The sequence below is a fragment of the Stenella coeruleoalba genome (assembly GCF_951394435.1).
Source record: "Stenella coeruleoalba genome assembly, chromosome: 13".
NCBI classification, from domain to species: Eukaryota; Metazoa; Chordata; class Mammalia; order Artiodactyla; family Delphinidae; genus Stenella; species Stenella coeruleoalba.
The window spans coordinates 15,781,465-15,853,553 of record NC_137159.1 but is presented as its reverse complement, the minus strand read 5'-3'; the positions used below and the strand labels follow the sequence as shown (position 1 = coordinate 15,853,553).

The window sequence follows — 72,089 nt, the reverse complement described above, 5'->3', positions numbered from 1 at the left end:
TTAGCAAAATGAATCCAAATATATTAATAATTATGATAAATATAACTGAACTAAATTCTGAAGTTGAAAGACAAATATTTTCAGGTTGGATTTTAAAAATCCACCTAAATGTCATTCACAGAGAAATGCCTAAAAGCATCAGTAGTCAGAAAATTTGAAAGTACAGAAATAGAAAAATTATAGTAAGGAAATCAAAACCAAAGAAGGTAAACATAGCAATATTAATATCAGACAAAACAAACACTAAGGCAAATAGCATTTGAGAGAAATGAGAGATGAAAAAGTTCACTAAGGATTTAAATGACCAGAAAGATATAACAATTCTAAATTCATATGTTTCTGATAACAGCCTCAAAATTTATAAAGCAATATTTAAAAACAAAGAAAATCTAGCAAATCACTATTGAACTATGGAATCTTAACATACCTCTCTCAGTAACTAAAAAATAAAGCAAATGAAAAATCAGTGAGAACATAAAAAATTTTGAGGCACAAAATTAATAAAGTAAATTAATGATATTAACAAAACACTGCATTTAACAGTTGTTGGAAAAGTCAATCCAACATAAAAATGGGCAAGACATATGTATAGGGCATTTATAGAAAAATAGAAAGCATAAATGACTAATAAACATAAGAAGAGATGTTCAACCTCATTAAAAATCAAGTGCAAATTAAAATCATAATGAGATACCATGTCAGCACTACTTTGACATTGGTGAGGATGTGACACCAGAAGAGGCCCAGTGGTGGGAGCTTAATTTGTTTCCACCATTCTGGAGGGTGGTGTGGCATTATTGCCTGAAGTTGACCCTGCATACATCCCTCCATCAGCAGCTTCACTCCTAAGGGAGTGTGTTAGTCTGCTCAGGCTGCCATAATAAAACACAGACTGGGTGGCTTAAAGAACAGAAATTTATATTCTCCCAGTTCTGGAAGCTGGAAGTCCAAGGTCAAGATCAAAGTTGCATAGAAAGTCCATGGTCAGTGTTCCAAGACTTCTCCTCTTGGCTTCAGATGGTCATCCTCTTGTTGCTTCTTCACATGGTTGTCCCTCAGGGCACACCTTGTGTCTCTCTGTGTGACCTAATCTCCTCTTCTTTAAGGAAACCAATCAGATTCGATTATTTCCCACCCTAACAGCCTCACTTTTAACTTAATTACTTCCTTCAAGGCCCTGTCTCCAAAAATAGTCACATTCTGAAGTACTGGGGGTTAAGACTTCAATTTATGAACTTTGGACAGGCACAACTCAGTTCAAACAAAGAGCTTCCTTGGAGAAACTCTCTCTTGTGGCACAAAGAAACATGTGTAAGCAACTTTTACTGTACCTGCTATAATAACATATAAAAAGACAAAAAAAATGGGAAATATTGTAATATAAATGTTCATCATCAGGAGAGTGATAATAAATTGAGATATTTTGGAATAACATACTACTGTTAAAATGAAGTGTAGTTATATATGCTGACATGGGTAAAAATCATAAATATGTATTTTTGAGTGGAAAAAGCAAATTGCAAAAATTCATGCAGAATGACACAATTTATATAAAATTGTAAAATATGCAGAACAGTAGATATTATTCAAGGCATCGTAAATATGTAAATTAAATCAAAAAGACATGCATGGGAATAATAAACAACAAATTCAGGGTGATGCTTACGTGGGATGGGAGGATGGGAATTGCATTTGAGGAAGCATACACAGGGCTTCAATAGTGTTGATTATGTTTTACTTTTTAAGGTGGGAATCAGGTATCCCAGTATTCATTATATTACTATGTACATCTTTTGAATATCTGAAATACTTATCATAAATTAAAGCTAAAATTAAAATATAAGAATTTTGGTTTTCCGTGTTTTCATTTTCTTATGCAAAGTTATTGATGCTTTTTGAGATTTCTTTTACTTAATAAAGAGTATAAATTTTTAAGACATTTTTAAAGGGGGCTCAACTGTATATAAGAATTCTAAGAACAAAAAGAAGAAATAATAACATAACAATGCTGAAAACATAAAATAGACTATTTCCCCAAAATGAAATGCTACATTACCAAGACAGAGAATGATGAAGGAAGAGTAGAAAAATTGGAAATAAGAAGAGTAAAATGTTTTAAGATGAATAAAGTTGTGGAATGCCAATAATCAATAAATATAAATCAACCTGAAGCACATAACTTAGAAATATATTACAACAGTAAGCACTGCAATCAACTTGGATATCATTCTCATCCTATTCATATCTCTAACTTCCTCATGAGAAAAAGCAAATGTGCCTTTTAGAGTCAAAAGAAAACAATTTTCTTTTCATTTAGCTTTTTCCATGACCGTTAACAAGTCATTGGCACAGGTTTTTGAAAGTCTAGTTATACTTTGCTAAAATGGAAATTAGATATAGACAGCTACTAACAGCTCTCTTAAGAGTTTGAATATTAGACTCATTAATTACATCAGAGAAGAGTGAGATTATGTACAATCAAATATGAATAAATAAAATACAATAGTACTTTATTAATATGTTATTAAAGTTTTAGTAAAATGTTAATACTTTATTAATGACAATTAAGATCCACTAGAATGGTGTAGGTTATAATGAGCACAGCTGATAAAAATATAATCCTTTTTCTCAACAGATTTCTTTGCTGGTGGTGAAAGCCCGGTTTCTTATCACTGACTAATAATGTGCAAAAGGTCCTTCAATTTTCTATGGTGGAAATCTCAAGGTCCTGGTCTACTGCAAACATCCCCAACTACTTCAGAGAGGCTATTAAGGTGTCTCCCCTGATGTGATTAATACAGGCCCTTCTGATACCATGTGGTGTCATTTTCACCTCCTCTGCTCTCACTGTCAATCTGGTTCTTTAAGGTCTCAGGCAAAACAATGTGTCATGGTGCATCTTCATCTCCAGCTGACACCCCCCAATGCTGTGCCCAGTGGCACCCAAACCACGCCCTGTGTGACAGTTACACAAGAGGGAAAGACCAGTGACCTGTCTGTGCTACATCATAGCATCCCTGGAGGTGGTAGACTGGACCACATGCAGGTACCTGAGCCAAACACATCCAATCAGAGTTCTTCTCCTGTATTTTCCAGACTAGAGTTGGAAGGACTGGAAACTGGGAACTGTGTCTGTCATTGATTGAGACTTTGGCACATGGTAGGTATTCTCACTGAATGAAGGAAGGAAGGAATGAACCAAGGCACTGTCATTGGCACACCGTGTCAGCCTCAGTCCCTCTTCCCTCGGGATGAGTTTTCTCTACAGGAGCCTCATTTTCTCTTTCACAGGTGACGCCCACCCTACTAACCATCCAGACTTTCTAACACATGGTCGAATTTGGGTAACCATGGTTAGCTTTAAATTGGGACCCCTTTACCTGATCAATTACACCAAAAATGCAACAAGATACTATGTGAAGTAGTGAATTACTCAGTACTCAAAACATATGGGCAGAGAGTGGAAAACCATCTGTTAGAAGTCGGGGGACAGCTTTTCCTTCCATTGGGGGGAGGCTGGGTTACATGACACCTAAGGACATTTCCAATTCTAATGTTTTATTTTCCTAGTAACAGCAGAGTAGTCAGCATCATATTCCCAGGTCTTGAAGACCCCAGCTTTGCTGAGAATCAGGGATTCCTGTAGGTAATGCTGATTTCAGGTATGTCTGCTCTTGGGAAACCAACTGTATTCATCAATCTTAAGACACATTTTTTTGCACATACTAATATCTCTGAAAGAGTTATGAGTCTTTCAATCAATAGCTTGTCATTGTTTAATTGCCAGTGCTTTGCTTTTTCTTCCTTAGTGGCCCATAAAATAATGGTGTGCCTTACGATTGATGACATCTTTGATTCAATTAAATATGTTAGGCCTTTTTCAGGCTCCTCTGATGTATTCAAAGTCAATGTGTTCTTTTGTTTTTCTTGTGATTTCCAAATATATATAATCAACACTCTTAAATATATACCCACAGGCTTTGCAGGCAAGCCCCTCTCCCATTTGATAGGGCAAGGACTAATGTTTTGATTACTCAACTACATGGAAGCAAAACAAGTAATGAAAAGATATTTCACAGCATTTAGAGATGTCTTTTTGCAGAGCTGCATTAAGTAACTTGTCTGTCCAGTCCAGACTCATTGGTTACTAAATGAAGCCACTCAGAGGGAAAAGTTCAGTCCCACAACCATAATACACCTCCTATTAAATCACTGGTAGATATTTGTACATGCTGGGTACTCCCAAATTCTCAGTTTGGAATTTTAGCCATCTTTTTAACAAAGACACTTCTACTTCTTAAGTACTGTAGCCATAGACCCAGGTCCAATCTAAATTTCCTCTTCACCAGAGAGAAATTAAAATCCAGGGAAGAACTCGAAACAGTGTGAATCGTTAACCAAGCCCAAAATTCCAGACTCTGAAAGTTTCTAAAATGTATAAAACTGAGATCAACTGAAGCTGAATCTTTGAGCTGCATGATATTCTGATTGTGAGATGGAGCGTGAATTTCACAAGAAGAAAAAATGTTTGAAAAACAAAAGCCAACCTTCTCTGTCCTTGACCATTTCTGGGCTCCTGGTTTCCTGTGATGGACATACCCTAAGGTGATCCCCAATGAGCCACATCCTTGTATAATCCGCTCCCCTTGAGTGTGGGCAGAGCCTGTGATTTGCTTCTAACCAATAGAATATGACAGAGGTGATGTCATTCCCATGATGGTATTACATTTTATAAGACCCTGTCTCAGCAGACTGGAAAGTGACGTTCTCTGCTGGCCTTGAAGAAGCAAACAGCCATGTTCTAAATTGCCTATGGGAGAACCACGTTGCAGGGGACCACAGGGCAGCCTCTAAAACCTGAGAGCAGCCTCCAGCCTCCAACCTGTAAGACCCTGGGCTCCTCAGTTATACTGTAAGGAAATAAATTCTGCCAACAACCTGAAGCTCAAAAGTGGATATTTTCCCAGATGAGCCTCCAGATGAGAATGCAGCCCAATTAACATCTTAACTGCAGTCTGGTGACACCCTAAGCAAAGGACCCAGTCATGCATTGACCCCCCCCAGATTCCTGACTCTTGGACACTGCGAGATAATAAATGTGCATTGTTTTAAGTGGCTATATTTGTGATAATTTGTTATGCAGTGATAGGAATCTAACAGTCTCTCTCTTGCTCCTCCACCTCCCTCTTTTCTTTCTATCATCATTGTGTCTGCAAACATTTATTTATTCATTAAGTTAATATATATATTTTTTGAGAATCTACTCTGTTTAATGACCTGGACCAGACTCCCAAGATACAGCAAGGATCAATCAGACTTTGCTCTCCTGGAGTGTACATTCTGGTGAAGGAAGACAGACAATAAGCATAAAAACAACTATTTTTTGAAAAGTGGTTTGAGAAATAAAAATAACCAGGGACATGTTATTTAATTCTCTCTAATTTTATATTTGTTTTTAATTTCTATTCCCCTTTCTTATTTCTTTTTCAATATGGGTAACTACACTTTGGGTAAAATAATAAAATTCATTCTATCAAGTGGATGACCCAAGGATTACTAATTTATCAAAGGAAAGATGGACTAATAGATGAAAGATAAATTACTGCAAAAATAAAATATTCCAGTGAGGCTAACAAAATAAACATGAGCTGGCACTAAGACTCATTAAATAAGAAGGTTTTTAATCACATACACTTCATCCAACTCTGTAGGGCGCGGTCAGCTAACTGCTACGCGGCAGGAAGCTGAAATAAGCTGAGTCATCCTTCCTGTGGCCACTGCGCTTGCGCTAAGTATACTAACGAGGTTTTAAAGTAGCGACCTATCCGATGCTGGCTCACAAATCGCACCATCGGCGAAAGCCAATCACAGAGCGACACATGTTCTTAATCCCTATATAAGCAGACTGCTATAGGATTGCGGGGTCTTCCTTCCATCTTTCTTCAACCAAGCTGTGCTCCAATAAAGTGTGATACGAGAAGAATCTTGCGTGTGGCGGCTCGTTATTCTGCTGGTCGGAAACGGCCCGCCGCATTTGGTGCCGAAACCCGGGAACTTCGCGCCCTGCATGGAGGACCGATTCAGAACTCGACACACGGAGTGAACCGTCGGTGAGTAGTCCAGTCAGGTATGTTTTCAAGATAGCGCATCAGAGAATGAACAAACAGGGACTACGGTAGATAGGCCTGAAATTATGAAAAGAGAAAAAAGAAAACAAAAGGAAAAGCAAGAAACGGTGCCAGGATTATATCCAATCCTAGATGAGTTTAAGGAATTATATTTGTTTCAACCTGATATCTAATAGAGGAATAAGACGTAAGTTATAAGGCATGACCGCCCCTATAGAAGCCCGCGGAAATTTAAACCGCCGAGGCTTGGGTTTTTCTCAAGGGTCACTGAGTTTATGATTACATGGAGGACCACAACACCTGTGTGGGTACCTCAGTGGCCTTTGTCAAAGGAAAAGCTGGAGGCGGCATCCAAACTAGTGGATGAGCAGTTACAATTAGGGCATTTAGAACCCTCCCAGTGAAAAAATTAGGGAAATGGCGTAAAGATTGTTTCTTTTCTATTCCTTTGAATAGTCGAGATAAAGCCCCTTGTATGGAGTTGCTTGAACAGGCCTTAGGCGTTTTGATTAAATATTTAGGGAATGGGGGATTGTTTCTTGCTCCCGAGGGAATACAGAAGGGAGATGTTGTGTACATGGGAATAAGATAGTACCTCAAGAAATTGAGATTGGGACTAATTGCTTAGAAGCATTGAATGATTTTTGGAGGTTGCTTGGAGATGTGAATTGGATTCGGCCATATTTAAGTTTAACCCGCTTTTGCACAGAGAGGCCTTGTTGCCATTGCACCTCTATAGGGAGTCATTCATTGTCCTGATTGCCCTTGCACAGAGAGGCCTTGTTGCCATTGCACCTCTATAGGGAGTCATTCATTGTCCTGATTGCCCTTGCACAGAGAGGCCTTGTCGCCATCGCACCTCTATAGGGAATCAGCCATTATTCTGAGGCAGCCCTTGCACCCTGCGGCCCTTGTTGGCATTGCACGCAGGAGGGTGCCTCAGACATGCCAACAGAAAACTGCCCTCGTACGGGCTATGTTCTGCTTGGTGTTCTAATAAATAAAAAAGGGGGAGATGTAGGGCGCGGTCAGCTAACTGCTACGCGGCAGGAAGCTGAAATAAGCTGAGTCATCCTTCCTGTGGCCACTGCGCTTGCGCTAAGTATACTAATGAGGTTTTAAAGTAGCGACCTATCCGATGCTGGCTCACAAATCGCACCATCGGCGAAAGCCAATCACAGAGCGACACATGTTCTTAATCCCTATATAAGCAGACTGCTATAGGATTGCGGGGTCTTCCTTCCATCTTTCTTCAACCAAGCTGTGCTCCAATAAAGTGTGATACGAGAAGAATCTTGCGTGTGGCGGCTCGTTATTCTGCTGGTCGGAAACGGCCCGCCGCACAACTCCCTTTTTGCCTTTCTTTTCCACATAAAGATTTATACCAGCACATTCTGCCACATTCAGATATTTCAACAGTCCCCTCCAAGACTAACTAACCTTCCTCCTCTCCTCTCCTCTCTTCTCTCTCTCTTTCTCAACTAGTTGTTGACAGTGGTAAGGAATCTAGGAACCATGTTACAGAGGGAACATGTAGAGGAATTTGAGTTTCTAGCTTGGATTTTCTTGTCCAAGTAACTAATAGGAAATCCAACCAACGTGCTAACAGGAAACTAGATCAATGAGCTCAGGTTACAAATAGATAGATTGCAGACAACTATAAAAATTTTTTTTGATAATTGGAATTTGTTCAAAACATACCAATATGCCTAAGAAACTTGTCCCTGGAGGAATTCAAGCAGAGCCTATATGCCTTCCTTTTACAGTTGTTATGGGTGATGCATTTATTACCCCTCTGTATCTAGGTTCGGTTGCAGAAGACAGAATTCACTCTGGCTACTTTAAGCAGAAAAGAATTTACTATGTGTTGTTAGGTGGCTGGCAGAAATACCTGGAGGGCAGGCTCAAGGCTGAGATTTTAGGAGCAACTCGCAGAACAACACAGCAGAACTCACCCTCTGAGGGAGCCTCTGCCGTGCCAGAAAGAAAGCTGAGGAAACAGGAAGCTGCCATCACGTCTCCTGGCTCCAGGACCACACTGCCTCTAACCTGATAAGCACGTCCAGAATGGAAGCATCTGCCTCTCTATGTCCACTCTGTCTTCCAAGTCTCATGAGGGTGTGTGCTGCTTGGTGGAAGATAGGACATTTGCAGAGCCCAAGATAAAGGAAGGCTGGGAAATGTAGGCTCTGGGTGCAAGAGAAGCTCTGTAGTATTTGGAAGTTCTCTCTTGGTTCTCTGAATCGTCAAAATCCCCCCAAATGTGGTCATTCCCAATTTTAAGTTCCTACTTCTTCCCACAAATGCTCCAACTTTTGCATGTGATCTAGTGAGGCTATGAGCTCAACCTGTGTTGTAAGCCCACATCAGAATCTGGAGCTGACTTTGATTATACCAACTCTTGGCAACAAGAGATAAGAGATTCTCTCAGGGCAGAAGAAACTCACTAGTTCTCTGACTGAGGCTGGAAATGAAATATTAGAAGTTCAAGGTGTTATTTTTGTTTGTTTTTAAATACTATTGGAAGAAGAAAGCCCATCCCCATAGTCCTTCTATTGCTATCCCAGTAGCCACGGTTCTAGTAGGCACTTTCTTCCCGATGAGCCTGGAATTTACGTAACTTAAGTAACTTTTGTCTCTCCCTGCCATGTCTGGTTTCAGTGCCCATGTTTCCAAACTATACATCCTTTAAAATTACAAATCAAGAGAAGATTGCCTTCCTAACTTTTAATAACTTTCCATAATACTTAACTAAAGTTAAGGAGTTTCTGTTCCTTGCAACCACCGATCTCTGATTAGAGATCATAATATAGCAAATAGCCATTGAATATAAGAAGGATAGCGGTTGAGTGAAGGGTAAAGTTAGAAAAGAGTGTTTTCATGGAATCAGGAAACATGAGTTCTAATCCTAGCTCTGACTCTATCTCCTTGTGTAATTAAACAACTCACTTTACCTCTTGGTGACGACACTTTCTTATCTTTAGAATGAGAATAATATCATCTGTCCCACCTGATTTCCTAAAGAGTTATATGAGATATTGGATGGGAAAAGATTTTTTAAATCTACTGAAATAAAATTACAGGCCAAAGCACACATCAAGAGCCCTAGTTGGTCCTGTACTTGAATTTAATAACCAGGGAAGGCTGGTCCAAGAAAGCAACTTTTGAGTTGGTAGATGCAACTGGTGGAGAGGATAAAGCAAAGCAGAGAGAGCAGGATTCATCCTGCTCATCCTGTTCACCTGCCCTATCCTCTGAGAAATACATTCAAATGATGCTTCAGTTACCCTGAAATGATCAGTCATTGGGAAGCCAAAGACAGAATGATCCTAGGATAATAAGTGGTTTCCAGATGTGAATACCAGATCAGTGGCATCAACGTCATCTAAGAACTTGTTAAAAATGCAATTCTTGGGCTTCACTCTAGATCTACTATATAAGTTACCTATTGCTTTGTACAAATTACCCCAAATTTTGGTGGCTTAAAACAGCAAATATCTATTATCTCACGGTTTCTATGGGTCAGGAATCTGGGCGTGGCTTAGCCAGGTGCCTCTGCCTCAGGGTCTCTCACAGGCAGTCAAAATGCTGACCAGGCCTGCAGTCATCCCACAGCTCGACATAGGGAGGATGTGTTTCCAAGTTCACTCACATGGCTAGTGGCTGGCCTCTTGTCCTCATTGGTTATTAGAGATGTCAGTTTCTTGCCACCTGAGTCCTCTCCACTGGGCAGTTCACAACAGGTAGAGCATCATGGAAACCACAGTCTCCTAATCACAGAAGTGATATTAGACCACTTTTGCTGTATTCTGTTCATTAGAAGTGAGTCCTAAGCCCAGTCCACACTCAAGGGGAAGGGATCGCACAAAGGTATGAACACCAGGAGGGGGAATCTTTAGGCAGGTATCTCAGAGGTTACCCACCAGACCCACTGAATCAGCAAGTCTGAGGTGGGGTCCAGACATCTGTTATAACAGCTCTGCTGGTGATTCAGACACACACTGAAGTTGAAGATCACTGGTCTAGGCTAGAAACAGGTCTCTGCTCAGCGGGATCTTCCTAAAGAGTCTCACTTCTCACTTCCTCCCCAGCCTCACCCCAAGCAGAACTGCAATCCACTCCTTTCAGTTCCACACGCATGATTAGGACTCACAATCGGAGCTGGAGAGAGAAACACCAATGAAATAATTCCTACTGTCAAGGACCTTACTAAGCCTGGCCACATAGAGTTCAGAGAGCTTGCATTTGCTTTTACATTTACCAACAGGTACCATTTGCTGGGTATATTCCAGGCATCTGCTGCTATGCTAAGTATTTTACAAATAGTATCTGTTTAATCCTCACAAGAACCCAGTGAGATAGGTATCATTATCCCCATTTAGTAAAGGAGGATTTTGAGGCTCAGGCCATGGAGTGACTTGCCCAGAATCACACACAGTAAGTAGCCAAGTTGAGAAGCAAACCTAGGCCTCCTGACTGCAAATTGAATGAGCACCTAAAATCCTAACATCTCTGTCTGTTTCTCCCAGTGACATGTCTCTCTTGAATATCCTGACACCCCACATAATCAAGTCTCAAAGCACCATGGCTCTGCTGCCTACAGACCTCATAAATCCTGCTTGCCCCACCAAGAGGAGGAGTTGAGGGAATCAAATGAGAAACTCCAGCTCCCAAAGCCCTATTTCTCTTCCGAAGCTTTCCAGGTCACAAGGGTTCTTTAGGGTCATTCCTTCCATACTTGTGTGAAGAAAGAAATGGATCATAGCCTGGGAGCAAAGCTTCTCTCCTTGTTTGTCAGAAAACTTAAAGTGGTCATCGCTATAGTTGACTGTGTATATTTAAAATGTACGATGTGATGACTTGATACACATATACATTGTAAAATATTTCCCACAGTCAGGTTAATTCACACATCCATCACCTTGCATAATTTACCTTTGGATATGTGTGTGTATGGGTGTGTGTTGTGAGAACACTTAAGATCTACTCTCTTCATAAATTTCAAGTATACGATACAGTACATTAACTACAGTCACCATGTTGTATGTTAGAGCCTCAGAAATTACTCATCTTCTAACTGGAAGTTTATACCCCTTGACCACCATCTCCCCTTCCTCACCCCTAGCCCCTGGCAACCACCATGCTCCTCTCTGTTTCTGAGTTCGACTTTGTTTTTAGATTCCACGTGTTAGTGATATTGTGCAGTATTTGTCTTTCTCTCTCACCTGGGAGTTTTTGAAACATCTCAGTGGTGGGCCCCACCTCAGAGTTTCTGCTGTAATTGATCTGGTGCGAGATGCAAGCAGCAGTGCTATTTCAAAGCTTCCCCAGAAATCCTCCTGTGCCCAATTTGAGCATCGCTGCTCCAGTATTTCAGACGCTCTTTAGAGCTGCCAACAAAGGGAACAGGATTTCTTGCCTCCTACTTCTAAAGCCCATCACCCATAAGGACAGGAGCAGAAAGCAGGAGAGCACGGGCTCCGAGTCTCTCCCCTGCTCGCTGTTTCTTCTCCAGCAGAAATCAAACCAAGCACACTGTGGAGGCTCCAGATAGCTCAGAACAAACAGTCACTACATACGGACTGCGTGGCCTGCACTAGTTTTTAAAATTGTTACGTTTTTAAGCACTTATCTATGCGCCTGAGACAAATGATAAAAATACGTGGTCTCTGTTCTCTAAGAGCAGGAATGTGCAGTGAAATCATAATGTAACAAACAAAATAAACAAATAAAAATTAAGCCAGACACATGAAAAGATGCTCAACATCGCTAAATTATTAGAGAAACGCAAATCAAAACTACAACAAGGTATCACCTCACACTAGTCAGAAGGGCCATCATTAAAAAATCTACAAATAACAAATGCTAGAGAGGGTGTGGGAATGTAAATAGGTGCAGCCACTATGGAAAACAGTATTAGAGGTTCCTCAGAAAACTAAAAATAGAGTTGCCATGTGATCCAGCAATCCCACTCCTGGGCATATATTCGGACAAAACTATAATACAAAAAGACACATGCACCCCTATGTTCACAGCAGCACTATTCACAATAGCTCAGACATGGAAACAACCTAAATGTCCATCAACAGAAGAATGGATAAAGGATATGTGGTATATATATACAATGGAATGCTACTCAGCCATAAAAAAGAATGAAATAGTGCCATTTGCAGCAACATGGATGGACATAGAGACTATCATACTAAGGGAAGTAAGTCAAAGGAGAAAGACAAATACCATATGATATCACTTATATGTGGAATCTAAAATATGACACAAATGAACTTATCTCGGAAACAGAAACAGACTCACAGACATAGAGAACAGACTTGTGGTTGCCAAGGGGGAGGAGGTAGGGGAGGGGTGGATTGGGAGTTTGGGATTAGCAGATGAAAAGTATTATATAGAGGATGGATAAACAACCAGGTCTTATTGTATAGCACAAAACACTAGAATCAATATCCTGTGGTAAATCATAATGGAAAAGAATACGGAAAAGAATGTATATATATGTATAACTGAATCACTTTGCTGTACAGCAAAAATTAACACAACATTGCAAATCAACTATATGTCAATAAAATAAATATTTTTAAAAATTAATCCATAACATAGTGTGATTTTTACTCACAGATGGGAGCACCTGTTCATTTATTCATCAAATATTCAATGTGGGCACCTTGTGTGCCAGACACCAGGTCTAAAATGGCAAATGTGGGTGAACAAAGAAAGTTATCTCTACTTTCATCAACCTTGCCGTCTATAGGGAAGATGGACATTAACAGAGCAGCATGCAAATAACTCTAAGTCGAATGTGTGTGCTCATTTCAAGGGTGGAAACAAGCAGACCGCTTCTCTGAAAGAATTAACAAGGGCAAGGAGGGGTTGAAACCTACCTTAAGAGATCCGAGAAGATAGACCTAAAGAATAGCCAGGAAAGACCACGTCAGGCTACGAATGTGCCTGTGGGCCAGAGGTGCAGAGAGAATAAGATGGGGGTGTCCCAGAGCTGGGAAAGAGGTTGGCGTGTTACAAAACACAGAGGAAGGAGGGCATGGTGGCTGTGAGTGAGGTGGGTGGAGGTGGGAGAGGGAGTAGGTAGACGAGTCCAGGAAATGGTCACACATGTAGGGTCTTTTGAACTGAGGCTTGACATACATGTTGATCAAAACAGATGTGGTGGAAATCAAAGAGGTTTGCTAATGAGAAGCTCCCCGGGCAGGACCAAGTTTGGTGGGAACTGAAGTTTATGAAAAGAATGCAGGATGGGGAACATAAACTTGCCAGGGGCCCTGGAAGAGCCTTGGAAGGGCAGGGGCAAATAAGAGACGTGAGGCTTAAGCTTGGCTGGTTTTGTGGTAAATCTGTCCACAACCTTGATCCAATTCTGCTTGTCCTGTTGCCTGAAGTCGAAAGGGGGTGTGGGGTGCAGCACGGTGCAGGGGGAGCCTGCCGTGCAGCTCCCTAATTAAGACTTACACCCCTTTCTAACCATATGCATTCCCATTCAAGCCAGCATCCCAAAGAAAGCACTAATATCAGGATTCGTTTGCCCATTGAACAAATATGCATGTATTTGCTAGGTTAAGTCTAAAATGTATTAGTTTTCATTGAAAATTATAGAGTACTTAATAGGCTATGAGCATGACCCAAAGAGACATATGTATTTCACATCTAGTGTGTACCAGGTACTATACTAGACTCCAGGGCTACAGCTGTGAATTAGATAGATACACTTGTTCACCTCATGGATTGAGCATCTTAAATTTGCCTTAGCAATTTTCGAGTACGAGAAGGTTTTAGGTCCCCTTAGTAAGTCTAGGCCAGTGACCTGGTCACCACAATTAATGACCTCCCAGAGAGGATGAAGTCCTATAAAAGTAGAACAATCTTGGGCTTCCCTGTTGACACAGTGGTTGAGAGTCCGCCTGCTGATGCAGGGGACACGGGTTCGTTCCCCGGTCCGGGAAGATCCCACATGCTGCGGAGCAGCTGGGCCCGTGAGCCATGGCCGCTGAGCCTGCGCATCCGGAGCCTGTGCTCCGCAATGGGAGAGGCTACAACAGTGAGAAGCCCGCGTACCGCCAAAAAAAAAAAAAGTAGAACAATCTTGAAGACTGCTCAAGAATCCTATAAAAGCAGAACAGTCTCAAAGACTGTTCAGCAATCTCATAGAAAGACTGCCTTGTGAGAGAAATGGTGTGATCTCTAGCATTCTGCTACTTGCTGCATTTTGCAGATAATATATATACACATATTATATAGTTTATTATATATTATAGTTTATTATGTAGTATGTATTATGCATATATATATATTGCTCCTCTGTGTAAGACATCTTAGTACTTAGCAACTATTTAGATTTTGAAGGCAGATAAAGCCTGGTGAGAAAAGAGGGGCAGAATTTCTGCACGTGGGTTTCCAGGTGTGTGATGTTTGTCTTTTCCAGCAGAAGACTAAGAGCAGGATTCGGCTGTGGCATTGAAGGCTGGATTCCCATGGGGTGATCCTGAGTAAGCCACTGCCCTGAAGTAACTCAGGCAATAATGACTCTGAGAGAAAAGGGAAAATATTGGGTCAACACTCATTTTTTTAAAAAATGCTTTTAGAGAGAGACACATCCTCAACTAGTATTATTATCTACTGTGCAAAAATAGTGCTTAGGCTAAATCGAGTTCAAGTTGAAGTTTCAACAGATTGACTTTGGATGTCTCTGACGTGGATGTGGGGTGGAGAGGTTATAGGTTTAAATACCTCCGGCACAGAATTTAGAACATTCAAAATCATCTGCTATTTTCTCTCTTTCCTCCATTTCCTTCCTTCCCAGAGTACAACAGTATCTCAAATAACATCTGTTCAATGACCTCCAAACAGTGCCTGGATCAGAATAACATACTGTAGTTTCACCCACAGTAGTCCTAATCACCACTGTCCCAGTTGGCTGAATTACATTCAACACACTCAAAATTCCTGTTGCTTCCTTCCGGTGTGAATTAACTTTATGGTGCATACTTGTCTAGTACAAGGTAAAAGCCTTTAATAAAATGTCTGGCATGGTCTCTTTTGGAGATCACTCAGACAGGTTTCGGTGTATGAGTCTAGGTGACTGGGGGTCTTGTACCCTTACATGTCACCTCCTTTCTATCAGATACAAGAGAAATGTAAGGTAATTCGGAGTATATTGGGAGCATAAAGAATATAGAAAACCACACCTTAGAGACATCATCAAAATGCAGAAGGAAGCAGTTTTGCTGGGGTTTGGCTTTTTTATTTCTGAACTTTGCACATAAAATAATCCCTTTGAGCCTTGCAGAATAGGGTCTTAGAAGTACTTTTTTTTCTCTTGAATATTTATTGAGCACCAAGTAAGTGTGGGGCATGACTGCAGGAGACACACAGAGACATAAAATGCAAGCTCTGCTCTTCAGAATAGACAGTCTGCTCAGGAGGCACAAGATAGAAAAGACTGAAAAAAAAAAAAAAAAAAAGAAGAGGCCCAGCTGAACAGAAAGAGAAGCACAGACAATTTGGGCTCCAGGAAGTCAAATGCCAGCATAGAACCCATGAGATTTGGGGCAGATGGGGGATTGAGAATATTGATGAGAAGGAGGAGCAAGCATTTAGGTTAAAGTGCAGGACAGATTTAACTTACAAGAAGATGGATCTTAGGCAGGCAGGGTGGTCAGAGTGAAACACATGTGGTTTGTCTCAGGGTTCAGACAACGATGGCTCAAGGGCCGCATCCAGCCTGCCATGTGTTTGTAACGCCTGCAAGCTCAGAATGGTTTTTACATTTTTTCCTGGTTGAAAACCATCAAAAAATATTTTGTGACACGTGAAAATTATAGGACGTTCAAACTTCTGAGCAGACCAAGTTTGACGGGAGCACAGCCATGCCTACTTGTTTAAAATTGTCCCTGGCAGCTTTCTCACTACAGCACCAGAATTAAGTGGTCACCACAGAGAGTTACAACTGGCAAAGCCTAAAATATTTATTATCTAGTTCTTTATGGAGAAAATTGCCACCCCTTGTTTCTCTGACGAGCAATCCCTTGAACAGACCAAAAGGCAGGGGAACTACCGGGGCCCAGATCCTGGTGAGTCTTATTAGGCTTTGGAGTGTCAACGTCACTCTATTTTTTTTTTTTTCTTTAAATAAATTTTATTTATTTTATTTTTGGCTGTGTTGGGTCTTCGTTGCTGCGTGCGGGCTTTTCTCTGGTTGTGGTGAGCAGGGGCTACTCTTCATTGCGGTGTGCTGGCTTCTCATTGCTCTGGCTTCTCTTGTTGTGGAGCACGGGCTCTAGGTTCATGGGCTTCAGTAGTTGTGGCATGCAGGCTCAGTAGTTATGGTTCGCGGGCTCTAGAGTGCAGGCTCGGTAGTTGTGGTGCATGGGCTTAGTTGCTTCGCAGCATGTGGGATCTTCCGGGACCAGGGCTCGAACCCATGTCCCCTGCACTGGCAGAAGGATTCTTAACCACTGAGCCACCAGGGAAGCCCTTCATTCTCTTAATAGGGACTCATTGAAGGTTCTTGAGCAAGAACAGAGAATGGGGAGAGGTGTGAAGATCAAGACAGAAGAGAGATTGGGTCAGGGAAACAATTGTGAGTACTTAGTGGAGGTGTGACCAATACAGACATGACCTGGTTCCCTTCTCTGTTCTCCTAAGGACATTTTCACATTCTCCTTCCTCTTAACCCTCCCCCACTTTCACTTTCAGCTGATGACCTTATCTACATTTCACTGAGAAATATTAAAAAGGAAGATGAAGCAAACAAACAACAACTCCCTCAACCTCCCCCGTGGAGTCCATTGACCCAGAGTTTTGTCCCCCTTCTGCTACACTGAAAAGATACCTGACCTGCAGTGCCTCCCTGAGGCTTTCAGAATAAGGTGCAAACCCAGACCTTGTAAGCAAGTGGGAACCTATGGGGCCTTCCTGGGACAGAGTCCGCCACCTGCCTCTTATTTGTAGAAAAAATTTAGCCTCCTAGGCCTTCCCCAATTTCCAAAAAATAAATCAGAGAAATTTAATCAGAGAAGTGAGAACATGCAGAAATAAAGGAGAACAGTCCAGCAAGAGAAAATAATAATAGTTTAGCCATTAAACAAAGTCAAGCACATTTAGTTCCTCCTCAAGGACCATAGATAATATTCTGAGCCGTGTTCTTTGAGTTGTTTTGCAGATACTGAAACCCCCACCAGGTGGAAGAAGTTAACTGTATGCTGCGCACAAGCATGTAGACCCCAGATGGAAGGAGCCAGAGGTTGATGATCTTGACTCCCAATTATCTCACCATCAATCAATCAGAAGAATGTCCATGAGTTGGTCATGCACCCCACAACCTCCCTCCCTTACCCTATCTTTAAAAACCTTTCCCTGAAAGCCATAGGGGAATTTGGGTCTTTTGAACACTAGCTACCTGGACTCCTTGCTTGGTGCCTGCAATAAAGGCTGCACTTTCCTTCACCACAACTCAGTATCAGTAGACTGGCTTTTCTGTATGCAGGTGAGGGGACCCAAGTTTGGTTTGGGAACAACATCAGGCCCTGCTCCTCTATCTATTCCCAAGTCCCATTGGATTGAATAAGCATGACTCACAGGATGCACTCCCAAGATGACTTTAGGAAGTGTCATGGACTGAATGGTACCCCCCCCCAAAAAAAACCAAAGAGCTCAGCAGCCTAGTTCCAGGAATATGTGAATGCTATTTAGAAAAAGGGTCTTGCAGATGTAATTAAGTCTCTTGAGATGAAGAGATCAACCTGGATTATCCGGGGGCCTAAGTCCAATGATAAGTATGTTTATAAGAGACCCAGGGGACACGAGACAGAAGAGGAGAAGATGTGAAGACAGAGGCAGAGATCAGAGCATGCAGCTACAAGCCTAGGAACTCCAAGGAATTCCAACAGTGCCAGAAGCTGGCGAGCTTCCCCCAGAGCCTCCAGAGGGAGAGAAGATATGCCGACCTCTTGATTTCAGACTCTGGCCTCCAGAACCATGAAAGAATAAACTCCTGTTGTTTGATTACCCAGTTTGTGGTAGTTGGTTATGGCAGAAAACTAACAGGGGGCTATTTTTTTTTATCCTGCCCCAATGACTTTTTTGTTCCCAATTAAAAGATTCAGAACCCTAATACTCATTTAAATCACGGAATTGCTTCAGAATTTAGTAATTCCAGGTAATAATCAATCATTTCCACTCAGAGGTAAGGCTGCTGACCACTCTGGTCTTCACCATCCCCACCCCCTCCCCCACCAGGCCCAGGGCCTGCTCCAGGCAGGAAGTCCGCTGTCACGGAGGAGGCGGAGTTGGCCTCACCATCCCCATTTTCCTCACTTAACAGCTGCTGTTATAACCCTTCTGGGGTTGGAAGAGGAGAGCAGAAAGGTTCTTACTTGGCCAACACCATCATACACTGACTGTGCACTGTCCAGTCTGGGATGATGTTTGAGGATGACTCTTGTTCCCCAGGGGACTTTTCTGGGCTCAGCATCTCCTCCTCTTCACCCCAACCCTGGAAACCTGTCACCTGCAGGTGCCTTGCTGAAGTGACACAGTCTTCTCTGGATTACTGCTTATTCTTTCTCCAGTTGCTGGGACTCACCAAAGACCAACCAGATCACACAGCAGAGGCCTCCCTACCCACGCCGGTGTCAAAATTAAAGTTCTCGCATAGTGAGTCATCATTAACTCAGCAGCTGAGATGTTTTCCTTTCCAGATCAGAATCCTAATGAGCTAAAAAGTTATTCAAAGATAGAACGCATTGATTGGAGTAAAAGCCATGAATGCTGACCTCCACACTGTCAGATCAAATTTCTCTCGAATTACAGCATACCTAACCAGGCTTTTGATCTTGTGCAATTCCAGATCTGATAGAGCTGATAACAGATGCCCAGCCTGATAGAGCTTTGATGGAAATCCTGGTAAAGAAAATGATAAGGAACGACAGTTCTTTTCCAGGCTGCAGAGACCACCTTGAACCATCCATCTCAACTGTCTGTAGTCAGCGCATGAGTGAGAAGAGTCAAGCTCTGTGCCACAGAAGCCAAAAACAAGGTTCTAACTGGTGCCCGGCCCTCCAGCTTTCCTCTGTCTCATGGCCATAGATCTTACTCTAACCATGCCCCCTGCCAGGGCAAGCCTATCCCTCTTGTTTGTAAAATTCAGGGGGTGGGCAGTGGATCACAGTGGTAATTGTTTGAATAACTGTTTTCTGTACCTTCAATATCCCTGAAAAAGCTATCTATTCCAAGCACCTCCCATCACCTCTAAACTGCTTGGTGATGACGAGCTCCCATGCCCTCCTTATAACCCTCAAGTGAAAAAGGGGTGACTGATTCTTACTCCTGGGCTGACAGTACCCTGCTCTTCCTCTCAGAAAGAGCCTATCCCTCACCACAGCTTCCTGAAGGGGGTGTGAAGCGTTCAAGAAGAAACCTGTTAAGTCTAAGGAAGAAAAAATAGCAATCTTACACCAACTCTTTCAGAAAATTGAGGAAAAAGGAAAACTTTCCAATTACTGTATAAAGCTGATATTATCCTGATACCAAACCTGGCAAAGACATTACAAGGAAATAAAGGTTTGACAAATATCCTTAACAAAATACCAGCAAAATATTCCAGCAACATGTGGCAAGGGTAAGATCATAACCAAGCGGCATTTGTGAACAGAAATACAAGTTAATGTTTAAAAATCAAACATTTAAATTGACCAAATAAAGGGGGAAAAAATCATATAGACATTTCAATAGATTCAGAAGAATCAGTGGACAAAATTCATCACCTATTCACAATTAAAAAACAAACAACAAAATCATTCGGCTAACTTAGAATAAAGGGAAATTTTCCCCTATGTGATAAAGGAAGGACATCTATGAACATCCTTGAGCTAGCATCATTTTTAATGGTAAAACACAAAAAAAATCCTCAAGATTGAAAACTAGGCAAAGATATCTGTTCTCACACCTATTCAACACTGTAGCTGAGTAAGTACAATACAGCAAGGAAAAGAAAAAAAGGGCATGAAGACTGGAACAGAAGTAAATCTCTATTCATGGTTAACATAAATTTTATATTAAAAAAACTAAGAAATCTATTTTTAAAAAATACTAGGTCTAATAAATTCCTTTGGCAGGGTCTTAGGGTAGAGGGTCAATGTACAAAACTCAATTTATGCTTATACATTTTCGCAAGAAAAAACTTGGAATATGAAAGACTCAATACTGTTAACCAGCAACCATTTTCAAAATACGCTATAAAACTTAATCTCAATAATCATCCTATAGAAATGAACAAGTTTATTCTAAAATGTATACGGTGTTACAAAAGGCCTAGTAGAGAGTCTAGAAATAGACCTATATGTTTATGGCCAATTGATCTTCTACACAGGCATGAAAGTAAGTTAATAGGAAAAAAAAAGAAAAAAAGGATTTTTCAACAATATTGATAGACCCACTTGAATATCCATAAGGAAAAAAATTCAGTCTTGACTCTACCTCCCCCACACCATGAACAAAAATTGATTCGAGGTTGATATATGAACTAAATGTATAACCTGATACAATAAAGCTTTTATAGGAAAACAGAATATCATCATGAATTTGAGGTAGACAAACATGTCTTAGGATCAGAATGTAGTAAACAGAAAAGAAAAACAGGTATGTTGCTCATTATCGAAATTAAAAACTTTTCATCAAGACACCAATAAGAAAACGAGTGAGCAAGACAGAGAGTGTGAGAAAATATTCATAAACTATCTATCGGAGAAAGGTCTTGTATCTAGAATATATAAAGAATTGTCAGAACTCAGAAACAAAAACCCAAAGAAATAGAAGGTAGACAGAAGACTTGAAAAGACACTTCACAAGGGAAGAAATACCAAAAACATAAACACATTGAAAAATGTTCAACATCATTTTTCTCCAGGGAAATGTTAATTAATACCCCTCACACCCCTTACTAGAATGGCTAAAATTTAAAAGATAAAAAACACCAAATGTTGATGAGAACACCAGACTCTCATATTTTGCTGGGGAGAAATTTTCATCCAGCAATTGCACTCCTAGTATCTAAGAAAAAACAGTTTATGTTCACAAAAGACTTGCACATAAAAGATCATAGCACCGTAATCTACCACAGCCAAAAGCTGGAAACCACTCAAAAGGGCCAACAACCAGAGAATCGGTAAACACATTGTGCTATGTCCACACAACAGACTAGATAGAACTCAGCAATAAAAAGAAATGAACTACCGATGCAAGCACTGACTTGGATGAACATCACAGAAATCATGCTGAGTGGAAGAAGCCAAACATAAAAGACTACATACTGTCTCATTACCTTCACATAAATTTCTAAAACAGACAAAAACTCGTCTAAGATGAATAAAAATACAGGTTACCTATTGGGGGGATAAGACGGAACTTCCTGAGATGAAGGAAATGTTCTATATCCTCAAGAGGGTGTGGTTACATACCTTCCTCCATTTGTCAGATATGCACAGTTAAGACATGCATTTCAGCGTATGTAAATTTTGCCTCGACAAAATAGCTATCACAACAAAAACACTGGGGGGAATGGATGGAGGTACAGATCATACAATGATAGCAAAATGTGGATAATTATCAAAGCTGGGTGATGGGTACATGGGAGTTTATTATAATATCATAACCATTTTGTAAATGAAAGTTTCTGTAATAAAAGCTTTTAAAATGCACTGGGGTCGTGAGCTGAACTTTCACCTTTCATTTGTAGAAATGAAATCAGAAAAATCAGAACTGAATACCCTGCTCAGATATGTTTGAGCTGCTCAGACCAGAGGCGGCAGCGGTTGCAGGAAGGGAGAGAAGTGAGATGAGAGAGTGGCTTCTCAAGACGCTGGGACGGGTGGAGAGGGAAGGTGGGGGAGGGAAGATGAAAGGGGATGGGAAAGGGAAGATGGCAAGTGGGAGAAAGAATCAAGAGGGTGCTGAGCTTCCTAGTTAGGACCTGAGGCATGAGGAGGGAGGGGTTGTCTTGGGATGGGCGTTTAGGGGACAGAACTGGGGGCTGAGCCAGGCCTGGAGCAGCCTGGAATCAGGGGTGGACCCTCAAAAGGATGTTAGGGTCACTGCCCCTCATCTGGATTGTGTCCCTGTCACAAAGCCTGTTAGACAAAAGAAGGATATGTTTGCCCTGGAGGAACCTTGGGTTGGAGGTGCCAACCAGAGAGACCGGAAGTGCCTTCCTCCTCAGCCATCATGTCACCTGGGTCGCCCTGAGCACAAGCAGGAGGCAAGTCAATCACGACGTGGCCCTTGGCCCAGGCAGAATCCTTGGGCTGTGAAATACATCTCCCGACACCTGCTCTTTGTGTCTCAGCAGCCTGTGCATGGTTATGGGAGCTCCCAAGACACCTGTTTCCCAGCCCCCCAAGACCTCCTCCAGCCCCTCCCAGGGTCACTGTCCCCAGGCGCCTCCTCAAAACGAGCTCTTCCTGGCTCCCTGCCTTTGCCTGGGTGTGAGTCCTCCTTTTTGCATGGCTGGTACCTCCCCAGCCCCTCAGGTACCTACTCATCTCCCTTCCCCAGGAAGGGCTCCCCAAACAGCCTTCTTGAGGTGCTCCTCCTAATATTTTTTGAAGCTCTTGTTTCTTCCAGGGCAGTTACACAATGTGAGAATATTTTGTCTCTCCACTGGAATTGTTTCCTGTTAACAAGCTCCCTTTTAAACAAAAGGATGGATAATAGGTCTCCTGCTTTCTTGCAGTGAATGGCTTAAACCTCAAACAAAGAAATGGAGGCTCTGGGTGGGGAAGGGCAGAGCCCTCCGCAGAACCACAGAAAAACAAAGCATCGTTGAAGACCTTCCATTTCCCAATTAGGCAAAAACTGAAACATGGATGAGCTCCTGCCTAAATCCTAGTGATGGTGATGATGATGATAATGGTGGCACTGACAACAATTAGTTTGCCTTATCACGTGCCAAGGACTTAATATATTTATCTCGAATCTTCAAAACTATCCTACAAGATGGGGACGATTCTATGTATACATGAGAAAAATGTAACTCAAAGAGATTTAAAATCACTCTGATAAAAGCCCAACTGAAATGTTTACACCCATTCTCTCAAAAGTTTTAGTTACAATGTCCCCTACAGAGCCCACTGAAACACACATATATGCACACGCATGTGCACACACGCTCGTGCACACACACACACTTGTGCACAAACACACACACACACCCTCCATTTCTCCCACTCCCCCCCAGCCCCACGGTGGAATAATAAAAAGCCTCCAAAACCATTTTCAAATCAAGTGGTAGATTTATTGGCTGTCTCTGTTATTCAGTGAGGTTAAAACGTCTCAGCGTAGGACACTCTAAACCTCGCTTTGGCTTCCCGTTGTGCTGCAAGACCAGCAACAGGAGCGCGGGTGGACAGTCAGTGGATGACAGAAGCAAACGGCCGCCGGCTCACATTGCTACAGTGATTCGTCCATAGGTTTAGGGAACATTTCGTTTGTTTTTCTTTCATAGCATCTTCCTCTTTTCAAACTCCTTCAGGAACAGGAGAGAGGGAGAAGAGAGAGGGGATTAAAGATTAAAAATCCAAATTACATTCACGGTCAAAATGATTCTTAAAACGTCTTGTTTTTAGGATCCAATGAGCAACCAAAAATTATAGAAGTAAAATACCAGGATGAGGTTACTGAACACAAAATGACAGTTTTCAAATGAGCGCGTGTCAGTCTGAATTTCACTAAGCTAGATGCGGAGCTTCAACTTTGTCTCCTAAACGCGGGGGCTGCGAGGCTTTGAATTACTCTTGTTTTCTATGGCAGTGTTATCATTAGGAGCTGACAGACCTGACTGTGCTTATCCAAACCTTTAACGCTACACGTGACACACACCAGCCCTTTTAATAAAACAATGGATTTGTTTAGTTTTTCAGAGAATAAAACTGAACACAGATTCAGTTCAGATTTAAACCAAACGTCAAGAACCTCAGAAATATATGAAAAGGAAACAATACTGAAAACCACATTTCTCTAGATTGTAACCATTAGAATGCAGCAAAATGTGTAGGTGCCTGCTGCCACCTACTGGAGTAAAATGGTAACACATGTCTCTGATGTGAATTCAAACATTTATTTGCTTTTTCTCTTCCTTCCCCTCTTTTAAACAAAATTCTTCACACACTCCCTAACCACCCAGATTTCTTTTAAACACTATGGCACACTGTGTCACATTCCACAAGACACGATCATGCAGGGAGTCAATAAAACAAGGAGTTAATTTTATTATCCCTAAGACAATGCCAAAGAAGATTATGCCAAAACATTGTTCCCTCCTGGGAAGACAATCGGGGCCTGTTTTCAGCATGTGCAAAAAGTTTTGTTTTTTGTGGGGTTTTTTTGTAAAGTCCATAATCATCAAAAAAGTAAAGAGAGAGAGAGAGAGAGAGAGCCTTAAATGATCACTCAAAGAGATAGGCCAAAAATCACTGCAAAGAGATTATGGAAGACACCAACTAAAATCTGAAAACCCCCAGCCTCTTTAGATCTCCCTCCATCCTGACTCCCAGTTTTCATTTCTTCTTAGTCGGTCTTTAACCTCTCTCCTTGGGAAAAAAACCTATGGAGTTAGCATAGCTACATCCCAAAGGCCCTCGATGGAAAAAAACAAAACACAAGGCAATTCTCTGCACAACCCCCAAAATGGAATTCAGGACACTTACGGACTCTGAAACGCTTTTTTGTATATCATACCTTACTACCCACAAAAGAGCAAATCTAGATGTTTGAAGAATAAAGTTTTTGAATCAGAACACTATTCCTTGTCATGCCCGATTAGAACATTAGGACCAAAAGGTGGAGTCGCTAGAGACTGTTAAGCTGCACACCGGAAAGAAAGAAACAGGAGAGACCCAGAAGAAAACACCATGGTTTCCAGGCACCCTGTGTGGCCTCCCACTTTAAGGCCAGTAACTTCCGAGCACTCAGGCCACTGTTCCAGCTCACCTTGTATATGGTGGTTCCCAGCTGTGCAGGGGACATGCTGACCACAACTCCCGCACTCTGCAGGGCTGCGATCTTCTCTTTAGCTCCACCTTTTCCTCCAGCAATAATTGCCCCCGCGTGACCCATTCTTCTGCCGGGAGGAGCAGTTAAACCAGCAATGAAGGACACCACAGGCTTGGCCTTGGGACCCTGGAAAATGGGATTTTAGACACTCTGATGAAGAAGTTGATCGAAACTGGACCTCCGACTCATGACTCTGCCAGAAAATGGCAAATGGCTGGGGCCCTTCACTCATCTTCAATAAGAAAACAACACGGGCTTCCCCGGTGGCGCAGTGGTTGAGAGTCCGCCTGCCGATGCAGGGGACGCGGGTTTGTGCCCCGGTCCGGGAAGATCCCACATGCCGTGGAGCGGCTGGGCCCATGAGCCATGGCCGCTGAGCCTGCGCGTCCGGAGACTGTGCTCCGCAACGGGAGAGGCCACAGCAGTGAGAGGCCCGTGTACAGAAAATAATAAATAAATAAAATAAAAAAAGAAAACAACACAAATATTGAGCTATGACTGAAACCACTGCATTCGCCTTTGAGATGACTTGACTCTTCCTACAAACTCAAAAAAACAATCCTGAAGCAAAACTGTTACCTGTTAAGATATTAAACTTCAAATTCACCCCCACAAGCTGTTTTACAAATACATATGTCACTCTTTCGTTTGAAAAACAAAAAAGCACACTTGAAAATACATAAGTTATGTGATTTGTGAAAACGAATTAAGACACAGATCAGGTTGTTTTAGTTCAACATAACTCTGTCTTAATGCTTTTGCATTAAATCTACTGCAAATATGTTAGTTTGGCTGAAGTACAAGAGAAAATCTGGCCTCACACACATATGTACTTGGAAAAGGGAGAAGTATTTTAATATCTGTCAGATAACAGGATATTCCTTGGCACTACACAAACCTCTTCAAATGGTAACCTGAAACCACAGTCCTTTGTTACCTCAAAATTCATTCATCATTCTGGATCTTTTGCCTACAATGATTTTGTAACATCCATTGGTCAGAAGGAAAATACAGATTCACTGAGTTATGTAGCTCTTCCAAGTGCTGATACACTTCCTCATTCAACATCATCAAATCACTCTTCAGTATCACCGCCAATCTCCTTAGAAAAGTCTTTAGTAGGGTGAAGTTCATGGTGGCAGAAACAAGTTTTCCAAAAATATACATTTGCAAGTTCAAACTTTATCACTGTCAACGAATACGAGGAGTTGTTTTCCTTGACACAGCAGGATTGCTTTGTTCATTTTTGAGAAAAGATCCGCCAAATAAATACCAAGGTCTGAACAACCAGTCTGCCTGCCAGACATTCTTTCAAATAAAACGTGTTGCATGAAAAAAGCAGCTAGTTCAGCTCACAACTCAACTGGCAAAGTGCTTTACTTCCCACTTCATCACAAAATACTGACTCCAGGGTCGAGACTTAATAAAATTAATAATTCTCACTGCTTCATTAAGGACATTCTTAAAGGAAACTGGCTTTTTTTAAAGTGCAAGTGCATGGCAGCGCCAGGTCACTGGCACAGTTCGCTTGGGCTAAGCTGACTCGCGTGAAGGCACCAGCACGCCAGGCTCCGCGTGTCTGACGCTCTTTACTCCAGTCCTGCCCCCACCATTCCTCCCTGCTCTTTACCCTCCAGGAATGCCAGACGGCTCTGCCTCTGGGCCCCTCTCTGCTGAGAAAGTTCTCCATCCTCCTTGGATACCTGGCAAATTCTGACTTAATTTTTAAGGCCTGGCTCAAGCCCCTTCTTCACCCCTAAGCTTTCCAACTCCCCCCTCCCGCTCTCTCCACAAGTGCTGGTTAGCTGCTCATCTCCTGTTCAGAGACTCCGCTATGCCTCTGACACATTTCTACCGTTACCCACAGCACACTGGCTGTAGCTTATTCCCCACGTGCTCCCCTCCTAAACCATGGATCTCTGAACGCCGGGACTACGTTTTCACTTATTTCTGTATGCCCAGCATCTACCATAGTAGAGAACTGAGACGAAAAGGCTCTGTAAGTCATTTACTTATTCACTCGTAGGCTCTGCAAAGGATGTGAGCACCTGGTATTCGAGTGGCACCAGTTTCCACTGGATCCCTCTGTCCCTATCCTCAAATGGTGGGAATATTACACTAGAAAGAAACAAGATTAGGATGAATCTAGAATGTCAAACAAATGTACACTCTGTCCTATTGACGAAGAAGAGTCACTTGAGATTTTTTAAGGAGCGAAAATTAGAATTGAAAAGACTATGAAAAAGTGTAGTCTGGGGCTTCCCTGGTGGCGCAGTGGTTGAGAGTCCGCCTGCCGATGCAGGGGACACAGGTTCGTGCCCCGGTCCGGGAAGATCCCACATGCCGCGGAGCGGCTGGGCCCGTGAGCCATGGCCACTGAGCCTGCGCGTCCGGAGCCTGTGCTCCACAACGGGAGAGGCCACAACAGTGAGAGGCCCGCGTACCGGGGGGAAAAAAAAAAAAAGTGTAGTCTGAGAACAGGATACAGAAATGAGAAGTGTGGAAGCCTAAAATCAGGAAGACAAGTTAGGATGGCATGACTAGAGTCCAAGCAGATGCCCAGGACTGTGGACTCTTGTCCTTGAGCCCAGCGACCTGACTCCTGACCCCTCACAGCGTAAAGCAGAAGTCAGGCAGACCTGGGTAGGAACCTCAGCCCTGGCTGGTTTGCTGTGTGCCTGCCATCGGCAAGCTGCCAGTTTCCTTACTCATAAAAGGACAAAACCATCTAATCCGAGGGTCAAGATTAAACAACACCACTCCTGCAAATAATTACTGTCATCGTGATGATAATAATAGTAGTTGTAGCAGGAGGCGACATTACTGAGTGTTCGCTCTGCGTCAGTTACTGTGCTAAGTGCTGAATATGTCACCTGAAATGTTCAACCTAGAATCTCGTACACAGTAGGCCCTCAATAAAACTTAGTTCCATGAGACCAACCAGAAATAGGAATACATGTGCCAAATGAAACAAAATGTAAAGCTTAGTTTTTCCCACTAAATTCTAAGCTACTCAAGGTATTCATGTATTCTATATACGTTTTTAAATTACGGTGTACAGTTGGCCCTCCATACCCACAGGGTCTGCATCAGAGAATAGAAAATGTATGTGGGAAAAAGATTCCAGAAAGTTCCAAAAAGTAAAACTTAAACCTACCATGCTAGCAACTATTAACAAAGCATTTACACTCTATTAGGTATTATAAGTAATCTAGAGACAAAGTATATGAGAGGATGTACGTAGGTTACATGCAAACACTATGCCATTTTATATAAGGCACTTGAACATGCATGGATTTCTGCAGGGGTACTGGAACCAAACCCATGCAGATACCAAGGGATGACTGTAATGTCATATAACCTAAACTTTTTTTTGTAAAAAGAAGTCAGTTTTTACCTAAATTTTAAACTTCACAACCTTTCTGAGCTCAAGAGACTCTAATAACATTTTACTCCAATCTAACAATTTACTTTATTCTTTCACTATTTGCCATTTACTGGTTCCTAACATGCCAGAGGACTGCGCTGGGCACCAAGTACACCAGCTCCTTGCTCTCCATAATACAGTCTAGAGTGACAGTCAGGTGTTAACTAAGCACGCCTTGCAGAAGGAACAAGCAAAGGCAAGTGAGGATGAAAACCACCGGCACATCAGATGGGACACGGATCTGAAAAGGAGGGTCAGGGTGGTGTGTGAGGGGCTGGAATACCAATGCTAAGTCTGCCCTTTGTCCTACATGGATGGCAATAAGCAGGCTGGCGGGGGGGTGGGGGTGGGGGGTGGGGAGGTGGAGCAGAGATATCAGGAAAAAAATTACCGAAGTGGTCCAGGTGAGATAAGATGAGAGCCTGCACCAGAGCAGAGGGACTAATTACAGATGACAATGCTCTCAATCTCCACAAACTGCTAAGATCTCAGAGACAGATCTCGGTAACTGAGTGGAAGCAAGAGCTGAGGGAGAAATAAAAGACGGTTCTGGGGTTTCCCTGGTGGCGCAGTGGTTAAGAATCCGCCTGCCAATGCAGGGGACACGGGTTCGAGCCCTGGTCCAGGAAGATCCCACATGCCGCGGAGCAACTAAGCCCGTGCACCACAACTACCGAGCCTGCACTCTAGAGCCCGCGAGCCACAACTACTGAGCCCGTGTGCCGCAACTATTTAGCCTGCGCTCTAGAGCCCGTGCTCCCAACAAGAGAAGCCACCGCAATGAGAAGCCTGCGCACCGCAACGAAGAGTAGCCCCCGCTCGCCACAACCAGAGAAAAGCCCGCGTGCAGCAACGAAGACCCAACCAGCCAAAAATAAAATAAAATAAATAAATTTATTAAAAAAAAAAAAAACACGATGGTTCTGAGGTTTCTGCCTTGGGAACTGCATGAAGTGTGATGCTGATTATACGCAACGACCATTCGCACTTAGGGAACAGGCACTATCTGGGGAAGAATAAAGATGAGAACAGCCAGGAGGATGAATGGAGGCCCTGGTGACTAGCGCGAGAGCAACGCCAGGGTGGACAGCAGATCCGACAGCAGCAGCGAACAGCTGCTTACTAAGAGTGCTTACCACGTGCCCAGGGCAGCTCTCCTCTATGTTACTGAGCCATAACATAAGAGTCCTACAAGGATGCTGGGAGCAAGACACTACTGTATCCCTATTTTGCCAATGAGGAAACTGAGGCACAGTGAAGTTAAGGAACATGCCCAAGGTCACACAGTTTCTAAGTGGCAGACAGAAGCCAAACGGCTGAGGATCAGGGAGTGAATAAAAAGGAAAAAAGAAAAAGTAAGAGATCCAGAGAGTAACGGGAACTTTTAAAATTACCACAGAAGAAAATCAAGTAGACTCAAAATAGCCCTTGAAAATTCCTTCAATTACATATGCATCACTCTGTATACACTACCCTGCAGGTGATATTATCGGTTCCTTTAACTCTCCGTTACTCATTATTTTTCAGCGGCATTTAATTTTGATGCATTCACTCTCAATCTCTTTTACAAGCGTAGACACAAGTTATCTCCCGCCCTCCTGCGCGGCCTCCTGAAGATGCATCTTCACTCATTCGTCAGTGTCAGGGACATCCTGGAAACCATGTGAATGCTCTCCCCAGGTCTTTGCCGCAGTGGTCCAGAGCACACGTTCACTGACTGGGGGCTGGCAGGCACCAGGCTGCTTCCGTCGTTACTGTGCCCTCTCTCTTTCTCTTCCCACCACCCTCCTTCACCCCAGGCACAGAGCTTAATTCCCTTAAGTTAAGTGAAATTATGATACAACGCCACACTATTCTTTTTCATTCGAAGGGAGAGGCAACAAGGAAAGCCTTCATAGGACATAGTTAATAAAGCTTTTCTACTTGACCTTTGAAGCGAAGTGCTACTCTACAAGGATAGACTGAAGCTAGAGGGAGGCAAGCTCCTGGAAAAGGGTATAAAGGACAGGTTCTTTAGAAGGTCAGCCTTGACAGAGAAAGAACACACATCCCCTGAGATGAGGAGAAAAGACACCAATGACAGATGAAAATGGAAATACGCAGGTCAAATGACAGCTTTCAGGCTGATGGCCTGGAAGTTCTCCCTTCAGCAGGAGGCCAAGTGACCTACAATGAAGTGTGAGGAGATGCCTGGGGGGAGGATTCATTCGAGAAGCAGAGAACAGGCCCCAGGGGAAACGGGGAGGAGAATCCACCCAGAAAGGGTCCCAAGTTCCCTGAGTGGCCAGTACTCCAGGTGCAGCTCAACAAGGTTTAACTTTATCTTTCACGTTTGCTTAAAAAATTTATCTTTGAAAAAAAACAAAATAACTTCTAAAACAAACCGGTGATATTATTCAAGGGCAAAGAGCTATATATATTTTTTTCCAAACCCAAACTTACTGAATTATGCTGCCTCAAAAATTCTGCAGCATTTTCTTCTGCATTACCACCAATTTCGCCAATCAATATGATACCTTCTGTGGCTGGATCGTTCAGAAAGATTTCAAGGCAGTCAGTAAAATCTGTTCCATTGAAAGGATCACCTCCAATACCTGGAAAAGTCAAAGAATATCACCAGCTGAAAACTGGATGAATCATAAAATTCAGGTCAGGAAATGCTGTTTTACCTGGTTTCTTATTTTGCCCACCCCCTTCTTACCAATATTTTTAAATGTGTCATCACTCTTGCATTTAACATTTAAAAATCACAAATGCTACATTTATTTCTGCTTATAATATCACATGAATGCTAAATGGTGGTGGTGGGTTCCTGTTAGTCACAAAAACAGCCCTCTTTTTGTTTAACTCCTTATCAAGACTCCTCCCTCCCACAAAATTATTCCTAGATAGTTCTTTAAAAATGAGCATTCTATATAGTTTCCCTAATTAGGAGAACTTTACTTCTGAAAACACATTAGCTTTTTCAGGGACATGAATTACTGTTTTCTATGTTATAACTTTTAACTTTGTTGGCTTCTGGTGAGTAGTTCATTATCAGTACCTTGTATATAATAGACGATAAATTCTGAAATTAAAAACAATCTGGATTAGCTAATCTGGCGTGTGTGTCTGTCTGTGTGTGTCTGCGTGTTAACATTACCTTCACTGTGGTAGTTCGTTGTGATTTGTTATTTTCACATGAACCACAAACTATTACCCTATTGGAGACTTAATACCACATTGGAAATAAATATTGGACATTTGTATTTCTTCTACAGTAAAAAAAAAAAATGAACATTTTAAGAAAATGTGTATTGGTGAGAATATCTTCTCTGATTAAACATTTAACCCATTTCTTTGCACAAAGTAACTATTTCATGAGGGACATTGCAGAGGAACCACTTGCAAGTTAAGACACAAGTCCCAGTGAGGGGAGGGGGGGTGTCTTGATCCCTCTTACCTCTGACCCAAAGTGAGAGATGACAAGAGACCACACACAGGGGCTCCACTATAGGCACTTGGCTTTTTAGCACAAGTACTTGGATAGGACTCAAGGCAATATTCCCTACAGACTGGCTGACACTCTTAAATCTTTAAGTTATGAACATGTATTTTATAATAGATAAATACGCAGGACTGGCTCCCTACTCTTCAACACACCACTCAAGAATGAAACTGAGGAAGAGAAGCGGCATCCACTGAGTGCCAGCCACGTGTCATGTCCTGTGCCTTAGCACACGTCGGCCCGCCATTTCCTCATCCCTCCAAACTCTCTGTGACATGGCAATTATTACTCTTCGTTCACAAATTAAAAACAGAGGCTACAGAAGACAGAACTGCCAACTCTATTTCAAAATCTTTTCTTATTTTCCATCACGCTATCTTGTATCATAGATTGTGCTTCTGCGCATAGAAAAGCTAAATTAATGTTTCATAGTGATTTTACGAATTTGAGTCTTTTTTTTTTTTTGCGGTACGCGGGCCTCTCACTGCTGTGGCCTCTCCCGTTGCGGAGCACAGGCTCCGGACGCGCAGGCTCAGCGGCCATGGCTCACGGGCCCAGCCGCTCCGTGGCATGTGGGACCCTCCCGGACCAGGGCACAAACCCGTGTCCCCTGCATCGGCAGGCGGACTCTGAATCACTGCGCCACCAGGGAAGCCCACGAATTTGAGTCTTAATAAAAATACTACCGGGTTATATTTTATAATTTTTTATCATAAAATGCTGCCTTTGATAAGCCTCTAAAAGATATTCTAAAAGTTTGAAGGAATATTTATAAAATGAGAACTCTGCCTGGCTTTTGGCAACAAATACCAAGATTATTTCAAAATGTAAAAATTTTTTTATATTTGTAAGTGGGAGGCAGTATGATGTGGCAAAGAGAGAGGTTCCAGGGAGCTCAACCCTCCTCCACCAATAACGCTGCCACAGGACGACACGCCAGCTCAGCGGTGCCTCGGGGGGTTGCCTTAAGAGTGAGATAATGATTGGCAAAGAATTCAGTGACTGTGAAGCACTGAGTGACAGCTGGTAATGATAACAAAATGCGAATTACAGTAATGAAAGTCCTATTTTTGAAGGACCATTTCTTCCCAGCAAGCTAAGTAACAGCTGTTTTCAAGGCCCAAGGCTCTCCAGGAGACACATGTCCCAGGATGTTTGTTCTGAAGCTCGGAAGTCAAATCCCAGACCATGAATCTTGAAAATATAACAGTCAGCTTCACGTATAAGCAAATGAAATTCAAGATCACAACATCTTTTTAATAAAATGGCATCAAAATCTCTCACAAATAATCAAATCAATAATTATCATTATACTTATTCAGGGAAGATACTGAACTCCAATAAAATGAGTTTAGCAAAAAAATCCCTCACCAATGCACAAAGACTGCCCCAACCCAACTTGTGTTGTTTGATGAACTGCTTCATAAGTCAGGGTGCCAGATCTGGACACGATACCTTAAAGAAAGAGAATTCAATAATATTAGGTTGTGTTCATACGACTATCATACAGTAAAATAAATTACAAACACAGGTATCTATAAAACCCATTTCACAATTTGTCAACCAAATAAACGATAACATCAGGTCATGAAATAAGAAGAAAATGCCTAAATTATAGCAGGGAGATTTTAAAAGTTATATAGAGAAGAAAGTGTGTTATTAGTTAGGGTTGTTTTATGACCATAAAAGCAGTTAAGAGAGACCTAAAGTCTTCCACGTAAAACGACTGCAGACATGCAGTAAAATGGAACAATAAACCTATAAAAAGGTCCATAAAGAAAAAAAAAGAAGGCATAAGTTTCAAGTATTAATCTTTGGCTAATAACCCTGATTTAGGAAAATAAATTCATAGTTAGGCTTGCTGTCTCCTGACCACACAGATTCCTCAAGACAGAGCCCTGTTCTCCTACGCTGGTTCGGTAAGAGACTGCCAATGCTGTTGGAGATTCTGCAGTGACTGTCTTTCTTGCTGGACTGGAACCTCCAGGGGGTCAGTAAACAAGACTGTTTTCCCTACACCTGCGTTCCCAGTATCAAGCACAGTTCAGGCACAGAAGGAGCTCAGTAAATACGTACCAAATGGGTCAATACTGAAAATCAATGGAGAACAACCACCCTCTCAAACAAAATCTAATTCCAAGAGTTTTAAGACCATTCACTAACTGGATCCTATTTCACGACAAATGACAACCACTAACACCAACCCCCATCTGTCTCATCCGTCAGTTTTTCCCTATTCTTAGAGCTTTCTTTCTATCTACATTCTCTCTTCTTAACACAGTCCCTCCTCTGTGGGACCTTTCATAACTGAGAAGGTTAGGTAGGTCATGCCTACGTACATATGCATTTGATGCATTTAGCTTTTAAGTAAAGTACAATCAGTAACTAAATTGTATATCTTTGTGTGAATTACCTAGTCTCCTTTCCACTCCTGATTCTTATGAATAGAATTATGATTGATTAATTGATTTTTATGATAGAATTATGTTCTTGTTCAGGCAACACCCTAGATTACTGGGCAGTACAACTGTTCTATTTATTCTAGTCTTTTAATGGATCAGTATAATAGTGAACAGTAGCACAAGGATTTTGTAATTCTTTTAAGGGGCTTTCATCTAATTATATAAATGATACATAATTTATATAAATGCAAACTGCATACATTTAAGGTAATGAAAGCAATGTTTTTAGGGTAAATTACTCCTGCCATCCTTAAAATATATATATAGTAAAAGAGACTATCACTTAAAAATATCTATCATAGGGCTTCCCTGGTGGCGCAGTTGTTGAGAGTCCGCCTGCCAATGCAGGGGACACGGGTTCGTGCCCCGGTCCGGGAAGATCCCACATGCCGCGGAGTGGCTGGGCCCGTGAGCCATGGCCGCTGGGCCTGCGCGTCCGGAGCCTGTGCTCTGCAACGGGAGAGGCCACAACAGTGAGAGGCCCATGTACCGCAAAAAAAAAAAAATCTATCATAAGGATACTTCTGCTTCCAAAAACAGGGGTATTTTCCTGTATTTTTCCTGTTAAGTACAAGTAAAAACCCTGGACATCATATATAAAACAAATATAAGAAATCTCTGAGGGGTTTCCCTGGTGGCGCAGTGGTTGAGAGTCTGCCTGCCGATGCAGGGGACGCGGGTTTGTGCCTCGGTCCGGGAAGATCCCACGTGCCGCAGAGTGGCTGGGCCCGTGAGCCATGGCTGCTGAGCCTGCACGTCCGGAGCCTGTGCTCCGCAAAGGGATAGGCCACAATGGTGAGAGGCCCGCGTACCACAAAAAAAAAAAAAAACAAAAAAAAAGAAATCTCTGAAAGATGGAGAGAAGACAGAGTCACTAGGGACCTCAAGACTCAAGCAGTGACACAATGGTGAACAAACCACAAAGAGGATAAATCCAAAGAAATTCCCACCAAAACTCCTAATAAATAAACTTCAGAAAACACAAAGACAAAAAAAAAAAAAATCTTGAAAGCAGCAAGAGAAAAGTAACACCTTACCTAAACAGGAAAAACAACTCAAATGACATCAGCTTTCTCATCAGAACCCATGGAAGCAAGAAGTGGAACAACATTTTTTAAGTGCTAAAAGAACTGTCAACCCTAAATCCTATACCCAGTGAAATTATCCTTTAAGGATGAAGGGGAAATAAAGACATCCTCAGATGAAGGAAAAATAAATAATCTGTCCCCAACAGTTCCATCATAAAAGAAAGGCTAATGGAAATTCTCTAGAAAGAAGGTAAATGATACCAAGAAGGAAGAACGCAGCAATAAGCAAAACATGGATAGATAGAAAGACTTTCTCTTGAGTGTCCTAAAAGGAAGAAATAAAACTGTCCCTATTTGTAGATAACATGTTTGTCTACAAAGAAAATGCTAAGGAATCTACCAAGAAACCCCATTAGATTACAGCAACGTTGCAAGATACAAGATAAACAAAAATCAATTGTATTTCTATACATTAGCCATGAGCACATGGACACCAAAATTAAAATACAATAAAATTTACAATTGCTTTCTTAAAAAAAGAAATACTTAGGTGTAAATCTAACAAAACATATACAGGACTTATATGCTAAAAACTACAAAATGCTTGTGAAAGAAATCAAAGACAATCTAAATAAATGAAAATATACTGCATTCATGGATTGGAATAGTCAACATGTCTATTCCCCCCAGATTGACATAAAGATTTAACACAATTCCCATCAAAATCCCAGCAAGAGTTTCTGTAGATAGAGACAAGATCATCTTAAAAATTATATGAAGTAAAGGAACTAGAAGAACTAAAATAATTTTAAAAAGAATAAAGTGCAAGGAAGCGATCTACCTAAAATTTCAAGACTTATCACTTAGCTATAGTATCAAGATTGTGTGGTACTGGTGAAATCCAGAAATAGACCAACACAAATATGCCAACTGTTTTTCTGACAAAAATGCAAAAGCAACTCAATGGAAGAAAGATGATCTTTTCAATAAATGGTGCTGAAGCAACTGAACACAAGTAGACGAAAAAGAACTTTGATCTACGTCTTACACCTAGAAAAATTAACTGAAATTGGATCATGGGATTTAAATGTAAAACTACAAAACTTTCAGGAAAAAGAAAGATATTTAAGGCTAGGCAAAGACTTATTAGACTTGAGGTCCAAAGCATACCTCACAGGAGAAAAAAATTAGTAAGTTAGACTTCATCAAAATGAAAAACTCTTGCTCTCTGAAAGATCCTGTTAAGAGCATGAAAACACAGCTACAGAGCGCGAGAAAATATTTGTAAGTTGTTGTATCCAACAACGTACTAGTATCTAGAATATATAAAGAACTCTCAAAACTCAACAGTAAAAAAGCAAACAACCCAATTAGACCATGGGCAAAAAATCATGAAGAAACACTTCACTGAAGAAGATATACAAATGACGGACAAGCACCTGAAAAGACGTTCAATATCATTAGCCATCAGGGGAATGTAAATTAAAACTATTACAATGAGATATCAGTGTACACTTATCAGAATGGCTAACATAAAAAACTGTGATACTACCAATGCTGGCAAGGATGAAGAAAAACCGGATCACACATACGTTGGTGACGGAAATGTAAAATGGATAACAATTTGGCAATTTCTTTAAAAACATGCAACTATCATCCAACCTAGCAACTGCCCTCCTGGGCATTCATCCCAAAGAAACGAAGACTTGGATTATATAAAAACGAGTACACAAATGTTTATAGCAGCCTTACTTGTAACAGCCCCAAACTGGAAACAATCCCAATATCTTTCAACAGATGAATCATTAAACACACTATGGCATATTCGTACCCTGGAATACTACTCAGTAATAAAAATGAATGAACTACTGACACAACAATCTGGTGAATCTGCAGAGAATTGTACCGAGTGTAAACAGCCAATCCCAAAACGCTACATACTACATGATATTATTTATACAGCACTCCTGAAATTTAAAATTTTAGAAATGGAGAATTATTAGTTTCCAAGGATTAAGAAGGGAGTGGGAGTAGGAAGGAAGTGGGTGTATCTATAAAAGGGCAAGATGAGGGATCCCTGGAGTGATGGAAAAATTCTTTATGTCTGTATCCATGTCAATATACTAGATGTGACATTGCATTATAGTTTTGCAAGATGTTACCATTGGGGGACACTGGATAAAGGGTACACAGAAATCTGTCTGTATTATTTCTTACAATTACATGTGAATTTACAATTATCTGAATATAAAAAGTTTAATTAAAATAAATTTTTTAAAAAGGATGTAGAAGTCAAGCATGTCACGTGTGGTTGAGAGTAAAAAAACGTCTAACATAAGTGAAAAAAATATTGTATAGTTAAATATCAATTTGGAATTCAATCTCTCTTCAATAACATTCAATTAGCTGTTATACAGTTTCATTAGCTATCATTAACACAAACTAGAAAGCCACTATACTATTGTACTGCTGTCATATTACATTACGTCCCATTCAGAAATACCCAAGGGACTGAAAAATCCTTCCTTTCCCTAAACTCTTAGCTTAAGGACTGGAAGTCAATGAGGCTTTTGAGAACATTAGTACTAGTATCAAAATAGGAATAGTTAGTACAAAAAATCATCTTTTCTCCTTCACCTCCTTGAAAATCTTGTAGTGTCATATATTTTCTTTTAGGTGAATTTTTTTCTAAATCCTCTGAATTAAAGGCAGTCTCCCAGAGGACTTCCTCATCAATGTGCTATGGCCATCTGGAGAACCAAGGTCTAAAGGACTTCCCTGAACTTTTCTTACTTGTTTTTGAGGTTCATGGGCACCTTAGAAAGCAGGGTAGTGATCAGAAAGGCAACTCAGTACAGGACACACCTTATTCCATGCTCACCTAAGTCTACAGTAGTAGCCATTCCAAGCAGACTGCAGAGTGTAAAGAGTATTCAAATATGTGCAAAAGCATCAGTGGCTATGTGGATCAGGCCCCGACTAGAAATCAGATGGCCTATGGAACTCCCTGCATCCTCCCTCGTAAGAGAACTTGGTAAGTTCTCGACTGGCAGCACGGCTGACAGCTCTAAGAGCCATTAGTAATAAAGAAAAATCATGACCTTTAACCCAGTCCTGTAAACTACACAACTGACATTTACTGACTATGTTTAGCTATTCTTACTTAGTATTTACAGTCACGGTTTACAGATGAAGTACTGTAAACTCTATTACGGTGGAGAAACAGTATAGCTTAGTGAGAGTTAGGTGTGAAGAGTCTAAAAACCACCATAATGGGCTAATTCTGAAACGTTAATTTGGTTATTTCCTTGAGGAACTAAACAAGTAGCAGTGCAATTTTCCCAAAACATTTTGAGAAAGCCCATAATATCCACTGAGGCAAAGTAATTCTGAAAGGACACAGAAAGACGAACAATAAAAATATTCACAGCATGTGTATCTGACAAAGAACTTAAGAGCCGGAATATTTACAGCACCCCCTATAATCAACAATTATATAAAAATTATATAAAAAAGACTACCCAAAAAAAAATAATGTGTAAAACACTTGAACAGATATTTCACAACAGAAGATTTATAAATGGCCAATAAGGACATGACATCATTAGTCATGGGGGAAACTCAAAACCATAATGAGACATCATTTTACTCCCGGTAGAATGGCTAAAATTACAGACTAACAGTACTAAATGTCTGTGAAGATGTGGAATGACTGGAACATTCATACACCGAGGGTGAGGGTAAAGAACGCACAGTCACTTTACAGAACTATTTGGCAACTTCTTAAAAAGTTGAACATGCTTTCACTCTATGACTTAGCAATTCCATTCGTAGGCATTTAACCCAAGAGAAATACCCACAAAAAGACCTGTACACAAAAGTTCACCTTAACCTTATTCATAATGAATCAAACCTGAAAACAACAGAAACATTTGTCAGTGGGAGAATGGACAAATTGTGGTATTCAATAAACTATTACTTACCGATAAAATAAACTATTGATACACACAAACACATGGAAGAATCCATAGTGTGCTGAGCAGGAAAAGAATCTTTAAAAAAACCCCAAAAACATCTTCACTGATTCTAGAGAATTAGCGTTTCTCAAGCATCAATTCAGGACATAGAATCAATTCACTATAAAACTTCCCTGGTAAATTCTCTTAAAGTTGAGTTAATTAAAATGCATTTGATTTGCAGAGTCAAATTTTCTTTGTGAGTTTTGAGCTCAGGGCAAGGAATTTTGTTTTTAATCTATAAGAAATATATACTCACCAATTCTTCCTTTCTTGTGAATATGGCCAGGCATGATGCCAATTTTGCATTCTCCAGGCTGAAGGAAAGTAATTCATGGTTTCAGAAAAGTGAAAAAAAAATTGTAACTTCCTAGGTCATACACACAAATATACTTGGACTGATTCAAAGCTAGTTAGCCTTCAGAGGGCTTATTTTTGTTTTGTACACTCACATTGATGACTCCAGGGCAGTTTGGACCAATCAGCCTGGTCTTTTCCTGGCGCAGCAGTTTGTGCTTGACCCGCACCATGTCCTGCTGTGGGATACCTTCAGTGATGCACACGACCAAGGACACTTCCGCCTCTATAGCTTCATTAATGGCAGCAGCAGCAAAAGGAGGAGGGACATAAATGACAGACGCTGTTGCTCCGGTCTGTTCTTTGGCCTGAAACATTAACCACGAAGCACTTTATTATTGGTTAAGTCAGAAACATTGTAAAAGAAATTCAATACCATGATTTTAATGATGTCTTGGGGTCAGGAAAGGACATCACCAGGAGACATCGGATGTCTTCATTCTTCCCATTAACAAGTTCACTTTGCTGTCAGAAAAAAGCAGAGTAAGCACGGCCTCCTTTCTGCCCCCTTGGGACACCCTTCTGCATTGAAAGTTTCTGTGACCTCCCATTCCCTCAGGTGACAGCATGTCAGTACACCTGCAAGCACTGCCTGATTTGCATCTGTGTCCCCTCATTCCTGGGCCATGTTTATTTCTGTTGTTCTACAAGGCACTTACCACCTGTTCAGTACCAAAGACCCTGCACCTCCCCAGGAGAAAAGGACTGGTGAGCCCCAAGCTCCAGAACCCAGCTCTCAACCATCTGTTTAAAAATACATCCCACTTAATAAATAATATCAAGAGGCAGCAAAATGAAGTGGTTTTCTTCCTAGCTGTCAATTTTTACCCTAAATGCATGCTGATTAGAAATAAACTAAAATACACACGCATAAATGGCCACGGAATAAGAATGGGTCAAATAAGGTTAGTCTACTCTACATCACCCCTCACGATGCAAAGCACTGAAAGACCATCAATTTGACCACGCTTCTCTCTCAGTGGTTTCTACATACTCTCTACATGTATCAATACACATGTAGCCTTCTACCCACCTCCACGGTAGCCACGTCTCTTCTCCTGAAAGGAAGCTCCTTGAAGACAGAGACTGTCAGTGATCTCTGGCTCTCCAAGAGTGGCAGCATCTATTCCGTGAGAGGCCCTGAGAGAGACTCTATACAGGCCTCGGATAAGGCTTCACCACAACCCTGCATGCTTAGCATCCCCAGCTACGAATCAAGATGCTGAGGCTAAGAAATATTAAATAACTTGCACAAGGTCACATAGCTAGGAAGTGGTACAGGCAAGATTCAACAAGGCAAAAGTATATCTGATTCCAAAGCGTCAGTTCCTTTCAGCTACAGCAGGCTGCCTCCCTATAAATGTTAAAATGTAACTTAACCAAGATGTAAATCAAAACTTTTTAGAAGGCTGTGCCATGGGATTCATAATGGATGCAAAAACCAAGTTACGGAACACACAGGTACAACCAGAAGGGACAGAAGTAAAAGACAGTGTCTTTGAGAATCATCCCCAAATGACTCCCCACGTTCCCAGCAACTTAGGGGCTTTCTCTACGGCACCCCGAATAAAAAGAGGTATCTTGACAGCGAGAGAAGAACAAGTCAAAGGATGCTGACTTGCCAGGGGTTAAAAATAATTCAAAACAATGTTTTTAAAAACTATGTTCAAGATGATAACAGAGAAGTGGGAACCAAAGGAAAAGAGCTAGGTTGGAACCAAGTGTAGGTATTTTATGGAAAATATCAATATATCCCATGGGTGCCTACCCCTTAAGGCTACAAACACTTTCAGCAGCTGGACTGTGACAACAGGGTCTGTGCTGGCAAATAATACTGTATGAAAGGTGTCCGTCCTACTCACTCAGAAAGCTCTTTGAAAGAGCAGAATGGGTGAGAGACAGTATCTGTCAAAGAACTTACATTATATTCCAAATGTCATATCTATTTGTATCAAAATTAATAATAAATGAATTGCTTAGCAATGAAAACTGTTTTCAAAGGAAAGCAAAAACAGCTCATGACAAAAGAAATCTGCCTAGAGAGATTTTTTCTAAAAATGCAAATCAAAAAAAAAAAAAACTAAATGATTATTCTACAGAATATATGATTTTTTTTACTCTTTAAAATACAATACACTCAAAACACACATACACGTATACAGTACACCCTATTTTCAAGTTTAAAGTAAAGTGAAAATTCCAAATTTGAATATTTGTTTTTTTCTACATTTTAGGATTAAGAATACAAATTAACTTCAATTAGAAGTTAGGGGCTTCCCTGGTGGCGCAGTGGTTGAGAGTCCACCTGCCGATGCAGGGGACACGGGTTCGTGCCCCGGTCCGGGAAGATCCCACATGCCACGGAGCGGCTGGGCCCGTGAGCCATGGCCGCTGAGCCTGTGCGTCTGGAGCCTGTGCTCCGCAACGGGAGAGGCCACAACAGTGAGAGGCCCGCGTACCGCAAAAAAAAAAAAAGAAGTTAGTATTCCATAAAGAGAGTACATCTATAAATGTGTGCTGTAAAAAGTGCAATTCTTTAAAACATGCCTTAGAAGTATGTTTATAAAGAGGAGGGGTACATTTTTTAACATCAATACATCAGTCCCAAGTACTAAGTTTATTTCCTTGATTTTTTAAATTAAACAGCCAAGAATTTGTACTATGGTTTCTTTTCTAATACTACTAGTATTGTATATATTCATTTCAGTGTAGAAAGAGAATGAAAGAATACACATTGAGCTTAAATTAGCTCTCTATAAAAGCAAAATCTGAGAAATGGAAAACACTATATAAAACTTTACATACTTTTATATCATCTGAAATTTTACAATAAGCAATTAGCTTTGTAGCGAAGAATTAAAGTTTAGTTTAAAATCATTTTAAAAAGTATTAAGAAATCAGCAAATTGGGGAAGAGACTAGAACTCTGTGATTTGTCCATCAGACTCCACAGCTAGGTTTCTCCACACAGGAATACCACATACTACTTACTTACTCTGAGCCAGGCTAAGTCTGCCACTTATCAGCCATGACACCACATGCAGGACCCTCAACCTCTCTGCTCCTGTCAGAAGCTGGCCTGTGACAACAGGGTCTGTGCTGGCAAGTAATACTGCATGAAAGGCATCCATCCTACTCGCTCAGAAAGCTCTTTGTAAGAGCATCCTTGTCTTTAAAATGGGGATGATAACAGCACCTACCTCGGGCTTGTGGTTCGGCCTGAATGAGGCCATGAATATGAAGCACCTGGCACAGTGCCTGGCAAAGCACCCACTCGAAGTATTAGGGTAGGGGGTGGATGCTGACATGTGCACTTCTAACACCCCAGAAGAAGAAATGGGAAGGAAGGAAAATAAGCCAAACAGAAGCCAAGCCACAGCACTTCTTCCCTAAAGAGCTGATGTATACCTACAGACAAAAATGACCCGGGGGGCTTCCCTGGTGGCACAGTGGTTGAGAGTCCGCCTGCCGGTGCAGGGGATGCGGGTTCGTGCCCCGGTCCAGGAAGATCCCACATGCCGCGGAGCAACTAGGCCCGTGAGCCATGGCCGCTGAGCCTGCGCATCCGGAGCCTGTGCTCCACAGCGGGAGAGGCCACAGCAGTGAGAGGCCCGCGTACCGCAAAAAAAATAAATAAATAAAAATGACCCAGGCTGCAGAGAAAACATCCTAAGCCTACCTGACTAAAGTGAACACACTGGTTTTTACCGCAATTCAAATTTCTCTAGGTTACTAGAATTTTAAGAAGCAACTGACTCTCCCCAAAGGGGCACAATTAAGATCTTAAACCAAGGCATACTAGCTCTTCCCCTGCTTTTCTTTTCTTGCCAAACTCAGGTGCCATTAGTTACCTCCTTCACAGTACTGAAGACCGGTAAGCCCAGATGCGTCTTGCCTCCTTTCCCTGGAGTGGTTCCTCCAACTAATTTGGTGCCGTATTCCAATGCCTGCTGACTATGAAAGGTGCCCTGAGGGGAAAAAGCGAAAAACTAATGAGAAAAGGCAGGCTGGGGAGCCTAAAGGCAATCTTCAGCAACTTGGAAAAGAAAAATAGGTTAAGTATTTCCCAGCAAACAGCCGTAACACATATCCAAGCATTCTCATCACCTTATTGAACACAGCTTTCACCCTTGAAGCAAAGCGGGCCTCTGCGGGGCCAAAATCACTGTTTTTTTTAAGTGGGGGGTGCAGCCTCTTTTCACTCTGCTTTCAAATTCGGTTGACGATCAGAAACCCCCTGGTGTTTACCTGAAAAGAACACCTCTTTTTCACTGTTCCTCGACTCCTGGTGTCCTCACATCCCTCTTCTACTCAGTGTAAAATCCATGGCCAGTCACTACAGTCACACACCACCTTGGCTCTCTCACTTCAACTTACACATCTGGCAAAATCACAATCTTGGTTAAATCCAATTCTCCACCTACTCTGAGACTGCACGTGCGCCACTGGACAGTAGCTGGAGGAAAAATAAAATAAAACCATGCTAACTGGTCTCACTTTAAATTAATGATCCCAAACCTTAAGTGAGCCTTTAACGCTGCCCAGCCAGCATCCTGGATGTCCCTATCCATTTACTCTCCCACCTCCACCTCGGCACTACTGACACTCTGGACACACTGATCCCTGTTATGAGAGGCTGTCCTGTGATTTGTACAATGTTTACCTCTACTCAGTAGATGCCAGTACAATGCCCTCCTCCCTACCCCACTCAGCTGTGATGACCAAAAACACCTCCAGGGATTGAAAGATTCTTTTTCACTAAGCTTCTGGGGCTCCGCCTCCCTGTTTTTCCTCTTCTCTTTCTTCCTCTTCCTAGACTTCTCTTTTTCATTTAAATGTGTGCCCTTGGTGAGTTCACCCCTTATCATGGCAATAAGTATCACCCATATGGTGACCTCTCCCAAACACACAGACACACACACCTCCCAGATACCTAGCCGAGACCTTTGCCTTGAACTCCATGCTCACACTGCCAACTGCCTACCTGACATCTCCACTTGGAGAACCAGTAGGCATCCCAAACTTAATGTGCCCAAAACCGAGTTCCTGATCACTCCCCACCATGGTTTACCCCATCTCAATTAATGAGAACTCCACTCCTAACAGATGTTCAGACCAAAACTACTGAAGTCATTCTTGATTTCTCTCTTCCTCTTATATCTCAAATCAGGATACATTAGTCAATCTTACTGCCCTGCCTTCAGAACGCAACCGACAACATCTCACCCCTTCTACTGCTACCGTCTTGGTCTAAGTCACCATCAACTCTTGACAGAGTACTGCCCTTGCTCCCTTTCAACCTATTCTCAACACGGCAGCCAGACTGATCCTGTTACATGTCACTTCTCTGATCAAACTCTGCAATAGTTTTCCGTCTCATTCACAGCAAAAGCCAAAGCAAAAGCATCACACTGGCCACCAAGTCAGTATTCAAGCTGCCTCCTCACATCAGAACCCCTCAACTGCCCAACCTCGCTTCACCCACTGTTCTCCCATAACTCATTCTACTCCAGTCCTGCCTGGCCTCACTGTCCCCTCTGGCTGGAACACCCTTCCCCTAGACATCCACTTGACTCACCCCCAAAGCTCCTTTAGAACTTGACTCAGAGGTCAGGCTTCCCCTGAGCACCCACCCCAACTGCCACCACAACCCCACACACATACAGACACCTCCTTTCTCTGGTTTAGTTTTTCCACAGCACTTATACTTTCTAACGTACCACATAATTTACTCATTGATTTTGTTTCTCTCCCCCGCCACTCCATGAAGGCAATGATTTCTATCTACTTTGTTCACTGAGAGATGGCACCTACAGCAACACATTCCATACAGTAGGCACTCAATAAGTAGTTGTTGAAAACTGAGTGGATCTATGCAGTCATTCTACAGGGACCAGAAAATGATGACTCACTACTCAAGTTCTATTTCTTAATTCAACGTCTTCATTTTTCAAAACAGGAAACTTAGTCCCGAGCATGTTAACTGACTTATCTTAAGTCAGTGATGGAGTTTTGGAAAGGACCTCAGACCAGTGCTCTCTCTTTAGAGAAATGCCATTCAAAGTGTCATCTGTATATGCTAACGGTCTACAGTGAGATAAACACAAAACAAAAAAAGAATGACAAAAATAATAAAGAAAAATCTAATAAAGAAAACAAAAATAAGTGAGAATGTTTGCAGACTTTTATAGCAATATAATATTGCTATGACTTTTACAGTATTTTGTAAAAAATATTCATCTGCATTAGATTAGTGATAAAACAAAGACACACCCAAACTGGTCTTTCATTCCTGATAGTTAGAGAAGCACTACCCTAGACTACCACACTGTTACATAAATTCCAATGGACAAATTTTTAGTCCTAATGTAGTGCTAAACAGGGATAACATTTCCCGTTAATAAGCTTCTTTCCCGTAATTTTCCCATTATCACCATCCAGTGCAGAGTTAAGAATAGTAATAGCTTTTAGCAGCTCATAACAGCCAGTTCAAGAAATACCACCCACTGGAAATCTGCATTTTGGGGATTTGCTCTGAAATACAAATATTCCTCACTCATATGTGGAACAATGTGTACACTGAAAAAAAAAAGAACTAATGAGACAAAACGCAGATTCTCTACAGAGATAAACTCTAAATTTCAGACCTCATCGTTACGTCTATAAACAGAAACTTAAAACCAACAAATCTTAAGGCTCCCAATTACTCTAAAAAAAAAAGTGAATGAGAAACAGTGTATTTGCCGGTAACCCAGAGACACGGAAACCAACCCTGGATTTCAATATGTAGGCAAATCATCATCTAATTTATGAATCAAAGACAGTTCCAAATAGTGCTTATAGCATGGACAATGGTTCTTAAAAAAAAAGGTCAGAGGTTAAAATGTTGCAGGATTGTATAAAGCTTAGTAAACAGAAAAACAAAATCATACATAATAAACTTAGGTGGAGAATTTGGGTTAATCAAACATTTGATTATATGCTAATAAAATTTACATCTACCCAAAAAGGGACTAAATATGATTTTAATTGGCAGAGGAATGATAAAATGTACTTCATATCTTAGATGAGCATCAACTTTCTTTAGAATGTATATATGTGGAAATGATATTCATAAAACATACGGCTATCAGAATAAGTAAACCAATTTTACCTATGAACAAAATTTCTAAGTTTGGGGTGTTTCTTTTTTCATTGACAGTGGATTGTTTTTTTTAAGACAGTAGAGGAATGGGAGAAAAAGAAGGAAGGTCCACTGCAATTCACATTTTTGTGCCCAATTATTTCAAAAAAAAGTCAGAAAGCAAAAGGACATTTCACATGAACAACCTTCTAATCTAATTCACTTTTAAAAAAAGAACTACAAAATTTTAAAGCAATTCCTAAGTACTTTAGAAACAAAAGTTATAGAATTTTGGATATTTAGGTATCATCCTCTAGATCAGGGGTTAGTAAAATATGGCCTGAAGGACTTGACTTGCCACTGGTTTCGTGAATTAAGTTTTACTGGCATACCCATTCACTGACATATTACCTATGGCTGCTTTTGCTGTTCCAATACTACCAAGTAGCTGTAACAGAGACTGCATGGCCTATTAAGCCTAAAATGCTTACAATCTTGTCTTTACAGAATACGCTTGCCAACTCTTGCTCTAGATCACCAAAACCCTGCAGAATGGACGTGATAATTCTTTTAATCATAGAAAAATCATTAACTTTTAAATTACACAAAAATCATTAATCGCTTTTATTTTGCCATATCTCCTTTAATAATAAAGGAAGGGATACTTTGGGTTAAGGCTGATGGCTATCTTGCAATTGATTTGGTAGTATTCCCTCGTTTAAAACAAAAAAATCTGTGCATCTACTATGGTGAAACCATAAATGTGTACAAATGTTTTAAAGGGCAACTTGGCAATAGCTGTTAAAATTTTAAATACACAGAACCTTTGACACCCATTTTTACTTGCAGGAATCAATTTAACAGACATATATATATGATATATATTATATACTGTATAATTTGTTTAGATATGTGTGTGTGTGTGTGTGTGTGTATATATATATATATATATATACACACACACACACACACACACAGAGAATGAAAGAGAGAGTGTTCTGTAGAACAAACTCTGTAGAATGCCCATTATATAAGTGTACATATGTTTGTATGAGCAAGAAAAATACCTGGAAGGATACATGTCAGCTTGTTATCAGAAGGAATTCCAGAGCAGTAGAATGGTAGGAAGGAAGGAAAGGAGATTCTTACGTTGCATTTTTTTGTGGAATCACGTCACAGTTATATTTAAACTTACATAAGTTCTATGATGTAGGCAGAGGATAGGGACAGAGAATGAATATAAATGAAATACTTCAGGCTATTTTGCCCGCTATTCCCCTGAAGACCATTTGCCCAGAGAGTACAAGACGGGAAAAATCAATGTACTACTTCCTCTTCCCATCACAGTTCCCATGAGCCTCTCTGGGTTTGAGCATTTCCCCACACTGATCTGTGCTTAGCTGAGAATTTTTTTTGTACAAGGCCTAAACGCAAGCCATCTGCCTTACCTAGAGCTTAATTAGAGAAACAGTGATCTGTTCCAATGCTGGAGAAAAACCTGTTGTGTTATACTTGCTGAAAGAAAATATGTGGGTTTCCAACATAATACTGTACTCCTAGGGGGGGATTTTCAAGGTAACATTAAATACAATTTTCATCTTAGAGGCTGACTATAGCAACCTAACCCCCTCCTGAGATACAACTCCACTGCTGTACTGTATACTCTTGTGCTACAAACTGTATTATAACTTTTGTGACTTTAAAACAATAGAAAATAATTCAATGTTTTTGTATCTCTAATATACATCTTTTAAAAAGCCTTGAAACACATACCTGCTTACCAGTGAAACCCTGGCAAATAACCTTCGTATCTTTATCCACATAGAGATGCTTCCTGGAAGTTGTATAGGAGCAATGCCGAATTCCATTCTGTTGCACTGAAAAGTAAAGAAAATATGACACATTATAATTTTTCCAAACTTTTGGACTATGAATTTAACCTGGTGACAAAAAAAAAAAATCCTCTAATTCAGGAGCTATCTTGTGATAATGGCAACTTTAAATGTCACTTTTTAAATAAGATGTATTAAATACAAAAACTAATTAAAGAAACAAACAAGAAAAGACACTGTTCTATTCTCCAGAATCCCCTCTTTACTGAGAACCACAATTTTGTTGCTTTTTCTGAACTGAGAAAGAAGAGGTTACGTTTATAATTTTTATTCCTCAGCAAGAAACCAGGGGCTCACATAAACAGCTCAAATTAAATCCAGGAACTAAAAACTAGGTATCACTCTTACTAATAATGTTTACTAAACAGCCACATGCTTTCCCCATTTGACCCAACATTTTTAAGCCCAACATCAATAAGCAAAAGACGAGCTAAGAGGCAAACTTTGTCACAATTACTAAGAACTACTTTGCAACTCATTCTCCAGTAATAATATTAACATTAAATGTTAAGTCATAGAATAAAACTTATCTAAAGTATAATCCAAAATTACTTAATTTGGTCTCTTCTGATGTAAGTCTCAAGACCTCACATATAAAGGAAGTAGGGAAAATAAAATAAATAGGAAAAGTAGATGAGGGAGAAACATGTAAAAAATATCTAAGTTACTGTCAGCAAACTACCTCAGTGGAAACTGAGAAATCTTAAGTAGCTCCTAAGGCCAGCTCCCCATATTTCAAAAATCAGTAGAAAGAGCACAGATGATTTACGTGGGCTGCCTTCTAAACCCCCATTAGAACCCTAACCTGCTGTCTCTGTGGTCCATTCCTGGCCCTTTCAAAATGCCAGCATCTATCACTAAGGTAGCCCATGAAAGCTAATAGGCCCAGAAAAGGACATCTCATCATAAACTTGTCCAGGGTCCACTCAATGCTGTTTCTCCTGAATCACTGCTCATACCCTCCTAAATCCTCAGATCTCAGATTCCGTAACTGATCTGCTTCTGGCCCTTTGAACATCCCTTGATTCATCTTCAACTCACGTACTGACCTCAGCTTCCAACAACTTTGAATTCTGTAGTCCCCTGTACCTCTAAGGAAGAGACAGGCCCGGAATCTGCCCTGACCAACCAGGAGAGGAGTATTCTGTGTGCACACAGATCAGATGCATTCTTGGCCTAGACTATGCTGAACAAGGGACCCTGAGGGGGCACTGAGGGTCCAGTCCTGGCCCAGTGTACACAGCTAAGCACCTTAACCTGGGCCAGTGAACACTACGACAGGAATTGTGGCCTGAGAGCCCACCCTAGCCAGGGCTTGCCCTTGGCTCCCAGTTCTCCCAGCTGGAGACACAGAACCACGATACCTATGGAAGAGCTTTACTCCCCTCTGCTATTCTTGGCAGGACTTGCCCAACAGTCCCTCCCACTCCTGGAATATTCAGTAAATAGCCCATCTATCAGGAGTTTCCAGACAGGAAAGGTACAAGATATGATTACAAGAGCAAATAAGATCAGGACATCTGGAGCCCATACTTGATAAAAGGAAATACTTGCTTTTTGAAGGTAAAGTTTAGTCCTCCACAAGTACTCTTACACTCTACCTTAACAAAGGAGACATCAGACAGTTCAAGTCTCCTTCCATGGGGCAGAAGTGGCCCTGTCGCCCTGAGAAAGCACAGGTCTGTCTACATTCATAAAGCATGGTCTCAATACCCAAACAACTCCTATCACTACCTTCTCCTATTCCTTCCCCTACTCCAGACCTCCTGGATCAACTCTATGGAGCTCAAGACTTCACAGCACCAGAATTCTGGTGCTCACAAAAACTACATCCACCAAGTACGATGAAGAGCAGCTCACCTACCAGACAGCCTTGTGGCCCAAGTTGACAAAGGGCCACACCCTTGTGGCCCTTTGTCAACTGGTGCAATGACCCTGCCGTTCTACAGCATCTAGTGAAATGGATCTTGGGAGATTTATCGTGCATATGTGTGTGCGTGTGCTCTTCCCATCTACGGTATGAGCCCATACCTAGGCTTCAGGTAAGCTAGAACTAAGAGACTAGCATCACCTTTGAGCCAACCCCAAAATACATGTTCAAAGATAAGGAAATGAAATTCCTGACCACATTCTGTCCCAACAAGAAACCTGTACAATGCCGGACAAGGTAACACTGGTACTGAAATGAGGGGATGCTAGAATCAAGCACTTACGAAACCCAGAGAAAAACCTGAGGCACCCAGCAAGCCACGGTGCTCCATAATCACCATAAATGTCTTTTTAATTCCAGACACCGGAAGACGAACCTGCCCGATCTCTGGCCCTTTACACCATGCACACTCTCCCAGTTGCCATGGCTGTGAGGAGGACCCCAGACACCTGCCACTGCATGCCACCATGACACAGGTAACAACTGGTGGCCCTATTTAAGGTAATACTGTTATCAAATCAATGATAAGCCTTACCACTGGTGACGTCAGAGAATCAAGGAAATTCTTTCTCTTTTGCCATTTGTTTCCATTCAGACAGAAATAATGCAAAATATGTTTATACTCCAAGTAAAACTCACCAAATTTTAAGTCACTTATGTCATTTTCCTTATTCTTCCCCACCACAGACAATCCAAGCCCAGAATCACAGGTTGGAGGCTCCCCAGCGAAAGCAGCCTCTCCTCATCTCCACCTCTGCACCGCTTCACCTTCCCTCCCACAATCCCACCACTCTCTAATCTAGCAAACTACCAGCTGCTATAAATATTAAATCTGTCAGACTGGTCACTTTCTTTCCCTGTTTGATTTCTTCTCCATCCAAATTATCAATCAAATGCCTTAATTTAAAAAAACAAAAAAAACAAAAAGCCTATTCTACCTCTGCTGAAGAATGTAAAGAGGTTTAAGTACAAATCTTCAATTGTCCGTCCACTGCTTAAAGAAGCCCAATCATATTTTGGTTTTAAACACAAACCTGATCTCTATGACAAAACCACCACGTAACTACAGTAAGCTATTTCCTAAAAAAAACCTTGAACACAGGACATACGTTAGTGGCCAAACCATCTTATAAATATTTCTCACCTTTCAATCAGAGTCAATGTACTCAATCTCCTGAGAATTTCTCTTGCGTTAATTCATGTAAGTTCACATTTGAATAAAACATTGCACAGTGAGGAATCTTTAAATCTTCACATCACATTCATGACTTGTGAATATAATGGGGGGTTTGTAGAGGATCTGAGATTAAGAAGAATGGAAACTGTGACCACTTTCATGCGGTATCTAATCATAAGCACCACACCTGCCCACTGGAGAGCGCACACATTCTGTTACATTCTTTACTGCGTTATTTCTAAGTAAAATTATTTCAGGCTAAGTTTTCTTTCAAGATTATTTTAAGTCTCATTTAAATACTTTCAGAACTTCTAACTATAAATTCCATGAGTGTAAGGACCATGTCTTGTACACCTTGGTGCCTCCCATGGCATACGGTACAGTGCCTTACGGAGTACGTGCACAGGAAATGTTTGACTGAATTTCAGGACAAGAGATAGGATCTATGAGAAGAAACACATATAAATATCAGAAGTTCCATCTCTTTCTGTGTGAACTGGAAAAATGTCCATCTTGAACTCCCATTACCAGGAAAGGGGAAAAAAACCTACGTCTATTTTTGTACATGCAGAGATTCTTGGTTTCCCAAAAATTCATACAAAGAGTCCAGCCCTAAATGCTACTAGCAATCCTCAAAGCTGTATCAATGTAGTACAAATTCCATGCTAAGCTTTTTTTTTTTTAACAAATGAAATCCAGGAAGCAGTAATGTAATACGAATGGACTATTTCACTACAGAAGAAAAGAACCTAAAGCAAAACACAGCATAGTCAGAGGTAAAGGCAGTGACAGACCAGGAGAGTGGTTTCATAACACCTAACAGGCAAGGAGGACAACCTTAGCAACCTGAGCAACACCAGGGGCCAACAGGATGGAGGGGACCAAAGCCGAACAGAAAAATGGACAAAGGCCATAAACAAGAAACATAATTGGTGACAGATAAATGGTAAATCGACATATGATGTGATCTCTGACTTCACTAATATTAAGAAAATGAGTATTGTTAATTAAATATTAGGGCAGCAGAGAGGCCTGAAGTCGGCCACCAGGCAGAATTTCCCAGTGCTGAAGGCCTTGGGTCATCTCCAGAGAATGTGGGTGGAGTCGCTTTCTCTTCAGGTTCTTAGGAATAAGCTAGCCTAACCTTGGGACTGCATCCCAAGCAGCTGAAAGCATAGCCCAGGAACCAGACAGGCCTGGGCTCAAGTTTACGGGGCAGGTCTTGTGATCTCCCTTGGCCTTAGTCTTCCCTTCTGTAAGTGGAATAACAGCTGCTCACGAGGCGGCTGTGATGTTGATATGAGATGACACCTGTCAATTGGGTAACAAAGGGTCTGGTACACTCCCTAAACTGGGTTCACATCCTACCTAAGCACAAAAGTCAATCATTTCTAAAAAGAGAGAATATATAATTCATATTTTAAAATCACATAAGTCCAATCAGAAGTGTTTTATGTCTCATGCATATCCTATACATGTTTATGTATAAATATACTAATCCATGTCTACATATAACATATAGTAGGTACACGTATACTAGTAAATTTTTACCATCTAAAACATTTTTAAAGGTGCATCCTCACTGTAAAAATGGGGATAATAATATTATGTACCTCACAGGCAATATGAGAATTAGATGAGTTAATAATATATAGAGCACGCAGAATAATAATTAGCTATTTCACTATTAGCTATTTATTACTGACACAGAATGAAAAGACCAAACTGCTTTGAGATGTTCACTGTGCCAGGATGTCTGCCAGACACAAGGGGCTCAGGGGTAAACAAGATGGACTGAGGACCACGTGAAGCTTCCTGCCCTGTAAGACAACTAAACATTAAACAAAGAAACACAAAACCACAAAAGTGCCCACTGTAATAAAGGCTGTGAAGTAAAGGGACTGAGTAATCTGAGAGAGAAATTTGTATCGGTCAGCCACATGCAGAGTCCTCTCCCTGCAGAGAGCAACCACATCATTTACAAGATGGCTGCAGGGTGGATGCAAGCTGCGGCCAAAAAGCACCTGCCCAGATGGGACTCAAACCACAGATGGCATTGTGTGACCAGTACTGTGCTCCTAACCAGTAACCCGAGACTGCTGATGAAAATACTCCTCCAACTCCCCTCTCAAACTATGTCCTTGTTACTCATTTATTCCTGCATGTATTCCTGATTTTAACAAATGTATTATTAATCATATGTATTATGCATATATAATCTGCAGGCTATTGGGGTCCCTACCTACAGGACCTTAAAGTATAGCAGAGTAGCTCAGCAGCCGCTTACTTCCAAACCCCAAACAATCCACCGTTCAGATGCGAAATTATATATTCATTCAGTATTTACTTACAAATGAAGTGTAATTGGCTCTAAGTATCATATTTCATCAAATCTAAAACACCACTGATTTTAAGAAGCACTATTAAGCACCAGTATGAAAAAAATGCTGCCAATTTACTGTAAGATACCATCAATTATAAGATACATCCCAATTTTAGAAATGTTATAATGTACAAAAATGTGGGTCTATGGCAACAAAATGCCTGTCCTTTGGTGAAATGAGATTCTTCCCCTATACTTAGAGAAATTATTTTTAACATCCTCAATTAAGTTTTTATGGAAAAACAAGTTTGAGGTCAGAAAATCAAGTCACTTTCTCATGGCTACATTGATACATTTAGATCGAGGCCATTTTGTACTTCTGGAATAAAGATTTGGTTCTTGGATGCAATGACAAGAGACACTAGGTATCAGAAACATCACTATTGAGGGTCCCCTTTTCCAAGCTACACTTCTAAATGTCTTCCAGATTCCAAAAACAGTCTTACACAACTTGGCAAACACATGGAAAAGGCAGGTGACACCTTTGAGCGGAGTAGTAACCTTCTCAACGAACCAGTGAGGTTGCCAAAGAAAAAGAAAAATCAGAGCTTCAAAAAAAGAAGGCTCAGGGCTTCCCTGGTGGCGCAGTGGTTGAGAGTCCGCCTGCCGATGCAGGGGACACGGGTTCGTGCCCCGGTCCGGGAGGATCCCACATGCCGTGGAGCGGCTGGGCTCGTGAGCCATGGCCGCTGAGCCTGCACGTCTGGAGCCTGTGCTCCGCAACGGGAGAGGCCACAACAGTGGGAGGCCCGTGTACCGCAAAAAAAAAAAAGAGAGAAAGCTCAGAGTATCACCCAGCATGTATTTAGTAGAAAGGACACTGCAGTCAGAAGACCTGAGCTCTAGTACCCATTCTGATATTGCCTAGGAAACTTTTGGGGCTTATTTTTGCCAAACAAAGGTATGGGACCTTTTGCCACTTTTGCCAAACGAAGGTATGGGACCAATTGGCATGCAAGGTTCACTTTTTGGCATCAAAATACCGTAATTCTGAAGCTCAAAAATACTGGCTCTTGAGCTTCCCTGGTGGCGCAGTGGTTGAGAGTCCGCCTGTCGATGCAGGGGACACGGGGTCGTGCCCTGGTTTGGGAAGATCCCACATGCCGCGGAGCGGCTAGGCCCGGGAGCCATGGCCGCTGAGCCTGCGCGTCCGGAGCCTGTGCTCCGCGACGGGAGAGGCCACAACAGTGAGAGGCCCGCGTACCACCAAAAAAAAAAAAAAAAAAAAATACTGGCTCTTGAATAGACATTTTTCCAAAGCATACATACAGATGGCCAACAGGTACATGAAGAGGTGCTCAACATCACTAATCATCAGGGAAACACAAATCAAAACCACACTGAGATTTCACTTCACACCTGTTAGAATGGCTATTACCAAAAAGACAAGAAATAATAAGTGTTGGTGAGGATATGGAGAAAGGAAACCCCTGTGCGCCTTTAGTAGGAATGTTATTGGTGCAGTCACTATGGAAAACAGTACTGAGGTTCCTCAAAATACTAAAAATAAAACTGTCATATGATCCAGCAATTCCACTTCCAAGTATTTATCTGAAGGAAATGAAAACCCTAACTTGAAAAGAAGCCACGTTCATTGCAGCACTATTTACCATAGCCAAGATATGGAAACAACCTAAGTGTCCATCGATAGAAGAATGGATAAAGAAAACGTGGTATATTTATTAATATGCACACACAGACACACAATATGGAATATTATTCAGCCATAAAAAGAGAAAATCTTGCCATTTGTGACAACACACATGGACCTTGGGGGCATTACCCAAAGTAAAATAAGTCAGGCAGAGAAAGACAAATACTGTATGATCTCACTTATATGTGGAATCTAAAAAAAAAAAAGAAAGAAAGAAAGAAAGAAAAACAGAAACCTGAGCTCACATGTAAAGAAAACAGATTGGTGGTGCCAAAGTTGAGGGGGAGGGGACAAGTGGCTAAAGGGGGGTCAAAAGGTACAAACTTCCACTTATAAAATAAGTCATAAGGATGTAATGTACAGCATGGAGACTATAGTTAATAATACTATATTGCACATTTGAACGTAGCTGAAAGAGAGCAGATCTTAAAAGTTCTCATCACAAGAAGTAAAAATGTATAATTATGTATGGTGATAGATATCACAATAGACAGAGAGACGTTACAACATATACAAATATCAAAATATTAGGTTGTACACCTAAAACTAATATAATGTTTTACATCAATTATACCTCAATAAAAATAAAAAATACTAGCTCTTGTTCCCTATTCTCAAAGATCCAACCTACAGGAACTACTGGCTTATGTTTAAAGCAACCTTGCACCACCTCATACTTCTTGAAAAGTTTCACTATTTCAGTTTCAAAGGTGCTTATAAAATCCTTAAGCTTTCTCATGGAAGAAATCTTTCTTATTTTTCTTTTTTTTTCTCTCTCCCCACTTCAACTGTGTTCTTTCTCTTTTTTCCTAAGAACTGTTTTTTTTTTGGCTCAGTAATTTCTATTGATAAATATTCTAAGCTGCCCCCAACAGGTCTCTGGAAGGCATCTACAAGTGTTTGGGGTTTTTTCCTAACTCAAATCAACATTGCAACACTCAAGATCTTCAGCACTCCCTAGCAACTCTAGTTCTATTACTAACCTCAGAGCCTAAATAATTTGTGACCGCCTTTAAAAGAAGTTTGCAATGTGATACTGTCGTGGCTGTGGTTTTTCTAGTGTGAGTGGAAATGGGCTTAGAAATGTGGCATGGGAAAAAGATTTGGGAGATTAAAGGTTTTTAAACATTAACCCTAGAGTTTGTAACCTCTCTAATATAAGAGATACCTTGGTTTAGATCTCAGACCTCTCAAACCATTAGTGACAGAGTAATCACGTGACTAGGATAATTCAAGGCCACTCCAGCAAGAGAAGCTAAACTAGATAACCTCTTAAGCCCTCAGGATCCTGAGAGTCTAGGAATAAAGAAGTTCCAGCTATGTGAGAACAGGACTGTTAAGTATCGCTAAGGGTGGATTCAAGATCCTGATCTTTTAGACACTCTTTCTTCTCTAGACTCTGCTCCTAAGACAGCAAAGGATTTTTCAGAAATTCAGACAAGCAAGACCCCAGAAGAAAAAGACATGGGTATAACAAATCCCTTTTCTCCTTCTGCCTACTAAATTATCCTTTAAATTATATAATAAAAATCTCCAGAAAACATTCCCAAATAAACCCAACTTCTTCCTACTTGCTAAGGTTTGTCCTCAAGTGATCTGGTAACTAAGTGTAGCTACAGAGTGTACAGTCATCATTGTACACTTTTAAAATGTAATCTTCTCAAGAAACGAACTAAGTCTCATCCAATATTCAGTAGCAGCAGTAGAATTAGAAGCAAAGCAGAAGAAAGGGAGAGAGAAGAAAACTAACTTCGGTTGAGTGTCTATCGCATTCCAGGTGCTTTATATAAATTGTTTCACTTATTCTGCATGGTGAACCCAGATCATCCTGCACTTGATCATTTCTAGGATGCACATCTGTTTCATTTTTTTAAACATTTCTTAAATCTGGATGCAACTGATAACCAATGGTGTGTCATAATTTTAATTAGCAATCATTTCCCACTTTTAGTGGTAGACCAAACAGCAGTGCATCTTACAAGTGATGGTGTCTCAGATTCATTAAAATATGGTAATGTTTTCAAGGTACGTGAAACAGAAATTGAGAAATAGATTTAGAAACATCCCCCAGTTATTACATAGACTGTACAGGACTAGCCAGACTTCAAACCCTGATGTGGCTGGTTCCAAAGTCTTTTCCTACACCACCTACCTAACAAACACAGAGACTTTGAACACAGCAAGAATTTTCAGCAGTCAGCGTTACTAGCAACCTTGGGTGTTAAGTTTTCAGGAACTGAAGAATTCACACCGCCTGATGGAGATATTACAAATAAGTTGGTTAAGGTCCCAGCCAACCCTAAGCTTCTAGGAGTTTTCTGGGCTGTGCACCCTTCTGGAGAATCACCCTACAGTCTACGGAAAAGACAATTAAAAGTGTACGACAGTCCTGTTCAAGGCTCAGCCTCATCCTCCAATTTCCTACTGATATCCTCCCCCTACCTCTCAACCCACTCACCCTCCCAGCTTAGTTCATCCTGGACCACCTCACCTCTCACGCCCCAAAAGAGCCTGTTTAGATGCCGCCCCCATCCCGCCGCCACTCATCACCGTGGGATCAAAGGTGTGCCCCCGGATCTGCAGGACTCCAGACCCGAATCCTGGTTCAGCCACTCAAGGTCCCTGCCCGCCAGCTGCCTAAGCCAGGCCCCCGCCCCCCATATCCAGCAAAGCTCCCTCCATCCCAGAGGGTCCCCGACTTGGGACCCCCGCCGAGGTCCGGCCCCGGAGGGCCCAGCCGCGTCCTAGACTAGGACGCCGGGCCCGGGGGGCCGGGAACTCGCGGAGGCTTGGAGGAGAGAGCCCCGGCCGGACTCACGGAGGAAAGCGCGGGACAGGAGGCGGGCGGCGGCGAGGCCGCTGCTGCCAGAAGTCATGGTCGCAGCAGCAGGGGCAGCAGCTAGCGCTGCGGTCATCCACCAATGACACTCCCAGGCCCCCTGGAAACCAGACAAGAGCCGGCGCGCGAGGAGGAAGTGGGTAGCCAGAGCGTTCGCCGGAACGAATGTCCCTCCGCAGAGACGTCTCCACCCAACACTGGTTCTTGCAGGTGGAGGAGAAAAAGGGCATCTTAACGAAGAAGTAGACAATAGCTCGTCTCTTCCCCGGAAACGTGGGTTTGATTCAACATTAATAACAACGGCAGCTCAAGGGAAACCCCACTGAGGCCGGCCGGCGCGGGGTATTGTGGGAAATGTAGTTCGATGGCCTCCACTTGTTAGTAGTTTAAACGGGGGCCTGCGGGAAGGGAATAGAAGGAGGAAAGGGAGAGTCAAACCCAGGGGATGCGGTGTCAAAAGGAGTGAGGAAACAGTGAGGCGAGGTGCAAAGAGCAATGCAGAACTTTCCAAGGCCCTTCCAAAGCCAAGGTGCCGACCTTTCTTCATTTCCCCGTCTACCATATAGAGAGGATCATACTCCTCACCCCCTACCCTTGCGAGGACCGGGAAGAATTACCAAAGGGAACAGTGATTCTGAACTCGCGCAGTGAAGATGAGGATGTGAAGAGAAAGACCAAAAGCTACTTTCCTGGCACCTAACTTCTTGGAATATGGATCTTTTGGTTAAACAAGCTGTCCTGCAGCCTTCGGCTAGCACTAAGTGAGTGAGTGCCTCTTCCCTGGAGATCCTGGAGGACTGAAGTTACAGGTCAAGCGTGACCGCTCCTTGTTTGAACAAAACGTTCACTCCTAAGAGCTTTAGAAGGAACCTCCGAGAGTTCTAGAGTCAAAGGGTTAACAAGAGATAAAGGAATCCAACTCCCTGCCTCCAACCACGCTTCTGAGAGTCCTCATCATTATCATCCATGAAGTTATGATTCTAACTCACTTTAGTCATGATAATTTACACGGAGATACGTGGTGTAGGAGTGGGATTACCCAGGGAGATTGCCCAGTATTTCCTCTATGACCCAGATATTGCCATCCCTGCTTGGACTTGACTGCGCACAAAATCCCTCCCTCATCTGAGGGATCATGTCCTTGCTATCATTTAAATACTCTCAGTGGTTTCCAGATATGTCCAGTATGAAGAATTATTTTAAATAGCAACGTTCTTCTGAGCTTTCACATGATAATAGTCATATTTTTTATTTCATTTCATTAATTAAATGCATGATGACAAAAAATATATAATTTTGGCATGATTTTAATGAATTTTTACTTCCGCAAGGACCAGGAGTTTAGTTTGTTTTGTACACTGACGGTATCATCAGCACCTAGAACAATGCCTGGTACAAAGAGAGAACTCAGTATTTATTGAATTGAACTGAATTGACATATAAAAGAAATACCATATACATTACGTGTAGAATCTACACACAATGTTTGATGGACCTAAGGATATTTCAATCCCTTGTAATAACTACACCTCCACCCCAATTCCATAGCTCATTGGTGGGAGGCTATTGCACTAGACACTAACTATACCATTTATCTTTATATGCAGATTGATTTTGGAGTCAGACAGGTCTGGATTCAAATTCCAGCTCTGCCACTGGCTATGTGACCTCTGGGTCTCAGGTTTTCTCACTGAGATGGGGATGAAACTCTCTAACTCATAATAGGATTATGACCAGTTAATGCATTAATATGTAAAGTTTTTAGTACCTTGTAAGCATTCAATAAATAGTAGCTATTAAAGATAAGAACTTTCTTCTTCACATGACAGGATGATATTTTGAAGTTTTTACTGATGTCAGTAACCAGATGTGGAATAGGATATTTCCATTTGGCAACAAGCCATAATTACCTCCACATCCTATGAAAAGGAGCCTAGAGCTACCTCTCTCCAAATTTCCTTAAGAGGTGCCCAGACTTCTCTTTGGATTCTCATTCTCACTCCTTGGCACCTCTAATAAGAAAAAGACTGGAATTCATTGAATAAGAGACTTCTTTTTTTTTTTTAACATCTTTATTGGAGTATAATTGCTTTACAATGGTGTCTTAGTTTCTGCTTTATAACGAAGTGAATCAGCTATACATATACATATATCCCCATATCTCCTCCCTCTTGCATCTCCCTCCCACCCTCCCTATCCCACCACTCTAGGTGGTCACAAAGCACCGAGCTGATCTCCCTGTGCTATGCGGCTGCTTCCCACTAGCTATCTATTTTATGTTTGGTACTGTATATATGTCCATGCCACGCTCTCACTTTCTCCCAGCTTACACTTCCCCCTCCCCATATCCTCAAGTCCATTCTCTAGTAGGTCTGCATCTGTATTCCCCTCTTGCCCCTAGGTTCTTCTGACATTTTTTTTTCTTTTTTCTTTTCTTTTAGATTCCATATATATGTTAGCATACGGTATTTGTTTTTCCCTTTCTGACTTACTTCACTCTGTATGACAATCTCTAGGTCCATCCACCTCACGACAAATAACTCAGTTTTGTTCCTTTTATGGCTGAGTAATATTCCATTGTATATATGTGCCACATCTTCTTTATCCATTCATCTGTTGATGGACACCTAGGTTGCTTCCATGTCCTGGCTATTGTAAATAGAGCTGCAATGAATATTTTGGTCCATGACTCTTCTTGAATTATGGTTTTCTCAGGGTATATGCCCAGTAGTGGGATTGCTGGGTTGTATTGTAGTTCTATTTTTAGTTTTTTAAGGAACCTCCATACTGTTCTCCATAGTGGCTGTATCAATTTACATTCCTACCAACAGTGCAAGAGGGTTTCCTTTTCTCCACACCCTCTCCAGCATTTATTGCTTGTAGATTTTTCGATGATGGCCATTCTAACCGGTGTGAGATGATATCTCATTGGAGTTTTGATCTGAATTTCTGTAATGATTAATGATGTTGAGCATTCTTTCATGTGTTTGTTAGCAATCTGTATATCTTCCTTGGAGAGATATCTATTTAGGTCTTCTGCCCATTTTTGGATTGGGTTGTTTGTTTTTGTGATATTGAGCTGCATTAGTTGCTTGTATGTTTTGGAGATTAATCCTTTGTTATTTGTTTCATTTGCCAATATTTGCTCCCATTCTGAGTGTTGTCTTTTCATCTTGTTTATATGGTTTCCTTTGCTGTGCAAAAGCTTTTATGTTTCATTTGGTCTCATTTGTTTATTTTTGTTTCTATTTCCATTTCTCCAGGAGGTGGGTCAAAAAGGATCTTGCTGTGATTTATGTCATACAGTGTTCTGCCTATGTTTTCCTCTAACAGTTTGATGGTGTCTGACCTTACATTTAGGTCTTTAACCCATGTTGAGTTTATTTTTTAGTATGGTGTTAGGGAGTGTTCTAATTTCATACTTTTACATGTAGCTGTCCAGTTTTCCCAGCACCACTTATTGAAGAGGCTGTCTTTTCTCCACTGTATATTTTTGCCTCCTTTATCAAAGATAAGGTGACCATATGTGTGTGGGTTTATCTCTGGGCTTTATATCCTGTTCCATTGATCTATATTTCTGTTTTTGTGCCAGAACCATACTGTCTTGTTTACTGTAGCTCTGTAGTATAGTCTGAAGTCAGGGAGCCTGATTCCTCTAGCTCCGTTTTTCTTTCTCAAGATTGCTTTGGCTATTTGGAATCCTTTGTTTTTCCATACAAATTGTGAAATTTTTTGCTCTAGTTCTGTGAAAAATTCCAGTGGTAGTTTGATAGGGATTGCATTGAATCTGTAGATTACTTTGGGTAGTAGAGTCATTTTCACAATGTTGATTCTTCCAGTCCAAGAACATGGTATATCTCTCCATCTATTTGTGTCATCTTTAATTTCTTTCATCAGAGTCTTGTAATTTTCTGTATAGAGGTCTTTTGTCTTCTTAGGTAGGTTTATTCCTAGATATTTTAATCTTTTTGTTGCAATGGTAAATGGGAGTGTTTTCTTAATTTCACTTTCAGATTTTCATCATTAGTGTATAGGAATGCAAGAAATTTCTGTGCATTAATTTGGTATCCTGCTACTTTACCAAATTCATTGATTAGCTCTAGTAGTCTTCTGGTAGCATCTTTAGGATTCTCTATGTATAGTATCATGTCATCTGCAGACAGTGACTGCTTTACTTCTTTTTTTTCCTATTGGATTCCTTTTATTTCTTTTTCTTCTCTGATTGCTGTGGCTAGGACTTCCAAAACTATGTTGAATAATAATGGCAACAGTGGACACCCTTCTCTTGTTCCTGATCTTAGAGGAAATGCTTTTAGTTTTTCACCATTGAGAATAATGTTTGCTGTGGGTTTGTCATTTATGGCCAAATGTTGTATATATTGAAGTGGTTCCCTCTATGCCCACTTCTGGAGAGTTTTTTTTATAAATGGGTCTTAAATTTTGTCAAAAGCTTTTTCTGCATCTATTGAGATCATCATGTGCTTTTTATTCTTCAGTCTGTTGATATGGTGTATCACGTTGATTGATTTACATATATTGAAGAATCCTTGCATTCCTGGGATAAACCCCACTTGATCATAGTGTATGATCCGTTTTAATGTGCTGTTGGATTCTTTTTGCTAGTATTTTGTTGAGGATTTTTGCATCTATGTTCATCAGTGTTATTGGCCTGTAGTTTTCTTTCTTTGTGACACCATTGTGTCACAAAGTGATGGTGACCTCATAGAATGAGTTTGGGAGTGTTCCTCCCTCTGCTATATTTTGGAAGAGTTTGAGAAGGATAGGTGTTAGCTCTTCTGTAAATGTTTGATAGAATTCGCCTGTGGAGACATCTGTTCCTGGGCTTTTGTTTGTTGGAAGATTTTTAATCACAGTTTCAATTTCAGTGTTTGTGATTGGCTTGTTCATATTTTCTATTTCTTCCTGGTTCAGTCTTGGAAGGTTATGCATTTCTAAGACTTTGTCCATTTCTTCCAGGTTGTCCATTTTAGTGGCATATAGTTGCTTTTAGTAAATTTTCATGATCCTTTGTATTTCTGCTGTGTCCGTTGTTACTTCTCCTTTTTCATTTCTAATTCTATTGATTTGAGTCTTCTCCCTTTTTTTCTTGATAATTCTGGCTAATGGTTTATCAATTTTGTTTATCTTCTCAAAGAACCAGCTTTTAGTTTTATTGATCTTTGCTATCGTTGCCTTCATTTCTTTTTCATTTATTTCTGATCTGATCTTTATCATTTCTTTCCTTCTGCTAACTTTGGGGTATTTTTGTTCTTCTTTCTCTACTTGCTTTAAGTGTAAGGTTAGGTTGTTTATTTGAGATTTTTCTTGTTCTTTAAGGTAGGATTGTATTGCTATAAACGTCCCTCTTAGAACGGCTTTTGCTGCATCCCATAGGTTTTGGGTAGTCATGTTTTCATTGTCATTTGTTTCTAGGTGTTTTTTGATTTCCTCTTTGATTTCTTCAGTGATCTCTTGGTTATTAAGTAGTGTGTTGTTTAGCCTCCATGTGTTTGTATTTCTTACATATTTTTTCCTGTAATTGATATCTAGTCTCATAGCATTGTGGTCAGAAAAGATACTTCATATGATTTCAATTTTCTTAAGTTTACCAAGTCTTGATTTGTGACCCAAGATATGATCTATCCTAGAGAACGTTCCATGAGTACTTGAGAAGAATGTGTATTCTCTTGTTTTTGCATGGAATGTCCTATAAATATCAATTAAGTCTATCTTATTTAATGTATCATTTAAAGCTTGTGTTTCCTTATTTATTTTCATTTTGAATGATCTGTCCATTGGTGAAAGTGTGGTGTTAAAATCCCCTACTATGACTGTGTTACTGTCAATTTTTCCTTTTATGGCTGTGGGATCTTCCTGGACCGGGGCACGAACCCATGTCCCCTGAATCGGCAGGCGGACTCTCAACCACTGTGCCACCAGGGAAGCCCCCCCACTATTATTGTGTTACTGTCGATTTCCTCTTTTATAGCTGTTAGCAGTTGCCTTATGTATTGAGGTGCTCATATGTTGGGGGCATAAATATTTACAAATGTTATATCTTCTTCTTGGATTGATCCCTTGATCATTATATAGTGTCCTTCTTTGTCTCTTGTAATAGTCTTTGTTTTAAAGTCTATTTTGTCTGATATGAGAATTGCTACCCCAGCTTTCTTTTGATTTCCATTTGCATGGAATATGTTTTTCCATCCCCTCACTGTCAGTCTGTACGTGTCCCTAGGTCTGAAGTGGGTCTCTTGTAGACAGCATATATATACGTCTTGTTTTTTTATCCATTCAGATAGTCTATGTCTTTTTGTTGGAGCATTTAATCCATTTACATTTAAGGTAGTTATCAAAAGGGAGTTCTTCTGAGTCATGAGTTGTCAATTTAATATTCTTTTTTCCCACTTCCAGGCAAGTTGGTGGGAAAGGGCTCCTAACAACAACAACAACAACAACAAAAATAACAGACATTAAATCCCAGGCTAACTCCTTGAAGAAATTTATGAGCCCACCGTTGTGCCCTAGAGTAGATCAGGTCAAAGAATGCTCAAAAAACTTGAGTTTGGATGGCCGACCTAACCCAGAGATTATTGTCTGCTTCCTGCCTGGAGAACTCTAGGCAGGAGGCTGGTGGAGCAGCCTTCATTGACAGGCAGGGCAGTATTTGGTGTGGCAAAATGTGTAATATTCCTGTGGCTGAAATGGATGTTAGGAAAGAAAGCTGAGCTTCCCCCTAAGAGGATCATCTGCTGAGACAATGAACTCTAGAATAAAAGACCATGGAAGACCCTCACCACCTGGAGCAGGAGGGCACAGAGGGAGTTACAAGAGGTCAGCCAAAGAGCATACAACTCACATCAGGATACTATGCAGATGGAGTTCCCTAGTCAGGGAAGGAGGAGAGGAGCTATTGAAAAATCCACAAAGAGCCAGAAACCTAGAGCATGTGGACCCTCAGGATAGAACCACAAATAGTGCCATCAAAGAGATTTTATCCAAACATCACCCCACCCCTGCAGGCCAAGAGCAAGGGAGTAAAGGGGAGGAGGAGTAAAAAGAGAAGAAAAGAGACCTTACTCCTTTTAGCTGCAGATTGGGGAGCCATAGATCATGCCAGACCTGTAAGGGGGGAAGGAGCTTTGAACTAGGTATACTATTGAAGTTTAAAATTGGATTGAATGGGACTTATCATTATTCATTTTTAAAATAGGTTATTTATCCCCATGGATCAAAATTCAAAAGGTACAAAAATTTATATAGTGATAAATCTTCCTTCCACTTGTCTCCCCACCACCCAGTTCTTTTAGCCTCACATGGCAGTAAGAGGATGAGAGAGCTCTCTGGAGTCCCCTCTATGAGGGCACTAATCCCATTCATGAGAGTATCATCCTTGTGACCTAATCACTTCCCAAAGGCCCCCACCTCCTAATACCATCACACTGGAGTTTAAGGTTTCAACATATGAATTTTGGGGAGACCCAGACATTCAAAACATTGCATCTAGTCCCAATTCTGCCAACTTCTTCCTGGAAAGAAAACTACCCTCTAAAGGGAAAAATGACTGCTTTATCTCTAGTGATAAATGTACACTTGGAACTGTATTGTAGCCAAGAGAAGCTAGTGCCTCTGGGGCTGATGAGCCAGCCTAAACCCTCAGGTCCCATTGTAAGTATCACTAATCCTTTCATAAAACAATGTTGAGAATAGGGAGCTTGTATCCCTGGTCTTGTTTATGGGAGACACAAATCAGAAACCCTTAGCCTCAGAGAAAGCTTCAGCTTTTGGAAAATTGGGAGAAGGGCTGGGGATTATTTTTCTCTCAAGTACAGCTTCAAAAAGGGACATAATCACACAGCACAATTTTAAGAAATAACCAGCTAACATCACTGGCTGATGTGAGCAAAGGCAGGCTCTTTCCCCTCTCTCCTTGCAGGGACTGGTACAGCTAGCTCAGCTGCCTTTGCCTAAGAATGAGGACAAAGAACTTTCTGACATGCACTCACAAGACCCTCCTCAAAGCCTGTTATAGTTCCTTGAAGGGTTATAGCATGTCTGAAGGGGAGGTTTCATCTGCATTGTACACTTACAGAAATGTCAAGAGCTTTGACCTCTTCTTTAGAAGAAATGGTTTCCAAATATAATTTCTTTTCCCCGTACTTGAGCCCTGTTGCAAATTTGGTCCCCTAGGAAGGAGACTCTGAATACCCTGTGCAAGAGTACCCTGGGGACCAGGTCTTATGGAAGGGAAGAGAAGAGAGAAAGACTGGGCAGAGAGGGAGAGGTCCAGCTGCAGTGCAGGCCCAATGCCAGTCTTGGCCAGTGCACTTCAGAACTGCCCTGAACTGGGCAAGATGGTCAGGCCTCTATACCCACCACATGCGTCATCACCATGTGTGAGCAGCCCTGGGAGGGGCATGATTGTGGATCCAGGAAATTCTCAAAAGGGCGGTGGTGGCCGGGGAGACAGCTGAAGTCTCTCTACCGACAGCACTCCCAGTAGAAGGGGGTCAGCACGTCCTCCAGTGAAGGGGCATCTGGGTGGCCCATCACGGTATCAACCAGATGTCCCTTCCAGGAGAAAGCCCGGTGAAAAAGCAAGGATCCTCAGCACAACCATAAAGAAGACAGCTTGGTTTGTGTGTCACTCCTTTGCCTACTCTGTGACTGTCTCCTACTGAAGGGGGACTCCTTTCCTTTTCCCAAGATAACCAGCACTCTCCTGTACTATCCAGCACTGGGCCAGCCATTCCATCACAAGGTTTCTCATCGCCTTGAGAAGTGGAGCAATGCTGTCTCCTAGAGATTAGATACTCTAGGACTATGACCTAGCTTAACAGATAGCCCCTCCCAAATTATACGTTAGCATTTTAACAAAGATCGCCAATGTCTTCACACAAATGAGTGATTCGTGTTGAGAATTTCTGGAATTATAGCCGGGAAAGCTGTTTTCTCACAACTCTCTGATTCTTCTAGGATAACTTTCTGTCTTCATCAAGAAAACATCTTTAAAAGTTTTCTCTCTTTCTCCATATGTATGTGTATGTGTGTATGCATATATATGTGTATATATATATATACGTGTGTGTGTGTGTATGTCTGTACATGTGTGTCTGTGTTTACTTTCTTATTTATTTATTTATTTTTTGTAGCAGATGAAAATCCAAGACACAAGGAAAGAGCAAGTTTCCTTGAGAGTCTAGGATGTAGCTCAAGATGTAACATTGTGTCCTATTCTGCAGCCTAGTGGAGGGACAAGAAGAGCCTGCAAGAATTAGTACTAAAAGGAGAGAAAAGCAAGGCCCTGGGGCCTTGCAGAGGAAAGAAGAGAGTTCTTGGGAAGCTGGTTATAGCCTGAGAGAGGACCCCAACCTGGAGGAGAATGACCCATATTCTTGGAAGACAAAGGATTCCACAGAAAACGACTCCAAAGGCTACCAGGTCATGAAGGCTCTGGCTCAGGCTCATCACTCATCTGTATGCAGCATTTTCATAGCCCAGGGCTCTGAAAATGGCCTTTTCACTGAAGCTTTATATATTTGTGAAGTGAATAAGAGTGTTGGGCTTTGAAGAATGATATCACCTGACAGAAGTTGAAAGTCCCTGCATGTACCCAAGAGGATGCACACCCTTCCAATTCCATTCTGGAACACTGTCTAACATGCCCATCAGATTGTTACTTCATTCTCTAGAAGGATGAACCTATATTTAGCTTTGCTTCATGTTTCATACAAAGGTAATATACTTGTTCATTGTATTACATTTCACAGATAATTTCTACTTTTGGATTTATGCTTTTCAATATCTTCCAAATACCTTCCAAGGTTAACACATTACTTTTCTAACCAGAAAGAATAATCAATAGTTTGGGTTTTTATGGATGAAATGATGTGATTAGGACCCAGGCTCCGTGACGCTCTATGTTAGCTTATAGATTTTTGTCTGGCAGAGATGCAAATTGTTTCTATCCAGCAGAAAAAGTAACTCCAAAGTTTTGAACCCCCTCCCCCTCAAGTTTTATTGCCCTGCTGGATAATCCCCAGTTTTATATGTCACTTGGAAATATCTGTGCCTCAGTCTCCTCACTTATAAGTAGGGTTGTCGTGTGGATGAAATGAGATATTCCATGTAAAACACTAAGAAAAGAGAATAGTAGATAGTAAACACTCAGTAAATGTTACCCATTATTATCACAGGCTCATTTAACTGAAAAATCCAGGGCATATCCTTCAGGCATAACTCAAATAAGTCATGAGGACTTGTCTCACTCCAAACTTACCTCCTCACAACTCCAATAAAATCCTTCACTGAGAGAATGCTTCCATCTTGGTTCCTCTAGCAAGCGCATTGGGACTAACTGATTGGAAAGACTTGCATGCACTTGTAGGTGCAGGTGTCAGTGGGGTGGACAGAGATGGGCAGCAGGCATCCCTGGCAGAGGCAAGGCCACAGAAGTGACTCTGTGCCCTGGAATCTGTGTCCTGCTATCATGGCTCAAGGCCCTAAAGTCACGCACCAACCCCAATATCTCTGCTTATGCTTACTTTGTAATTTTAGCCTATGACTTTCAAATGCTTAATTAGTAACAATTAACATGGTATCTTTCCTTAAAAATGATTCCCTATGAATTTAGCCCTAAGAGACACAGGACGAAATGGTAAATAGGAAAGAGGCAATATTTAAATTGAAAAACAAATGAAAATATCCTCTGCTTGTCCACCCAGTGCTGGTAAAAGGGACACAGCTCACAAATATATGGAACAGAATATACATGGATTTCACCATCAGAAAACCCATGTTACCAAACAGGGTTCTTGGTCTCCTTAATCAATAGAAATTTATCAGAGGCCAGACCAGAAATTCAGGCAAGTCTTTATTGGGGGCCCTCCTGCAGCAGGGGGTAATGAGAATGAGTAACATGTTCGCTTGCTTTCTGGCTCACTGAGGAAGGGGGAGCTGGTTCCTTATATGGGTGAGGGTATGGGCGGGTCCAGGGGTCAGGCCGGAGGGGTGGCTTAGGTGATTTGCCCACCCCTTTGATGGTGTTGTGTGCAGGGGGCATGCACAGTACCCTGCTTTTGCTCCCAGCTCTTCAGAAGTGTCAGTTGGGGGTTTTTTTTGGTCTTTTTGTATCTTATTGTCCATATTTGCCCCAACTGCGTATGCACACAGTTATTTTTAGTCCCTTATAGTTTCTTTGTATTTTGTTGCTTATGGAGACATTTGTCCAGGTGCAAACACTGTAGCAAAGGGTCCCAGGTCCCAGACTGTCTCACCTGGAGCTCAGATCTCTGTCCCAGCTGTTTTCAAAGGATCCCAGGGGATTTCTTGTGCTGTGACATAGGTGGCAATTTCTTTTCCTAAAGAAAAGGGAACCCCCCTCCAACACACAGACACATACACCTTCACAAATTTAATCTCCAGAGAGTATCCCTCTTGTATGGCTTTCACGAACCATATACTTTTTATAACTATATATAAAATATGGATCATAACACCTACCTCACAGGGTTATAAGGAATAGAAAGAACAACTGCACACAAAAAGTACATTGCATACTTCCTGGCACGTGGAAGGTCCTTGGTCAATGTTAGTCCAATACCTATTGGTATTGCAACTGACATTTAAGGAATGTCTCCAGGTAAAATAGATGGCCAAAAGTTTTGAATCTTCCTGAAAGTGAAATAGAACCAGACAGGCACTTCATGTATCAAGCTACTGAATAGCATCACCTCAAGTGAGGAGTTGAGAGCAGGTTGTTTTCCCAGACCCGTAAACCAACCTGGGCTCTGTCAAGCCCAGTACTCACCATCTCACTCAGCAACCCCAGATTCACGGCTCTGTTTTCACCACCACCACTATTCAGGAGATAGCTCCTTGAGGCAGACTTGAACCTCACTTATCAGGGCCTGGCAGACGTGGCTCTGAATGACACTCCAGGTTTTGCAATCAGTTTGTTCTCATTGTCAGAGGCAATCGTAATGTTCTGAGCACAGTTTCTGTAGAGGGGGCCTGGGAGACTTTCCAAGCCTCCCGGGCTTGCTTTCCTGCCAGCAGGACTCAGGCCCCCAGAAGGAGGCAGTTAAAAACCCAGGTGTCACACAAGTGGCAGATGGCAATGAGGGCAGCACGTTTTATTTAACTCCAGGTTTTTCTTGCATTTTATTTTACTCTGATAATTAATCCCCAAACTGGGGAAGCAAAACCCCTCTGTCATCCAAACCAATATACTAATGAGAGAAAAGAAAACTGACACGCCCTAGGTCATATATTTAGAATGAAACAGATCAAAGATTATCACCCACATCCCTTGACACCTAGGCTCAGCGCTGAGTCAGAGCAACAGTTGGAGCCAGTAGGAACCACTGCAGCATTGGCTCAGTGATGCTTCTGCAGGATCTAAGCAATCAGAACCTCCCAAGGGAAGCATCTCAGGAATTTGTATTTTTAAAAAGCTCCGCAGCTGATCCTCATGTAGCCCTGGCATTTGGCGACTCCCTGCCTTTGGCCAGTAGTACTTAGGAGTTCACAATTGCTTATCCTCTGAATGCCTGTTACATACATGCCAGCCCTGCCAGCAGGTATTGACAGAATGTTGCAAAGAGACAGTGTTTCACACTATTTACCAATTGGGAAACAATTAGAAATGAGCTCAGTTCTCTCTGTTTTTATCCGCCCCCTCCACCTTGCCCCCCAGGTTGAGAATATACAATCACCTAGCATAACCATGAGAAGATGAGGAAGAAAACAAAGTTTTTAGTTTTGGGTTTTTTTTTTTAAGAATGATAGATTTATAGGAAATGCAATGATCATTCAGGAGGTGGAGGATGCCTTGTTACATTGAATGATGGTGAAAGTTCTGCTTCCCATTTGGCCAACTCTGACACCACCCAGGAAGAAAGGAGGAAGGGTGCCTCATTACTGCTGGGTGGGGGTGGAAGTTCAGCATCCCACGTGGCCTCCACTGATACCCTTGCGGGAGGGCTTTATTATTAATGAGTAGGGATGGAAATGCCAACTCCCCACAGGTCTTCTTTGAGGATAGGCGGCACCTTGAGCAAGGATGGAAGTTTAGGCTACCCACTTGACCTTTGTTGACAGGCGTGGGGCTGGGGT

At 41.4% G+C, this 72,089-nt stretch overlaps 1 protein-coding gene across 1 annotated transcript; it reads right to left on the bottom strand.

The window, feature by feature from the left end:
- Positions 1-23,437: 23,437 nt before the first annotated feature.
- SUCLG1 (succinate-CoA ligase GDP/ADP-forming subunit alpha) lies at positions 23,438-59,275 on the bottom strand. Its single transcript, XM_079940992.1, has 9 exons — positions 58,953-59,275; positions 48,872-48,975; positions 43,827-43,943; positions 40,072-40,284; positions 39,879-39,936; positions 33,485-33,568; positions 31,069-31,220; positions 25,137-25,325; positions 23,438-23,673 (listed from the first exon to the last, which is right to left on the bottom strand). Exons 1-9 carry the CDS (start codon positions 59,047-59,049, stop codon positions 23,647-23,649), a joined length of 1,041 nt encoding a protein of 346 aa, XP_079797118.1. The 5' UTR covers positions 59,050-59,275; the 3' UTR covers positions 23,438-23,646.
- Between the last annotated feature and the right edge of the window lie 12,814 nt (positions 59,276-72,089).

Bases quoted from the DNA above. Each gene is read 5' to 3' on its own strand.
- SUCLG1 (XM_079940992.1), bottom strand. From the start codon at position 59,049: ATGACCGCAGCGCTAGCTGCTGCCCCTGCTGCTGCGACCATGACTTCT. The intron at 40,285-43,826 runs GTAACTAATGGC...TTAATGTTTCAG, and splicing joins TCTTCAGTACTGTGAAGGAG to GCCAAAGAACAGACCGGAGC. The intron at 31,221-33,484 runs GTGAGGGATTTT...TGACTTTTCCAG, and splicing joins GGGGCAGTCTTTGTGCATTG to GTATTGGAGGTGATCCTTTC.